General features: G+C 46.6%; 1 protein-coding gene across 2 annotated transcripts; it reads left to right on the forward strand.

The window, feature by feature from the left end:
• The first annotated feature begins 7,213 nt into the window (after positions 1 to 7,213).
• On the forward strand, positions 7,214 to 54,417 carry LOC142587103 (uncharacterized). 2 transcript variants are annotated; one of them, XM_075697990.1, is made up of 7 exons: positions 7,214 to 7,285; positions 28,766 to 28,854; positions 29,638 to 29,782; positions 29,878 to 29,943; positions 33,224 to 33,322; positions 42,783 to 42,884; positions 54,297 to 54,417. In XM_075697990.1, the coding sequence occupies exons 4-7, from the start codon at positions 29,880 to 29,882 to the stop codon at positions 54,338 to 54,340; spliced, it is 309 nt and encodes a 102-aa protein (XP_075554105.1). In that variant the 5' UTR covers positions 7,214 to 7,285; positions 28,766 to 28,854; positions 29,638 to 29,782; positions 29,878 to 29,879; the 3' UTR covers positions 54,341 to 54,417. The 2 variants fall into 2 exon arrangements, with proteins under 2 accessions (XP_075554105.1, XP_075554104.1); XM_075697989.1 differs by having other exon boundaries at positions 29,641 to 29,782.
• Positions 54,418 to 72,089: the final 17,672 nt, after the last annotated feature.

Genomic DNA, 72,089 nt, shown 5'->3' on the forward strand with positions numbered 1-72,089 from the left:
TGAGCTAGTTGGTAATAATTCATAATGCAGTGAAGTGGTAAGGCGTGCAGACACGAACACAACAGCAAAGAAGGGGACAACGCGAACGTCGGCGTTCGTGTTGGCCACTTTTCTCCTCTTATGTCCGTGTCTGCACGCATGACCGCTTCTTTGCATAATTGACTGCTGTTGTGTATTGAGTGTTTGGATCCCACCGCTGCCACCAGATGTTTGGATCCCACCGATGGCATCGGTTTGTTGGGAACTCGGCGCTAACGCCCGTGGCTGTACCTGGGTCGCAAGCCCCAAGGGTAGCGTTGGCCTGGCGGCCTGGGGTGCAACTGGAAGCATCCGAAGGTCCCGGCAAAGCATGAGTCGACTGGTAACAACAAAACAACTTGTTTATTTTAACATCGCAAAGAGTTGGCGGTCAGGTTGACCGAAGTAGAGAGACGGGAGAGCACTTTACTCAACAGAAGAAATCGGAGCCCCTCTTTTTGGCGTCCGGGGGCAGCTGTTTTTATACTCTCGCAGTTGAGGGCAAGAAGGAACCCCTCAATAGACGAGCACGTGAATGTACAATGGGCTAATGGTGACGCACACTGTCGTAGCGCTGCCGGTCGGGCACAATGACTGGAATGAGAGGGTGATCCCTGCTTTCGCATCGCCTAGTTCGGGCACAATGACTGGAAGGAGAGGGTGACCCCTGCTTTCGCATCGCCCGGTTTGGGCACAATGGCACATACACTCACACACGCACATGAAGACACGTGGCATCGGAACATGCCTGGAAACACCTGGCGGGGAGCGTTGCGGCGACGACGAACGGGCCAAAATGTCTGCCGCCCCGCCGCAGTCGCGCCGGCAAAACCGCGTGTCGCAGGCGAAACGCAACAGACCGCCCCGCCGGGGGAAGGAGATCCCGATGGACAGGGGACTGCATCCGCTGTCCGGAGGGATGTCGCTCGATGATGCTCATAACCGAAGTCGGGCGTCCCTCGACGTTTCTTGAGCGCAGCGCACAGAGAAGGCCTCGTTCTCTCGTTCAGGTTCGCACGGGACACTGCAGAGTGACTTCGGGAGAGTTCACATTTTTGTTCTCGTTCCCGGCAAGCGTTAGAACTACGCTGAAACTCAACCGCTCAGTCAGCAAGCACGGCACAACCCTCACTAAGCCCTGCCAGGCTCTTTCCCCTTTTTATACCACTGCATAGTTCCTTACAGTAGTCTAGCATCACTCAGAACGCGTCCACAAATTGGAAAATTGCACTAGAAAGCATATCATCACTTTGAAACACTAAACAAAAGCAATATGTTAAAAAAAATCCTGCCTCAGGAAGAAAAACATCAGTAACCAACAATTTTGAGGCTGATTCCTACGTTAGGGGCTTCGACTTAAGCCATCGGCGTTACCGTTGAGACTCCCCTTTTTGTAACGCACCTCAAAGGAATATTGTTGTAAAGCGAGGCTCCAGCGCAGGAGGCGGCCATTTTTGGGAGAGATGGTCTGCAGCCATTGGAGAGGGCAGTGATCCGTCTCAATGATAAACCTCGAGCCGGCTAGATAGCATGACAATTTCTGAACGGCCCACACGAGACATGCACACTCTTTCTCGGTGGCGCTATACGCCTGCTCACGACTGGTCAGCTTACGACTAGCATACAGGACGGGGTGTTCTACTTCTCCATTTTCCCGTTGGCACAGTACAACGCCCATGCCTCGCTCACTAGCATCGCACTGAACAATGAACCCTTTTGTATAGTCTGGCGATCGTAGCACAGGCTGGTTTGTTAGGGCACTCTTTAGGGCGCTAAAAGCTCTTTCCTTTGTCTCGTCCCAGACGACTGTTTGAGGCTCTGACTTTCTTAGAGCATCCGTCAGGGGAGCCGCGATATCAGAGTACCTGGGGATGTACCTCTGATAGTAGCCGGCGACACCTAAGAACGACCGAATATCGGTCTTCGTGCGCGGTTGCGGGAAGTCTCGCACAGCGGCCACCTTTATTTCAGAGGGGCGGCGACGACCCTGACCAATCACGTGACCGAGGTAGACAACCTCGGCCTGTGCTAACTGGCACTTAGGAGCTTTGACTGTCAAGCCCGCTTCGCGCAGGCGGGTTAGCACTGCCCGCAAGTGTGCCATATGCTCAGACCAGGATGCGGAGAATATCGCTACGTCGTCTAGATACGGTAAAGCGAATTCTTGCTGTCCCCGCAACACTTTATCCATGAGGCTTGAAAAACAGTATGGCGCGTTCTTCAAACCAAAACTCAACACTTTAGGACGGAATGTTCCCATTGGTGAAATGAACGCCGCATACCTACTAGCCTCTTCTGTAAGTGGAACCTGCCAATAACCCCTGACAAGATCTAGGGTGGAAATAAACTGAGCGCTACTAACTTTCTCAAGGCGCTCCTCGATGTTAGGGATCGGATAAATTTGATCCTTAGTGATGGAATTAAGCCTGCGGTAGTCGACGCAAGGACGAGGTTCCTGGCCCGGTACCTCAACTAAAATCAAAGGGGAGGTATAATCACTCTCACCTGCCTCAATAACACCGAGCTGTAGCATTTTCTTTACCTCAGCCTCCATAATATCGCTCTGGCGGGGTGACACCCGATACGCCTTGGATCGTACTGGCTCTGGGGAGGTAAGTTCTATGTCATGAGTAAGGACAGAAGTCCTACCAGGCCTCTCAGAGAACAGACCTTGAAACTCTTGTAATAGCTGGTGTAGTTCGGTTTTCTGCTCGGGCGACAGCGGTGCTTTACTGATAAGGTCACTAATGACTTGACCGGTGTCTTCCCTGTTCGTCACTGAGCCTAGTCCCGGAAGCTCGACCGGAAGCTCTTCAGGAACGTTTACCATCATGCACACCACTGCTTCCCTTTGTCTATAAGGTTTGAGCAGATTACAGTGGTAAACTTGCTGTGCTTTCCGCTTTCCTGGCAGACTTACCACGTAGTTAACGTCCGACAGTTTCTGAACAATTCGTGCTGGGCCCTCCCACTGCACGTCTAGTTTGTTGTTTAGCGATGTGCGCAATATCATGACCTCATCGCCCACCTCAAAACGACGGGCCCTGGCTGTCCGATCATAATAAACCTTGGCCCTCTGCTGGGCCTTTGTCATTGCTTCACCTGACAACTCCTGTGCCCTTCTTAAGCGTTCGAGGAGCTTAAGTACGTACTCCACCACGACTGGGTCGTCGCCCCTACCTTCCCACGATTCTCGAAGCATGCGAAGCGGAGATCGAAGCGAGCGACCGTACACCAGTTCAGCTGGCGAAAACCCCGTAGTCGCATGCGGCGCGGTCCTTAAAGCAAACATCACCCCAGGCAGACACAGCTCCCAGTCAGTTCGATGTTCAAAACACAACGCTCTCAACACGCGCTTCATGACGGAGTGGAGCTTCTCAACGGAATTCGACTGTGGGTGGTACACTGAGCTGTGTAGCAGCTTTACCCCACACCTTTCGAGAAAAGTTGTCGTCAAAGCGCTAGTAAACACTGTGCCCTGATCTGATTGAATTTCTGCAGGGAAACCAACTCGCGCAAATATGGACAGTAGTGCCTTAACTATCTCAACTGAGCTGAGTTCTTTAAGCGGCACTGCTTCAGGGAACTTTGTCGCTGGGCAGATCACAGTCAGAATGTGTCTGTACCCCGTGGCTGTTACCGGCAGAGGTCCCACTGTATCAATAACGAGCCGTCTAAAAGGCTCCGTTATGATAGGTGCCAATTTCAACGGCGCCCTTGATTTGTCCCCTGGTTTGCCCACCCGCTGACAAGTGTCACATGTCCTCACGAAATGGTCTGCGTCCCGAAAACACCCTGGCCAATAGTACTCTTGCAAGAGACGGTCCTTAGTTTTCTTAACTCCTAGGTGTCCGGACCACGAACCCCCGTGTGACAAGCGCAACAGATCCTGACGATAGCATTGAGGCACGATCAGCTGATCGAACTCCACTCCTCGGCGGTCTAGATACTTCCGGTACAGGACTCCACCTCTTTCCACAAAACGCGCAGTTTTCCTGGCGATACCTTCTTTGACATTGCAGCGCACGTTTTCCAGGCTGCCATCCTTTTTTTGCTCGGCTATCAAAGCCGACCGGCTGACTTTTAGCAACCTATCAAGTCCGTCTGACGTAGGCGCGATGAGCAAATCAGTAGATAGCTCTTCTAACTTTCCCGCATCGGGATTTTCCTCTCCGGTATCTGGTGCCTTTAACGTTACAGACTCAAGTTTATTCAGTTCGGGCGTGCTCTGAATATCAGCTTGCTGCGCCTCTGACCCTTTTTCGTTGTTTGATAACGTCGGCCCCGCAACTACCGCCTTTGCAGCGAGCTCCCGAACCTTCGATCTGGTTAAGGCCTGAACACTAGCTTCACCAAACAAAAGCCCCTTCTCGCGCAGGAGGTGATCGGACCTGTTTGAAAATAGGTACGGGTACTGGGGTGGCAGCATAGATGACACTGCCGCCTCCGTCTCAAGCGCTCCGAAAGGTCCTTCAATAAGCACTTTTGCTACTGGCAGACACACGCTATGAGCTTCCACGGCTTGCTTGATCCACGCGCACTCGCGCGTGAACATATGGGGTTCTACGTAAGACGGGTGAACTACATCCATCGTAGCTGCGGAATCGCGAAGCACTCGGCACTCTTTCCCGTTCACGAGGAGGTCTCGCATGTAAGGCTCGAGAAGCTTCATGTTCTCGTCAGTGCTGCCTATTGAAAAAAACACAACTTTTGGTGTTGTTTCCGGACACTGCGCCGAAAAGTGACCCGGCTTCTGGCACGTATAACAAACGCGCGCTCGCCTCATCTCGAACCGCTTTCTGCGTTTGGCTGCCGCCGTCTCTTTACGTTTGGTCGGACTGCTTTCACTCGCATCCTCACTACGCGTGTCCCCCTTTAATCTCATGGGCGTGAACCTCGGCCTCTCAAACTTCGAGCCAAATTCACCCTTTTGACCGTCCTTAGCTCCGCGAGCCCGACGCGTCACAAACTCCTCGGCTAGCTCAGCGGCTTTAGCCACCGTACAAACTTCTGGCCTATCCAAGACACAGTATCGCACGTTCTCCGGTAACCGACTATAAAACTGTTCTAGCCCGAAACACTGCAGAACTTTATCGTGGTCACCGAACGCTTTCTCTTCTTTGAGCCACTCCTGCATGTTTGACATAAGCCTATACGCAAACTCTGTATATGACTCACTTCTGCCTTTCTCATTTTCCCGAAACTTCCGACGGAACGCCTCCGCAGACAGCCGGTACTTTTTTAGAAGACTCGATTTCACTGTGTCGAAATCCTCTGCCTCCTCTCTATCCAAGCGAGCGACTACGTCGGCCGCCTCGCCGGGTAACAAAGTGAGCAAGCGCTGTGGCCACGTTTCCCGAGAGAACCCCTGCTTCTCGCACGTTCGCTCAAAGTTAACCAGGAACAAACCAATGTCCTCTCCAAGCTTAAACGGCCGCATCAGGTCAGTCATTTTGAACAATACGCGTTCTCCTGCACCGTGTGCCTGACTTCCATTACGAGCGCGTTCCATCTCTACCTCAAGACGCTTCATTTCCAAAGCGTGTTGACGGTCACGCTCTTCTTTTTCTTTCTGCTCTTTAAGTTCGCGCTCCTGTTTCTCTTTTTGCTCTTTAAGTTCGCGCTCCTGTTTCTCTTTTTGCTCTTTAAGTTCGCGCTCCTGTCTTTTTGACCTCTCCTCAATAGTCTCAAGGCATTCCGACAGCTCGTCATCCTCAGCCTCTAACTCAAGAATAGCCTTTAGCAGTTCTGGTTTTCTGAGTTTGTCTGAGACATCCAGACCCAACTCTCTTGCAAGCTCCAACAATTTCGGTTTGCGCAACGACTTCAAATCCATGGCTGCTCTGAATGCTGCTTTCTCTACTGCTTACTATTGTATTGCCGCAAACTAACCCGGCAGCAACGACAACCACAATTACCAGCTCTGTTTCTGACACTAACAAAAGCCTGGCAAAGTTCAGAAGAAGAAAGTCCCGCACTCACCAAACCTCGCAGTCAAGAGTTCAGCGCAGTCGTTCCGCTGCAGGCAACCAGTCATCACACAGGGCTCGTTGCACTGCTCCCGGATCGTTGTTGAGCTGCTCAGCATACAGTCAACTGCATCTCTTCGCTGCTGGCCTCCGTTGTCGCGATCTCACCGCTGGCAGACAGTTGTTTGAAGTCGGAGGCGATCTCACCGCTGCCAACCAGATGTTTGGATCCCACCGCTGCCACCAGATGTTTGGATCCCACCGATGGCATCGGTTTGTTGGGAACTCGGCGCTGACGCCCGTGGCTGTACCTGGGTCGCAAGCCCCAAGGGTAGCGTTGGCCTGGCGGCCTGGGGTGCAACTGGAAGCATCCGAAGGTCCCGGCAAAGCATGAGTCGACTGGTAACAACAAAACAACTTGTTTATTTTAACATCGCAAAGAGTTGGCGGTCAGGTTGACCGAAGTAGAGAGACGGGAGAGCACTTTACTCAACAGAAGAAATCGGAGCCCCTCTTTTTGGCGTCCGGGGGCAGCTGTTTTTATACTCTCGCAGTTGAGGGCAAGAAGGAACCCCTCAATAGACGAGCACGTGAATGTACAGTGGGCTAATGGTGACGCACACTGTCGTAGCGCTGCCGGTCGGGCACAATGACTGGAATGAGAGGGTGATCCCTGCTTTCGCATCGCCTGGTTCGGGCACAATGACTGGAAGGAGAGGGTGACCCCTGCTTTCGCATCGCCCGGTTTGGGCACAATGGCACATACACTCACACACGCACATGAAGACACGTGGCATCGGAACATGCCTGGAAACACCTGGCGGGGAGCGTTGCGGCGACGACGAATGGGCAAAATGTCTGTCGCCCCGCCGCAGTCGCGCCGGCAAAACCGCGTGTCGCAGGCGAAACGCAACATGAGTCAACGCGGCAATTTGTTGATGTTTGCCGAGTTCTGCTTCGCATTCCTTTAAAATTACTATGTGCCATTTAACCACATGTGCATTCCAAGTCGAAATTTATCAAAATTCTGCATGACGTGCTCGTATGAGTGCAGTTGGCATTAAGCCAAGTGTTTTCTTTGCTATCTGTCTGTCTTGCTTTGATAAAGAGAGCGTTGGGAAGGCAGAGTTCTGCAGCTGCAGCTACAAGAAAAATGAAACAAAATAAAATGTTAGGGTTTATTGTAATGAAAGTAAGCAATGAGGTGTCATTCTGCTGGAGCATCTGCGGCGTAAGCTCGAAAGTGTAAACACGCGAAGCTATGAATACGCTTAGTAACACAGACGCGTCCTTGGCAGGTGAGTGCTGCTTTCAAGTGGATAAACACTTGTGTTCAATGTGCCCGCAATGTCTCGTAGCTGAAAGATTAGTTTATATTTTTAAATATTTGATACATTTTCTAAAAGCATACGCGCCATAAAATAGCGATAGTTTTGCAACTTATACAGCATCGCAATCCAACAAGTTGGATTAAAATATTGAAGTGCTTTTGTGGCCAAATTGGCTTGAAAAACATGAAATCTTGATGTTCTCTATTTATGGGTAACGTGTGTGAACATTTCTTTTTATCTGACGGTGTCTTCCTATGCAAAGCTATTAGGTCTTACCTAAAACCAGTAACAATTAGAATATACCTGCCAATTCAGTTGGCCTTTTGCCGAAGGTACATTAAAGTGGGAGGCTGTGTCGAATATCTCATACGCAATCACAGCAAATTTAACAGCTACCACGCAAGGAGAGGGCGCTAAACGTTAAGCTAAAGCACTTGTCATTTCACCGCGAGAAATATCCTGTCAATACCAGCAGTAGCTTTTACAGCAAAGCACCAACGCTATTGTCACTCATCTACCCTATCTTTTAGGCACGCATTCGAGCGCGATAATTCTTCCACATGACGAGCTTTGCGGTTAAATCGCGAGCGTCCGCGTTAAGCGTGCGAACTCCATGTCTTTCACTGCGTCAACACTTTTGCGAATACTTTTTTTTTCGAGAAAAATGCACGCGCAACGTCAGCTCTTTGCAGCGTTCTGTTCAGAATGCCTTCTGTTTAGTCCCTAAAATGTGAGCAATGTAATACTATAAACACGTATAGGGCGACTTCAATGCAAAAGTGCCGAAAACGCAGGCTGGTGAACAAGCAATTGGCAACTACGGCTTCGATTCCAGGAACGCTAGAGTAGAGATGCTGGTAGAATTCGCTGTAAGCAATAATCTGCGAAAAATGAACTCGTTTTTCAGGAAGCGTAGGAACAGTAGGTGGACCTGGAAATGCCCTAATGGTGAAACAAGAAACGAAATTGATTTCACGTTTTCTGCCCATCCAAGCATATTGCAGGATGTAGAAGTTTTAGGAAAGGTAAATTACTGTGATCATAGGTTAGTAAAGGCTAGGATTCACCTCAATTTGAAGAGGGAAAGAGCGAAATTGGTCAAGAAGGAACAGGTCAACCTAAAGGCAGTAATGATAAAAGCAGACATATTAAGCGTGGTAGTTGCAAACAAATATAGAAAAGGAAATATAAAAAGAGGGAAGACCATGACAAAGAGGTAATGAATGAACCGCAACTATGCTGGCTTCAGAGGCAGCGATCGAAGTGGGAGGCAAGGCACCAAGGCAACCACTAGGCAAGCTTTCACAAGTAACAAAGAACCCAATAAAGAAACGACAAAGAATTAGAGTGTCCACTCAAGAGATAACATAGAACTAGCGGAAGTGTGAAAACTGATCAAGAAGCCGAAAATAAAGGATATTCAAAATTATAGCATAAAAGACTGAAGAAGCCGTAAAAAATGGCCGCAGCCTGAAATCAGTGAGAAGGAAACTTGGCATAGGACAAACGAAGATGTATGCACTGAAGGATAAGCAGGGTAATATCAGAAATCTCGAAATTGAAGTAAAAGAAGCGGAAGAATTCTTTACTGACCTGAATAGTACCAGAGGAGCCAAGATACCTCCATTCGAAGCAGTAATGAACAGGTTGCAGACTGCAAATAGCGATGAAGTCACAAGGGCCTTGCAAGACATGAAACGGGGAAGAGCGGCAGAAGAGGGAATCATCACGTTCCTCATCATCTTTGTTACGCCCACTGCAAGGCAAAGGGCTCTCCCATACTTCTCCAACCACCCCGGACATGCATAAATTGTGGCTATGTCGTCCCTGCAAACTTCCTGATCTCATCCGCCGACCTAACTTTCTGCCACCCCCTGCTTGCTTCCCTTCCCTTGGAATCCAGTCCGTAACCCTTAATGGCCATCAATTATCTTCCCTCCTCATAACATGTCCTGCCCATGCCCGTGTATTTTTCTTGATTTCAACTAAGTTGTCATCAACTCGCGTTTGTTCCCTCACCCAATGTGCTCTTTTCTTATCCCTTAACGTTACACCCAACACTCTTTCTTCCATAGCTCGTTGCGTCATCCTCAATTTAACTAGAACCCTTTTCGTAAGTCTCGAGGTTTCTGCCCCGTAAGTGAGTACTGGTATGACACAGCTGTTAAACAGTTTTGTCTTGAGGAATAATGGCAACCTGCTGTTCATGCTCTGATAATGCCTACCAAACGCACCCCGGCCCATTCTTATTCTTCTGATTATATCCGTCTCATAATCCGGATCCGCGGTCACTACTGCGGATGTATTCCCGCAGAAGTAGATGTCACTACCGCGGAAGTAGATGTTTTCCCGTACCACTTCCAGTGCCTCGCTGCCTTTCGCAAACTGCAGTTTTCTGCAGATTAATTTTCAGACCCACCCTTCTGCTTTGCCTCTCCAGGTCAGTGAGCATGCATTTCAAATGGTCCCCTGAGTTACTAAGCGGTAACTCAGGTAATATCATCAGCGAATCGCAAGTTAATAAGGTATTCTCCATTACTTCTTATCCCCAATTCCTCCCAATCCAGGTCTCTGAATACCTCCTATTAACACGCTGTGAATAGCATGGGAGAGATGGTATCTCCCTGTCTGACGCCTTTCTTTATTGGGATTTTGTTGCTTTGTTTGTGGAGGACTACAGTGGCTGTGAAGCCGCTATAGATATCTGCCAGTATTTTTACATATGGCTCATCTACACCCTGATTCCATAATGCCTCCATGACTGCTGCGGTTTCGACTGAATCAAGCGCTTTCTCGTAATCAATGAAAGCTATATATAAGGGTTGGTTATATTCGGCACATTTCTCTATCACTTGATTGATAGTGTGAATATGGTCTATTGTTGAGTAGCCTTTACGGAATCCTGCCTGGTCCTTTGGTTAACAGAAGTCTAAGGTGTTCCTGATTCTTTTTGCGATTACCTTAGTAAATACTTTGTAGCCAACGGACAGTAAGCTGATCGGTCTATAATTTTTCAAGTCTTTGGCGTCCCCTTTCTTATGGATTTGGATTATGTTAGCGTTTTTCCAAGATTCCGGTACGCTCGAAGTCATGAGGTATTGCGCACACAGGGTGGCCAGTTTCTCTAGAACAATCTGCCCACCATCCTTCAACAAATCTGCTGCTACCTGATCCTCCCCAGCTGCCTTCCCCCTTTGCATAGCTCCCAACGCTTTCTTTACTTCTTCCGGCGTTACCTGTGGGATTTCGAATTCCTCTAGGCTATTCTCTCTTCCACTACGTCGTGGGTGCCACTGGTACTGTATAAATCTATAGAACTCCTCAGCCACTTGAACTGTCTCATCCATATTAGTAACGATATTGCCGGCTTTGTCTCTTAACGCACACATCTGATTCTTGCCTATTCCTAGTTTCTTCTTCACTGCTTTTAGGCTTCCTCCGTTCTTGAGAGCCTGTTCAATTCTATCCATACTATAGTTCCTTATGTCCGCTGTCTTACGCTTGTTGATTAACTTGGAAAGTTCTGCCAGTTCTATTCTAGCGGTAGGGTTAGAGGCTTTCATACATTGGCGTTTCTTGATCAGATCTTTCGTCTCCTGCGATAGTTTACTGGTTTCCTGTCTAACGACCTTACCACCGACTTCTATTGCGCACTCCTTAATGATGCCCATAAGATTGTCGTTCATTACTACAACACTAAGGTCCTCTTCCTGAGTTAAAGCCGAATACCTGTTCTGTAGCTTGATCCGGCATTCCTCTAGTTTCCCTCTTACCGCTAACTCATTGATTCGCTTCTTATGTACCAGCTTCTTCCGTTCCCTCCTCAAGACAAGGCAAATTCGAGTTCTTACCATCCTATGGTCACTGCAGCGTACCTTGCCGAGCACGTCTACATCTTGTATGATGCCAGGGTTCGCGCAGAGCATGAAGTCGATTTCATTTCTTGTCTCATCATTCGGGCTCCTCCACGTCTATTTTCGGCTAACCCGCTTGCGGAAAAAGGTATTCATTGTCCGCGTATTGTCCTGTTGTGCAAACTCTACTAATAACTCTCCTCTGCTATTCCTAGAGCCTCCGCCATATTCCCCCACTGACTTGTCTCCAGCCTGCTTCTTGCCTACCCTGGCATTGAACTCGCCCATCAGTATAGTGTATTTTGTTTTTACTTTACCCATCGCCGATTCCACGCCTTCATAAAAGCTTTCGACTTCCTAGTCATCATGACTGCATGTAGGAGTATAGACTTGTACTACCTTCAATTTGTACCTGTTATTACGTTTCACAACAAGACCTGCCACCGCCTCGTTAATGCTATAGAATTCCTGTATGTTACTAGCTATTTCCTTATTAACCAGGTATCCGACTCCTAGTTCTCTTCTCTCCGCTAAGCCCCGGAAGCACAGTACGTGCCCGCTTTTTAGCACTGTATATGCTTCTTTTGTCCTAACCTCACTGAGCCCTATTATATCCCATTTACTACCTTCTAATTCCTCCAATAACACTGCTTGACTCGCCTCAATAGATCACGTTCTAACGTTAAACATTGCCAGGTACAGATTCCCATGGCGGCCTGTCCGGAGCCAGGTATTCTTAGCACCCTCTGCTGCGTCACAGATCTGACCGCCGCCGTGGTCAGTTGCTCCGCGGCTGCTGGAGACTGAGGGCCGGAGTTTGATTGTTGTATTCATGTAGGAGGTTGTGGCCAAGTACTGCACCAAGGTGGCCAATCCTGGATCAGGCCGCACTCCAGGCCTCCTTGTGCAATTTTCTCAACACACGGTTTTTTTTGGCATTTTCCGGTGGAGAATTGCGCGGCACCGGGATTTGAACCACGGTGCTCTTGCACGGGAGGCGAATACTCTACCGTCCCCGCAGGAGTTAAATTAAAAAAATTAAATTACGGAGTTTTACGTGACAAAACCACTTTTTGATTATGAGGCACGCCGTAGTGGAGGACTGCGGCAATTTCGACCACCTGGGATTCTTTACCGTGCACCTAAATCTAAGTACGCGGGTGTTGTCGCATTTCGCCCCCATCGAAATGCGGCCGCCGAGGCCGGGATCCGATCCCGCGACCTCGTGCTCCGCAGTCTAAAACCCAAGCCACTGAGCAACCACGGCGGGTCCCGCATGAGTTGTACGCCTCATTTAACCTACAGTGGTGCTTTCTTTGATCAGTCAAGGTGGACCAATCTGAGCTCGGTTATACCGCACGGTTGGCACTCGGCTAGAGAACCTGGTATTTATGACCTGCCCATGTGTGGCCGTACATAATTGAGGATATATATAATTTTTTGTGAGGCTTCCCGTACAGTGATAAAATAAAAGAAAAGACATTAAAAAAAGAAAAAAAGGAAAAAAGTAAGAGAACAGGTGATTTGAGCTCGTGACCCTTGGATGTTGCCCGGAAAGATAACTCAGTCGGTTGGTTCGTCTGGCCTCAGGTTACTTTGAAGCGCCATACCTCCTGCTCCGTGCCTCATACTTACGTGGAAAGGGTTTGATGTTGTCCGCAATGGTCGAATTTTTCCGAGTGGTTGGAAGGCATACTTTCTTGGAAAAATGGCCGCCCATGGAGAAGAGCAAACTCGAGCGGCTTTAGAGACTACGAAAAGCTTGATCACGGGCTCGTCGAGCGAGTGATCGAATGCGCGCGCTGTTGCTTTGGCTCTGCGTGTAGTACTTAAGAGAGCCAGTTAAGGGAGGAGAAGAAGGAAGGAAAGGAAAGTATGTGAAGCGAAATTGCAGCGCCTTGGTTTTAAAGCGCACCCGTGGTAGGGAAACGGAAGGCGATATAAGCGTACGTGGCCATAATACGCGCACGACAAACTGCCTTAAAATATTTAGACTTGAGGGAAAGCTTCGTTAACAAACAATAACACTGCAATCAGCACTCGAATACGACGAGAGAAATTATTGAGACGTGGAAAATTCCCTTGAAATAAGTATGGTTTGCGAGACAAATGCCTGTAAGTATTGAACCTTTTAAAAGATTAGGGGAAATATGCGCTCACCGAGAGGGCAGCGTCCGCACGAGACCACCACCAGGCACCTTATTGAGACGTGGAGGGCTTTGCGGACGGAACAAAGCCTCCCTTCTCCGTCGACCTAGAGCAGAAAACGTGTTTTCCAATCGCTCAAGGTTGCGCGTACATAGTGTAACTCTAGCTTCTAGGAAAAGCTTAACAGGTGCGAGAGCGGCACGCATAGCGTGGGAAGCTAGCCGCCAGAGTAACTATCTCAAGGACAGCTGCTGACGAGGGCGAAATACCTTCGCGTAATTGTAATAGCCCTAATAAGACTACTTTTGAAAAAAGGAAAGCAGAAACGGCATAGAGGGCTATACTACGACAGCTATGACTGATACTTTTCTATATATATTTATAAATATTCATCTCATCCATGGGATCGAATGCGCTCGCTGTTGCTTTGTCTCTGCGTGTCGTAGTTAAGAGAGCCAGTTTAAGGGAAGAGAAGAAGGAAGTAATGGAAAGTCTCTGAAGCAAAATTGTAGCACCGTGGTTTTAAAGCGCACCCGTGGTAGAGAAACGGAAGGCGATATAAGCGTACGTGGCCATGATACGCGCACAACAAACTGCCTTCTCATTAGGAACTGATTCCGGGTGGTTGGAAGACATACTTTCTTGGAAAAATGGCCGCCCGTGGAGAAGAGCGAACTCGAGCGGCTTTTGAGACTACGAAAAGCTTGATCACTTGCTCGGCGAGCGCGTGATCGAATGCGCGCGCTGTTGCTTTGTCTCTGCATGTAGTAGTTAAGAGAGCCAGTTTAAGGGAGGAGAAGAAGGAAGGAAAGGAGTCTCTGAAGCGAAATTGCAGCGCCGTGGTTTTAAAGCGCCCCCGTGGTAGGGAAACGGAAGGCGATATAAGCGTACGTGGCCATGATACGCGCACGACAAACTGCCTTAAAAAATTTAGACTTGAGGGAAAGCTTCGTTAATAAACGATAACACTGCAATCAGCACTCGAATACGACCAGAGAAATTAATGAGACGTGAAAAATTCCCTTGAAGTAAGTGTGGTTTGCCTGTAAAATGCTTGTAAGTATTGAACCTTTTAAAAGATGAGGGGAAATATGCGCTCACCGAGAGGGCAGCGTCAGCACGAGACCACCACCAGGCACTTTACTGAGACGTGGAGGGCTTTGCGGCCGGAACAAAGCCTCCCTTCTCCGTCGGCCAAGAGCAGAAAACGTGTTTTCCGATCGCTCAAGGTTACGCGTACATCGTGTAACTCTAGCGTTTAGGAAAAGCTTAACAGGTGCGAGAGTGGCACCCATAGCGTGGGAAGCTAACCGCTAGAGTAACTCTCTCAAGGACTGCTGCTGACGAGGGTGATATACCTTCGTGTAATTGTAATAACCCTAATAAGACTACTTTTGAAAAAAGGAGAACAGAAACGGCCTAGAGGGCTATACTACGACAGATATGGCTGATACTTTTCTATATTTATACAAATATTCATCTCATCCATGGGATCGAATGCTCTCGTGGTCTCGTGCGGACGCCGCCCTCTCGGTGAGCGCATATTTCCCCTCATCTTTTAAAAGGTTCAATACTTACAAGCATTTGTCTCGCAAACCATACTTATTTTAAGGGAATTTTCCACGTCTCAAAAATTTCTCTCGTCGTATTCGAGTGCTGATTGCAGTGTTATCGTTTGTTAACGAAGCTTTCCCTCAAGTCTAAGTATTTTAAGGCAGTTTGTCGTGCGTGTATCATGGCCAGGTACGCTTATATCGCCTTCCGTTTCCCTACCATGGGTGCGCTTTAATACCCCGGCGCTGCAATTTTGCTTCAGAGACTTTCCTTTCCTTCCTTCTTCTCCTCCCTTAAACTGGCTCTCTTAACTACTACACGCAGAGACAAAGACTAAGGTGCTCCTGATCTATTTGCGATTCTACTACCTTAGTAAATACTTTGTAGGCAACGGGCAGTAAGCTGATCAGTCTACTATATTTCAAGTCCTTGGCGTCCCCATTCATACCGATTAGGATTATATTAGCGTTCTTCCAATATTCTGGCACGCTCGAGGTCATGAGGCATTGCAAATACAGGGCGGCCAGTTTTTCCAGCAAAGTCTGCCCACCATCCTTCACCGAATCTGCTTTTACCTGATCCTCCCCAGCTGCCTTCCCCCATTGCATAACTCCCAAGGCTGTCTTTACTTCTTCCAGCGTTACTTGTGGGATATTAAATTCCTCTAGATTATTCTCTCTTCCATTATCGTCGTGGGTGCCACTGGTACTCTATAAATCTCTATAGAACTCCTCAATCACTTGAACTATCTCATCCATATTAGTAATGATATTGCTACGGAACAGCCGCCACAGTGTGGCTGCACTGAGGAGAAGGAAGACGACGTGGCCACCGCTTGATATAGCGTCGCCATCATTGCCACCGCTTGTCTATGTGTAAATATATTGTAGACTCGTACGTCAGCTACACGTAACATTAATTTGGTGGAGGTGGACGTTCCCCGTACCCGTCATGGAGCTTCGCAGCGGTCGCAACGGCGACAGTGCAACTTCGGCTCCTGATGGCGGCACTTCCTCTACGCAACCGTCTCCGCCTGCAGCCCTGACCTTCGTCGCCATTTCCCCGCCTCGGGATCCTGGTGTTTTCTACGGAGTCGGCAGTCCTGATGTTGACGACTGGCTCCGCTTATACGAACGTGTCAGCACCAGTCACAGGTGGGATTCGACTATTATGCTCGCGAACGTTGTTTTCTACCTCGACGGAGCTCCACTTGCATGGTTCCAGACTCACGAAGAGGAGATCTCGAGCTGGGATCTCTTCAAAGAGAAGCTCCGCGACCTTTTTGGCAATCCCTTCGGTCGTCAAGTCAATGCCAAGAAAGCCCTAGCCACACGTGTACAGACGTCGACCGAGTCCTACGTGTCCTACATTCTCGACGTCTTGGCCCTTTGTGCCAAGGCTGACCCGACCATGTCTGAGGACGATAAGGTACATCACGTCCTGAAAGGGATTGCTGACGACGCCTTCAATTTACTGGTGTTCACCAACGTCACCAGCATCGATACGATCCTCAAGGAGTGCCGCCGTCTTGAGCATGCTAAAAGCCGCCGGTTATCCCAGCACATCACGCGACTTCCCAACACAGCTGCTACGTCATCCTGTGCCGACCTCTTCCACCAGCCGTCGCGATGTGACAACTTGACCCGCATTATTCGTCGTGAGGTCGAAGCGGCACAACCGGCGGCCCCTTCATTTCCGTCACCTGATCATCCTCCGGTGATAATCTCCTTGATCCAGGCCATCGTCCGTCAAGAGTTATCCAACGTCAGCCTGCACGCCATTCGTTCCGCATGCTCCGAACCTCTCTCTCCACGCACGGCCCCACCGCGCCCTTCTTACTCTTATGGACAGCGCAACCCCTCCGAATGGCGAACCGTGGACGACAAGCCGATCTGTTTTAACTGCCGACGCATTGGACATGTCGCTCGCCACTGCCGCAGCCGCTGGACTTCCCCCACACGCTCTTCTCCTAATTACCACCCTCGGCCCTCTAGTGCGTCCTTTTCCTTCGCCCCTTCTATGCCCACCCCATCATCTGACCCTGCGACGCCTTTGCCACGACCCCGCTACTCCCGCTCGCCTTCTCCCTCCCGTCGTCAATCTCGCTCGCCCCCGTCTCGCCGTGCTCCTTCTCCGACCTACTCGCCGCTCCCCCGACCGGAAAACTAGACAGCGCAGCTTCTGGAGGTGAAGCTGCAAAGACGACATTGGCTCAAAATCCTGGCTTCACCTTACCGACGAACAAGAATCTTTTGGACGTTCTCGTCGACAATGTTCCTGTGTGCGCGTTGATTGACACGGGGGCGCATGTGTCCAATATGAGTGCTGCTCTTCGCCGTCGGCTCAAGAAAGTTCTGACGCCTGCCCCGAACCGATTTGTACAAGTCGCCGACGGAGGGACTGTCGCTATTGTTGGCATGTGCTCTGCCCGACTCACCATTGCTGAGAGACACACCGTCGTTCTCTTCACCGTCATCGAGCATTGCCCTCACGAACTCATTCTCGGTCTGGATTTTCTTGCCCATCATTCTGCCCTCATTGACTGTTCGGCCGGCTCACTTCGCCTTGACTTGCCTCTTCTTGCCGACCCTGTGGACCCGCGTCCCAGCCATCTGAGCTGCATAGATTTTATTCGCCTACCACCTCACTCTATGACACACGTTGACTTGTTGTCCTCACCAGCTGTACCTGACGGCAATTATGTGGCCGCACCAATTCCGGCCGTTATGCTTACACATGGTGTTATCGTGGCGCACACTGTGCTGAAAATTACTGGCAACCGCACCTGCCTTCCACTCGTCAATTTCGCGCTAACCGCGCAAGTTCTGCCTCAGGGGATCTCCTTGGCTATAATTCGCGCTTTGCAGGATGATGAGGTCGAGCCATTCACAGTGGAAGATCGTTACAGCTCAGCCCATACCGTGACGTCATCGCACAGTTCTGACGTCGACATGAAGAAGATGGTCTCCTCTGACCTTACACCTGCTCAAGCTGCAGCCCTTTGCCGCGTTCTTGAAGGCTATCGCGACATTTTTGACTTTGACAATCGACGCTTAGGTCAAACGTCCGTCGTGCCCCATTGCATAAACACTGGCGATGCGAACCCTATTCACCGTCGTCCATATCGTGTTTCTGCGTCAGAACGAGCTGTTATCCAACAGGAAGTCAAAAAGATGCTTGCAAAGGACCTTATCGAGCCTTCCTGTAGTCCCTGGGCTTCTCCCGTCGTACTTGTCAAAAAGAAGGATGGAACGTGGCGTTTTTGTGTAGATTATCGCCACCTGAACAAAATCACAAAAAAGGACGTGTACCCTTTGCCACGTATTGATGACGCTCTAGACTGCCTGTACGGTGCCACTTATTTTTCTTCTCTCGACTTACGGTCCGGATACTGGCAGATATCCGTCGACGACATGGACAGAGAGAAGACTGCATTTGTTACCCCTGACGGCCTTTATCAGTTCAAGGTGATGCCTTTCGGTCTCTGTAACGCGCCCGCCACCTTCGAACGAATGATGGACTCTTTGCTTGAGGGGTTCAAGTGGTCCACCTGTTTGTGCTATCTGGACGACGTCATCGTTTACTCACCCACATTTGACACGCATCTAGACCGCCTTTCAGCGATTCTTGACGTGTTCCGCCGCGCCGGTCTCCAGTTGAACTCGTCAAAATGTCACTTTGCTCGCCGCCAAATCACCGTCCTTGGACACCTCGTGGACGCCAGAGGCGTGCGACCTGACCCGGACAAGATTCGCGCCGTTACGAACTTTCCTGTTCCGAAGTCTACCAAGGACGTTCGTAGTTTCGTAGAGCTGTGCTCATATTTCCGACGCTTTGTTAAGGATTTTCGACCATCGCCCGTCCCCTTACCGACCTCTTGAAGAAAGACGCCCTCTTTTCTTGGGGACCTGACCATGCCGCATCTTTTTCGCAGCTCACTACTCTCCTTACCACGCCTCCAATTCTGGCCCATTTTGACCCGTCTGCTTCAACGGAAGTTCGAACTGATGCCAGTGGTCACGGCATAGGAGCAGTATTAGCACAACACCAGCGTGGACATGATCGCGTTATAGCCTATGCCAGCCGACTTCTATCACCCGCCGAGCGCAATTATTCAATCACAGAGCGCGAGTGCCTCGCTCTTGTGTGGGCTGTTGCCAAGTTTCACCCATACTTGTACGGACGCCCCTTCTGTGTCATCACTGATCACCACGCGCTCTGCTGGCTATCCTCGCTCAAGGACCCCACGGGACGACTCGCTCGCTGGGCGTTACGCCTGCAAGAATATACCTTCTCCGTGGTATACAAGACGGGACGCTTGCACCAGGATGCCGATTGTTTGTCCGGCTACCCCGTCGACGACCCGGCTGATGCGGACACCATCACTTGCGTTTTCTCTGTGTCCAAGTTGCTCGAAATCGGCAATGAGCACCGCCGCGATCCTTCCTTACGAGCCCTCATCGACCATCTGGAGTCAACGCCTGGCGACGCCTCTCTCCGGATGTTTCTCCTTAAGGAAGGGACACTATACCGCCGCAATCTCGATCCACACGGCCGTGACCTTCTGCTCGTAATTCCATCCCACTTGCGGTCGACTGTCCTCCAACAACTTCACGACGCTCCCGTGGCTGGACACTTGGGCGTCTCGCGCACATACGGCCGTGTACGCCGTCGCTTCTTTTGGCCGGGTCTCGCTCGCTCCGTGCGGCGCTACGTTGCCGCTTGTGAGCCCTGTCAGCGCCGGAAGAAGCCCTCCACACCTCCAGCTGGATGTCTTCAGCCGATCGACATCCCACCGGAACCCTTTTTTCGTGTTGGTCTAGACCTTCTTGGACCGTTCCCTCTCTCGGGCTCCGGAAATAAATGGGTCGCCGTCGCTACTGATTATGCTACGTGGTACGCAATCACGAGAGCCCTCCCGACAAGTTGTGCTACTGACGTTGCTGACTTTCTGCTCTATGACATCATCTTAGTGCACGGTGCCCCGCGCCAATTACTCACTGACCGTGGCCGCAGCTTTCTGTCGGCAGTCGTCGAGGACATCCTCCGCTCCTGCTCGACTAAGCACAAGTTCAGCACGTCCTACCACCCACAGACCAACGGCCTCACGGAGCGCCTCAACCGGACCATCACCGACATGCTATCCAAGTACGTCGCGACCGACCACCACGACTGTGATCTTCACTTACCATATGTGACGTTCGCGTATAATTCATCGCGTCACGACACCGCCGGCTATTCACCATTCTATCTCCTATATGGCCGAGAACCCGCGTTGCCCTTGGACACATTGTTGCCCTCGGCCACACGTTCAACCACTGAATACGCCCGCGACGCGATCGCACACGCCGACCACGCGCGCCAGCTCGTCCGCACCCGTCTCGAGGCCTCGCAGGAGCATCAGAGACGCCTCTATGATTGCCACCATCGCGACGTACAATTTACTCCGGGTTCTCTGGTGCTTCTCTGGTCCCCCATTCGACGTGTGGGCCTTTCCGAAAAGCTGCTGTCCCGCTACACTGGCCCATACCGTGTGGTGCGACAGGTGACCGATGTCACGTATGAAGTCATCCCCGCCAGCCTCTCAGCGTCATCGTCGGCTGCAAGTGACATCGTTCACGTGGCGAGACTAAAGCCATATCACACACCTTTCGCCGCGGATGTGTAGATTAAGCACCAGGACGGCGCTTCTACTGCCGGGGGTGATGCTACGGAACAGCCGCCACAGTGTGGCTGCACTGAGGAGAAGGAAGATGACGTGGCCACCGCTTGATATAGCGTCGCCATCATTGCCACCGCTTGTCTACGTGTAAATATATTGTAGACTCGTACGTCAGCTACACGTAACAATATTACCGGCATTGTCTCTTAATGCATACATCTGATTCTTGCCAATTCCTAGTTTCTTTTTCATTGCTTTTAGGCCTCCTCAGTTCGTGAGAGTATGTTCAATTCTATCCATATTGTACTTCCTTATGTCTATGTCTTACGCTTGTCGATTAACTTGGAAAGTTCTGCCAGTTTTATTGTATTCTAGAAAATTGAATAACAGTTGATTTAGTCAAAGATGGAGACGACAAAATGCTTGGAGAACTGGTGGCTCTCTATACGAAGTGTCTTGACTACAAGGATCCCACAAAACTGAAAGAATGCAAACATACTAAGCCACAAAAAGGGAGACGTTACAGAAATGAAAGGTTATAGGCCGACGAGCTTTCTTCCATTATTTTATAAAATATTCACCAATATAGTCCGTAACACAATAAGGGCAACATTGCACTTTAGCCAACCCAGGGAACAGGCTGGCTTCAGGAATGGATACTCTATAATGGATGACATCCATGTCATTATTAAGGTAATCGAGAAATCCAATAGTACAATCAAATTTTCTATATGGCTTTCAGAGATTAAAAAACGGCATTTGATTTACCAGAAATACCAGCAGTCATATAAGCATTACGTAATCAAGGAGTACAGACTGCTTGCGTAAATATATTGTAAAATATCTGCGTTTCCATTCTCATAGATATAACAAAATTTAGTTTTTGTAAGTATCAGCGTGTCTCCTTATACTAAACATCAGATATAGTGAAAGTATTATCATGTTGAATTTAATTTCGCTACAACTAAGTTCACTCTTACTACCCAACTTCACACATCACCTCGACACATTACTCTGAAACTTGGGAACCCATGACAGCCACGGGTAAATTAAGTAAATGTTGATAAAATGAATTCCGTGGGTGAAATGCGTCTACACTAACGGGAGTTTAACGAGCATATAAAAGAAACCGTTACACCCTCCGAGAATCAGTCAAGCTGTACTAGCATACAAATATATGTCTTTATACCAATGAAATTATAGGGATTTAGTCGGGGAACAACAGCGCATAGCAACCTGCTCCAGCTCCTCAGCGCTAAAAAAAGCCTTTTCGCGTGATATTTAGCCTTATGTTTGCTTAAACTGCACCACAGCTGTTAAAAAGCACCGTATACGAAGAATAAATGACTTTAACAGCTACAGATTACACAAGGAGCGCTTTCAAATAAAAATCAAAAGAAGTCCTTATAAATGACATGACGACCAAAATCGCAAAAGCACCAAGGATGGAACTCGGGAAGGCGCCGACGTGCCTTACAGCTAAAGGTCACCGATTGTTAGAAAACAGCCTACTTCGTCTGTTGAAGGAATCCGAAGCGTCGAGTTTTGATATTCAGGAGGAATGTCATGCCCACCCCTTTATTTTTGAAGGAATTGCTGCGAATACTCTGAAATTCTTGTTTGTTATTTTCGCATGTATACATTTTGTTTCTATATGTGTCATGTATTGCCGAACAATTCCTGGGGTCCACATATTGTGATTTCAATTGTTTAATTGCCCAATAAAATTACTCAGTATATAGAGCACTTCATGTTTATAGGAGTTGTATAGACGCTCTAGGATTTGGTGACACCTGCAAAATTCATGTTTTCATTCTCTATGCAATTGTCAAAGTTGCTATAGGAGGTTGAGAACTCTTTAAGACGTTCGTAGGGGTTTTTTTTTTCTCAGCCCCTTACATTTAGTTCTGTGTAAATGGAAAATAAATAACTCATATAGGCCCCTCACCAGGTCACATAGCAAATTTTCGTTTTACGATGAATGAATGCATGGATGGGTGGATGGATGGATAGATGGAAGGAAGGATGGATGGATGGATGGATGGATGGATGGATGGATGGATGGATGGATGGATGGATGGATGGATGGATGGATGGATGGATGGATGGATGGATGGATAGATGTTATGAGCGTCCCCTTTGGAACTGGGCGGCGGGTTTCTCCACCAAGCTTGTGTTATTCTAGTGCCTAATGTCCTACCTATGTTAAGAAAGAAAAAAAAATCAACGATTACTTCCTATAACCAAAGTTTCTGAACCCCTATTGTGAACTTTGCTTTTGTACGCCTCCGTTGTTGGTCGTTTCCCTACTTTTTTTTTACCAATGTCTTACTAAGTTATATGGCGGACATGTTTACTTTGCTCTTGCTCTCACTGAATGCAAGGGCTTCAAGGAGGCCAGTGATTCCTAAATCGACCGCTAGAAAGATATTTTCGCCTTCAAAAAGAACAGGCTCCATCGTTTCCATAGTTTTACCGCAGCAAGCAAATGCTTTTTCTTCCTTATATCTCGCTTTATAAGTGTGTGTTCTATAGCATCCTGATGTGGCTTCGAAAAGTAATGAGCTTCCTTTAGAGTTCTAATAAATTGTTTCTTTCGTGATTTAGTTTTTTTCCCTCTTAAGTAGTTACCCATGGTAGGTTTCTTTTTCATTGCCGCCACCCATGAGATTATTTCGGCCTCACTGACTTTCCACTTGAGAACCCTTGTTGCGTGTTGCCCACCCTACAGGCCGCATACTTCCTTGCAAGCTCCCTATATCTTTTCCTCCACTGTGCATCAATGTTTTTCCTGTGCAAATACCTGAACACTCTCCCAGCTCATTTACTTTATTCCATCTTCCTCAGTTGCTCTTCATAATTAATTTTACTTCGAGGTTCCATCACTTCAAAACTTGTCTCACTGGTATCACCCTGCACAGCTTCATATATAGTCTTCTGGTGAGCGCCGAATGCAAAGTGTCCCACTGACCTTTGGTTGCAATCGAGTTCTGATTGTACCCCTGACTTAAAGCAAACAACCGCATTTCCAAAAGGAAGTCCTGGAACCATTACACCTTTCCACATACCTCGGAGGACCTCGTACGTGTTGTATCCCCATAGCGCTCTGTGTTTTATTAGGGCCACATTTTCCTTGCTATTTACTGTTATAGTTTTTTTCCTGCGTTTTTTATATATCTGTTGCCTTCGTTTATCCATATACCTAGGAATCTACATTCTTTTAAGCGAGGTATTTCCTAGCCCTGTATTGTCACTATTCGTTCGCTGTTTTCATTTAATACCATAACACCTGGTTCTGAATTCTAAATTTCACACCTAACTTATCCCCTTCCTGTCCACAGATAAAAGGCAGACGTTGCTTATCACTTCGATTCTTAGCTAGCAACTCAATGTCGTCGGTATAAAACAGACGTGAAAGCGGCTGCTCTAATACTGTACCCGCCTATTTGTATGAGAGATTAAACCCTATATTACTTCTTTCTAACGCCCTTTCCATGCTCACTATGTACATCACAAACAACAGTGGGGGTAAAGGGCACCCCTGACTCACTAAATTTTTGATATCAACTTTCTCTTCGCTCCTCACCCCGTCCCATTCAACGCAAGCGGTATTTTCCCGGCAACTCTCTCCGAAAAGCTGTTGACGATCGTCGCCTAAGCCTTCCCTTTCCAGAATATCCCACAATATGTTACGGTTTGCGCTGTCACACGCTCCTGCAATGTCTAAAAAGGCCACATATAATGATCTCCTTTCTACTGTTGATGTTTCGATACACTCAGTAAGGACAAATAGGTTACCATCCAAACACCTACTTATCCTGAAGCCATTCTGCAGTTCCCCCAAAATATCATTATTGTCTGCTCACGCTTGGAGCTTTATAACTTAATTGCCTGCATTGCTAACCTGCATATTACCGATGTAATCGTGAACGGTCTCCACGAGTGAATTTCATCTTTCTCCCCCTTACCTTTATAAACTAAATTCATTCTACATTGTCGCCGACTGCCTGGTATTCGTTTCTCTTTTAGACTTTTTTCTAGTGTTTTGAACAGAGCTTCTTTACTGTTTTTCCTAGCTCATTAATCAGCCTAACGGGAACCTCTTCTGCCGCTTTTCCTCGTCTTTCTTAGGTCGCTTGTCCCTTCTTCGCGCTGTACCTCACAATCTAAAATGGAAAACTAACTAGCCCATACCATCACCCTCCTAAGTTACTGTTCTAGCCCTATGGATGTGCGCTTAGCTATTTTCTCTTCGGCTTTCTTCCAGTTGAAATTTGTAAGCACCAGCTCCTTTTCCATGTGATTCTCTTTCATGCCCCTTTTTTCCTCAACTACAACCTCGTCATTGGCCTGGAATGATGCGGCTGTTATTTTTCGAATGCAATTTGATGCCGCGTCCCCTTCCAGTTTGTTTGCATCTTCGTCAGGGATATGTTGCTGTATTGTTCCAGACTTCCTGCCTAATAATATTTATGTGCTTCCAAAATAGTCCAGGGGTAGCCTTCTTTTTCTCCCCTATTTCTGACAATTACCGTTCTCTTTTACCTTTTATTTTTGCTTGCACAAATATTTGAACCATATATTGTTTCTCACGCTATAATTCCCATTTACTGCCCATTTCATTCTGCGGCAACTGCCCTTTTTACGCCTGCCTGTACTCTCGGGAAGCTTTCTGCCGTTCGGCGATCGCTTCATGTATCTCCCTTTTCCAACCGCTTTTCGGTTTCTTTTTACCTTCCCAACGAACATGTGCTTCTCTTTCACTATTTCTGTCGTTATTACACATAGAAGCTCATTATATTCCCACTCTTGGCCATTTGCCAAGTTCTCCCTAGACTATTCTGATTATATGTGTTATTTGTTCAGCGATCAAATTTAGACTGGCCATTTTGCACTGCTTGCTAGCTTTACCAACTTCATCTCCCATTTTCAAAATTATGTGCCTATGGTCACTCCCCATACTGCTATACCCTTCCTTGTCTATGTCCATTTCTCTCAACTTATGGTCAATTACTTCTGTGATCAAACAGTAATCAATGGCCGATTGCCGCTTTCCCACATCATACGTGGTCTGCCCTTCACACTTAGGCCCTGTATTCACGATAAAGAGGTTATGTATGTACAAAAATTTAGCATTGACATCCCGTTGTTGTCGGTATAGCCATCTAGATCCTGTATGTTGGCATTCATGCCAGCTAATAGGATAAATTCGGCATCATTCCCGAAACCTTTATTATCAGCACTTACGCATTCTACTAACTCTTGATTCACCTTTGTACAATTATTGCCGGTCCAGAAATACCATACGCAAAGCCACGTTTTCTTTGCGCTCATTGTACCTGATAACCAAAGGTGCCCCTGACAATTCCAATTTGCTCTTTTCCAGTTGGCGCCCTGATGGATGAGCATTCCTAATCCCCTCCCTTGCTTCCTATTTAGTTCTGTTGCGCCCTTCCCAAACGCATTTCTCAAACGCTGACGGCTCTTCCGAGTCTCTAAAGTGCGTTTATCTAACCGCAAACGCCACTATTTGTTCTCTAACTGCTCCTCACTCTCTATTCACTTTTTTCTTTGTGCTTTGCATGTTTATGTAGCGTATTGCATGGCGAGCTCTCTTTATTTTTCTCTTTGTGCTCCCTCTGGCCTGCCCTCCTTTTTCTGTTATTGACGGCGATGCTGTTCCGAGGTTTCTATAGGGGAAGTTCATTATTATCTACACTCGCCTCCTGAGCGCCCGTGGACACTCCAAGATAGCAACTGCGCGACCAGCAAGTCGCCAGTTCTCTTCTCGTCCCAGCCTGTAATTGAAGTGGATCCTGTCTCATTCAAAACCACCACACCTGCTCACCTGCTCACTCCCCTGTTTACTTCTATAACTTCAAAATCTTTCTCTCTGCTCATTGTCGAAGTATCCTTATTAGTAGTGATTACGGCTCTTTGTATGTGACTGTAACGTACAGGCACCTCCACCAAGTACCACGATCTGCACCCGAGGACACAGCCCACACAATTTGTCTATCCTCTTCGCCAAGTGCTGGGCTAGTCCTGTCCCTCTTTTGTTTAGGGCGTCATTTATCATACCTGCTACTACGACAAGGTAGCGTCCATGGGCATTTTTCCGGAAGCTTCCTTTTGCTCGCTCCACGACAGCGCCCAATGTTCGTCCTGGAAATGTCCCTACCGCCACTCTTTCACCGCCTTTCACCCTCTCCACCATTGCTTCTGAGTGCCCAGCCAGGTTTGAATCGCTTGAAATTATCACTCTTTCACTCTCTCTCACTTCCGAGGCCTCTCTTTCCTTCTCTTTGGTATCCTTTTCCGTGGGATTCGGACTTGACAAAGGGCATTGACTTCTGCGTTTATGTTTTTCATTTGTGGCTGCCTAAAGGTAAGTGTCGCTGTTTGCAGCTGCCCCCTCCCAACATTGCACGCCTTCAATGTGCTCTACTGACACTGCCTGCCCTGTAACAACTGGAGACTGCGATTCATTGTCACTATTCTCATTCACGATTGCGGCCCTGCTCAGCTTTTCCTCCGCTGCTTGAAGTCTTTTTTCCACCACCTTCCGTACATCATGCTCCATATTTACCTGATTTTTCAGCTCTTCCACCTGTTTCACAAGCTCATGCTGTAAATCCTCCATTTTCTTTAGCCTAGCATCAACATCACACTGTCTGCCAATTGACTCGATTTCTTATCCATATTCATCCTTCCCCTTGTCTAGAGGGGCCACGCGCACACTGCATTCTTTGCCGTTTTTCCAGCCATGTGTTGCACTAAGAATTTCTAAATCAAACACCGAAGCTTTCAGAGCATGTGCCTTCTAGGAAAAGTCGTTACGCACAGTATCTAATTCCTTAAAATGTCGCAAAGTAACTATCACCAAAGTTTTAGAAGCAATAAATGGCGCACATAGTTAACGTATGACACGTTTTCGCACGCGTACTACCACGCGGCCATGCTCTCACTGTCCTACCAAAGCAATATTCCCAATACCAATGCACAACAGCAAAACCACTAATAGCGATTAGTCTTACCACTTCCAAACTTTTTAAGAGCCATAAATATTTAATATCCCACACGGTTGCGCGTGCTGAAGCACGTAGAGCGAAAGGAGGCTCCGGCTATCCTGCAAACCGAAATAAACACGAAACACATCCGCGCACACGAAAAAAAATCAAGAAAGAACACTAGACAATTATTATTTAAAGGCTCAAAAATCTGCAAATCAAAAGCTGAAGCAAGCTCAAGCATGCACGAAAAAACATGTTTTCGTCGCAGCCACGGACCCCTGGAAAAACACATCCGTCCGCCACAAACGTCGCACTCAAACATTCAAACGTAACGCTTGAAGTTGTTGCGCTCTAGGTCGAAGTTGTTGCCCTCTAAGTTGGTGCCCTCTAAGGAACGTTCTAGCGCAAGAATGTTTCAAGTTGGTTTATTAATAGGCGGGATAGAAATATTCAAGTTTCATGAACCCATGATTTCTGCAGGTGAATGTCACCGCTAACGTAACGCTCGCTCCACTTGCCTCCGTCAAGCCTTCCCTACGTTCTCCTATACAGGAGCTGGAGGGTCGCCTAAGGCATTATGCATGCACGGTCCCCGCCTTCATTTTCTTTTTGCTTTTTTTTGGCTGCGTGGCGCATTTCAGCTGACGGTCCCTCGTGCGAGCTGCTGCATTTGTTTCGCTTCAAGCCGCGCAAGATATTGCGTGCTATAAGCGAGAACACCTGAGTGCTGGCACACTGTGGAGCGTCGTTGTCAGTTTCGTTGTCTGTGCGCTTGACTCAATGACCTGGGAAAAGCCAGACGAAATGGAAGTACATCTCTTTTGCTAGGGTATGAGTTAAAACAAAAACACGCAGACATTCGAGTTTAAGTTTTACCAGTTCTCTAAACTTTAATTGGTTTATTGAAGCAACAGATCAACCAAATAACCAGCATGGCCTTGAATAATTTTCCAAGTGCCTCTATGAGCGACGTTACTTTGCTACCATATACGTAGGCGCACTTGTGCGATATACGTCGACTGTCCGGTTGGGGGTCGCGGTGCCTGCGAGGAAGCCAAACGGCTTTTGGTTGGACATTTCAGCTCTGTTGGCTGCCCGTAACAATGCAATACTTAGCAGACACAATCGTTGTATGCATGGCGCGTGTCAGTTCAAACTGGTCTGATGGGGGGAAGTGCTCTTTAGGTTGATTTGATTGGATTGTTGTTTTCCTCAGATTGTTGCGTGTAAACGAGAGAAGAACTTGACGCGGACATTGGAAGAAGGGGTCTTCGACCTCAAACCACGCGGAAGTGCTGTCAATCCGTAAGAGAAGCGTCACACAGTTACCTTTCCTTTTTATTGCAATGCTTTGCCTCCGGGAACTCTGCTAAAGTGGGTTTAGGGTAGCTGCGTGTGTTGCGTATCTTCTACTCACAAATTGCAAAAAGTTGCGCGTCGTTAGAAGTGGGCATGGAAAACGTTTTGTATAGCCTTCAGTACATTGTGCCTTAGGCTGAGATCTAAAGCTGCGGCCGCAAGTTGGTGCCGCAAGTGGCCATTGCTGCAATGCTCAATGGAACTCTTTACGAGCTAAACACACTGGACGCAAATTATTGTGCAAGAAAGCACAAGCACCTACGAGCACATTTGCGAACACACTGTCCAGCCATGCCATGCCGCTGCGTCTGTTGCCTATGACTTCGTGTATTTTTGGCTCTAACTCCACGGGATGAACCAGACTCAGCTAACTGAATTTCTTTGGCAGCAGCGCCAACCCACACCGAAGAATGCTAAGAATTTTTCTTCCCTACGCTTTTAACATATGCGCTCCTAAGTTGCTTTCTTATAAAATCTAGTCTACTTTTTCTGTTTACATAGCACTCTGGGAGTCACTGTATCTTCATATTTACAGTTCGCGTTTAATGCAATACCTATGTCTAAAATATTCAGTTTTATTCTTATTTACATCCTTGGTAAGACTTTATGGTTATTTTCGTTTTTGTAAAATAAAGTATTTGATTTTTTTCTTGCTTTTTACACTGGCTGCTTGCAACCACACTTTTGTGTTTTCCTCGAATGATAATTAAACTTCGTCTTTCAAATCAGCAGATTGGAACTTCAAAGAAGCTGGAAATTTTGCATGCCGTACACCGAAGAATAAGCGGAACCTCTCCCATTACTGGTGCAGTATTTTGGTGGCAAACTACAGCGTTGACGGTGCTACAACTACAATTCGGGGATAACACAAAGGGTAAGCAATAGGTCCGAGAACAGTGTAGTTCAGAGTGGTATTCAGGCCACTTAGAGGCTACGTATCTAAACAAACCTGCGTCTTGCCTTTCACAGACATGAATTCCTGCATTTTCCTATTGGGATTTATGTTAATTCGCTTCGTGGCAGCCAAACCTTCAGGCAAGTGTACTGTGTTTATAAGTCATCAAATCAATATATCACATGTATATGCACTAATGTGTGTCCTGTTTTACATATACATTGTGGTTTTATTGCAGTTTACTACTCAGAACAGGTATAAACTAAGGAATACACTCAACGAGTCCGTTTCTTGATCTCAGTTCAATCCTACATGTTCCTGGCAGCGCAGGTGTGACCGCAGAGCCAATTCGGACATGAGCGACACTACTCAATATGGGCCGATGTTTTGTAATTTTTTACGAATGTTAATGATGAGCCTAAACAAAGCGAGAGCCACAATGAGCAGAGTGGCTCACCACTTTAACCCATCTCCTGTTCCTTCAGCTTTGTTTATTTCGCTGCTTGCTGAATCACCCATGTTTTCTTTGCCCAACCAATGTCGTCATTTTTTTTATTCTTGAAGCTTTTTCTGACAAACTATTTTCTTAAGCATCGAGGCCCACAAAAAGATGGAACGCCGATCTATTTCATCGTACATTTCCGGAGCTTATATCTTGCAACTGGTGTTACACTCGCTATTCGTTCCCATTGGACATACTTTGCGAACTTGTGGGATACAATTCATAAATTGCAATATGTTCCATGCAACAAAATTTTTAACGATCCCTGCAATAATCGTGGTAATCGATCGGTTAAGCACATTTCTGTCTAGCGCAGCCAACCCCTTACACTTAGTGCAGCTCAATGAGTAAAAATTTCCTACGTGTCATAGGTGGTTCATAAACAAAAAAAGAAACACCTATATTCTGGCCTCGCATAGCTGATTACCTTTAACACACGCTTTAAATATTTACTCAATGTGTGCCGTTTCTTTTTCTTTGGAAGCTAGGCACGTACTTCTGTCGCTAAAAAAATTAATGTGGAATGCAGCCTACGTGTTTCCACCGTTCTTGTATCGCGATTGTGTTAATGCTCAGTACGCACAAAGGTAGCGCAAAATGCTGGCCGTACTACATTAGGAACTTGCTGTGTTCTGGTAATCCTAACAAATGTGTCCTGGTATTCCGAACAAATTTCAAGCAACCTTAGGACATACCTGTCGCATAACCTCAAAAAAGACCTTTACATAGCGTGCAATGATATCATGTTCTGATGCTTTCATATTCAGCGATCCTTTTTTAGGACGGTAAATACATACAGAGAAGAATACATTTTACATCATTTACATAATTTAGCAGGTTCATTTTTAGCCTGGTAATGTAACCATTATGACTATACCGTACACTATTCCTCCTGGATACCTTTAAAATTATAATTACTTTATAAGTAGCGATACTATACAAATTTTCATCCCTAGAATAGCAACAGCACAGTCAGTGCAGAAGAAGATCATACCGTGCAAAAAAAGACACATATACTAAACAAGAAATATGACAAAATAAACTGTGCGTGATATAGTGTTATCACTGACTATTTCGTTACCGCGCCTATTCAAATTGAACACCTGTGGTCGATGCTTTACATAACCGGTTTTGAAATGTTGCAACCGTTTTTTAACCTCATAAGGCCATCCAGTAGTGTAATGGCCCTGCACCGTTAAAACAGGTTAAAGTTCTCCCACTCTGGCGAAGTTGTGATTTTCTACTGGTCTTCTTGCGAACTAATGTGCCTATGAAGTAGCGAAAAGGGGCGTGGCTGTCACCCTCTGCCGCTCTCCTGAAAAAAAGCATGCCGCTCGCGATTACGATGCCCTAGCATCAAAATTCTAGCAAGTTTCCCAGCCAGTCTCCCAGAAAATTCCCAGAAAGTCAATAATTAAATTATACCCCCGGCTTTGCCGCCCGACAGTGCTCAACGGTGATGATTACCCGAAAATGATGCCAGCTGTATATTTGTGAACTTTTGTTGCAGTCTGAGTCACACTATTCCACTAAAGTGTATTTCTGAAAGTCCGCCGCTTGTTCAACATGTTTCCAAGAGCCTAGATTTGGCTTCATCCGCAAAATTCAGGCAAGCGGTGCTACCGGTGTCACTGCCCTGTTATCGAAAGTCGCTCTCATGGCGTCGTCCCGCGTGGCGGGGTCGCGAGAATAGCACCGCGCTCGAAACTATGCTGCACCCGCACTTGAATTTAGTGATGAGAACTCGAGATATGGTTCCAAAATGACAGCAAAGCAGATTCATGCTCCCACGATGACGTTGATTTGAGTCAGCTTCGGACATCTGCAGCTGTTCTCCGGCGAGTTTCCTTTACGCCCGTGAGCGGTCTCCTTCTTTGTGCGCGCTTATCTGCCGATCTTTCTTTACGACCTGAGAGCTCTACTGGTTATCTTCAAGGCGCATACTTCCCTTGATCATGATGTACTGCCATCGGCAGTAAAGAAACTTTCGTTCCCGCCAAGGCCGCCCCTAGCACATACCGGCCCAGCGCAAGACAGTTTACAACAGTGGATTTCTTTCTACCCTTCTCTGCAGGCGATAAAGACAATCTGTAAAAAATGCAAATAGATACGACTGGATGCATAATTCTGTAGTTGCCCAGCTACACTGATATCGATCGGTCCTGGAAAGAGGTGCATGACTCTAGACGATCTGGTATAGTGCGTTCCTTGGACTTGTCATCGGACCATCCTCAGATATCGAAAAGGTGGAACTGCAAAATGTTTTACGAGTACCACAAAGTTGAACGAAAACCAGCCGTTTCTTTTACAAAAGTGCGGAATGCACCTATGCTTCACAAAACCCAACACCTGCTTCGTCACTTGGCATGAGCGATGAACTAGTCTGTCTTTTTTTGATATCCAAAGTATGGCGGCGTACTAAGCATTTAATTTTTCAGACAATATTCCTGGCTTATTTATCATTGAAATGTGTATTCTTAATTTCCTTCGATATAAAGTGTTTTGTAGGTATAATGTTTTTTATTGTTGTTTTTATCAACTGTTAGCAGAAATGGCGCTTTCTGGAATTTTTATGCTTTAAGTAATAAATGTTTTCTTGGCAACGAATATATTTAGAAAGAGCATTTCATTGTGTGCAATATGCTATGCTGCAATACGTATTGGAATGGTATTTGTAGTGCTAATTAATTTGTTTTCGAGACTTATAAACACGAACATTTCGTCGCGGTAACGAAAGAGTTAAGCCTATATTTCAAAACCTCGTGCATAACATTGATGAGGCGAATTACGAGTCAAAAGTCCGTGCTATTACGGTATAGGCCTTCTACAAACAAGAAACATTCACTTTCAAAGAAAGAGAATTACTAACTCCAGAAGCACTGAGCGTGACGATTGTTCATCTTGTTCTTTCATTTTAGGCCCATCGCCACCTCGGTGTGGGAGCCAAGCTTCGTGCAATTTTGGACAAAAAAGGGTTTGCGCAATGAAAAATGGGAAAACATCTTTCGTAAACTGCAGTAAGAAAATTAGTATTTTATGAAACAATAGTACCCGCCCTGGTTGCTCAGTGGCTATGGTGTCTGGCTGCTGAGCACGAGGTCGCGGGATCGAATCCCGACCATGGCGGCCGCATTTCGATGGGAGCGAAATGCGAAAACACCCGTGTGCTTAGATTTAGGTGCACGTTAAAGAACCCCAGGTGGTCAAAGTTTCCGGAGTCCTCCACTACGGCGTGCCTCATAATCAGACAGTGGTTTTGGCACGTAAAACCCCAGATATTATTATTGAAACAATAGTGAGAACATTTATTTGTCTGAATTATATTTTTGAGATCTGCTGGCCGGAAGCTATTTCAAAAGAAAAGAATACTAGGGGGATAAAGTGCTAGTGCAGAAGCTGGCATTGTTTGGTGAACCAATCACCAATACCGTTCGAGGATTTCTGCAGCGTTAGCGTTAGCGCAGCAGGAGTTGCGTGAGGGAAGACGGCCTCACGGCGACGTTTCGCCCGATGGGCATCGCAGTGTCTATCGCATGCGGCGTCGGCCCCGGAGGCAGCTGGAGCTTGCCGGCTCGGAGAGCATGTACCTCTATGATACGTTACTCGCACGGTAAAACTCGAAGCACCACTTAGCGCCATTCTTTTGGACATTATTGCTTTCGCATTCACAACTCATAAGTGCTCGGATTCTCGGATTAGCTTTTTTTTTCACAAGAGGACTCACATAGTAAACCAGACTGTTCTTTCCGACGCGATGCTAGACACCACTGGTGCCATAACTACAATATCACTGTGGCCTTTCGTGCTGGTTAATCCGTTAAGTCGGCAGCAAAAGCTACTCACTTAGTTTATTACCAAGATAAAGAAATTCGAAACCTTGCCCTAGCAGAAAATTGGGGCAAGCGAAGCTTGTCCGACTATACCTGTACTTGATCACGATTATGTAACCCACCGGTAACGCTGATGGATTGCTCCGGCCTCCCGCTCCCACAGCCCGAGGTCTTTTCCTTGCTCTCGGATTGCCTGAGATCAGGCGGCTCGGAAAACTGGCTCGGCCCGCATACGGCAAGCTCTTTCACAGGCGAGTTCTCGCCACTGCTCATCGAAGGCTGCCTGTTCATCGGGGGAACGCACAACGCTTCGCCATCTCATTCGTTTTCCGAGACCGAAATGAAACAAAGCCGGTGCAGTGCGAACGAAACGCTTTCCTGCCCTTTCCCTATACGGAGGAAAAAAACGGCTCTGATTGGTTGCGCGCGTGGCGTGCGCTGCTCAGTTCTGGGAGCAACAGTTTTATTTAGTGACCATGACAGCTCCTCTTGTGAGTGAATACAAGCTTCGCTGAAAAAAAAACACTGCCTCAGCACTACGCACATATGGTTAACCAGCGAAGATGAAACGTGCAGCCCCGGTGTTTATCTCTGGGTTAATCCCGTCGGTTCATTAAACGATGGCTTGGTATGTACGCTGCCGTATCCTCGGTACGCAGTTGGTGCTTGCTCACAGCTGCACTACACTGTTCTTGTGCCCGAGCAGCAGCATCGCCACGGCGTAGACGAGCTTGTTCTCGGTTCGGCTCGCGGCGCTACTGATATAAAGCTGCCTGCTCCTCAGGAGTACGTGTGATCCGTGGCCTACCAATTTCATAGCCGCAGAGAGTCTGCTGTGTGACAGCTCGGATGCAATGTCACTACTGGCACAACCAATCACGGGCCTGTCTTTTTTTTTTGCGCATGGACATGAGGTTGCCCCGCAAGCGCTTTCGGCGTGCTTCCGACGGACGAAAGGACGAATCCGCCAGCCAGGTACAGCTTCTCTGTTATGATATGGCTTAGGCATGTTGGTGAAAGCACATGCTTTAGCTACAACGGCGTGCGCAAGCTTGCTAAAATAACACAATTTTGCAATTCGTGAGCTTAATAAAAACTCGATCCAATTTGTCATGATTTGACAGTGCGGAGTTGTAGCCGTGCTTCTTACTTGCTCTTCCTTCTAGAGAGACTGCCTCATCTAGCGACACTGCCGTGAATTTCATTCGTGGTGCGATGAGATAATATATATCTAACGCATAGTATATATATATATATATATATATATATATATATATATATATATTGTAGTGGGTAACATGCATGTGGCGCTGTGCGCACTGCCACCGCTGCGGCGCGAGACCCGAGCTCGGGCTGCTGATGCGAACGGCTAGGACTCGCGATCAAGAGCGACTTGCGATCCCTCGTACGAGCTGCAATAAACCCCCTTTCATTTGGTGGAGCTGCGGGGTAGACCTCGGAAACTGGAACTCCGAAGCCGGACGCTACCGACTGCTACGACCATGCCTGACGAAACCACCCAGGAAGATGCACCACAGCCTCCGGCGGTAATCGTTTCCGGTGTGTTGCGCCAGCGTGATCCTGCCATCTTTAGCGGCACCGATGATCATGACGTGGAGGATTGGTTGTCATCTTACGAACGGGTGAGCCAGCATAACAAGTTGGACGACGTCACCAAGTTGCACAACGTGTTGTTTTACTTAACCGGCGTCGCGAACCTCTGGTTCCGAAACCACGAACACGATTTCGGAACATGGAGCACATTCAAAACAAGTTTCGCTGAAGTGTTCGGGCGCCCCGCTGTGCGCAAGCTTCGCGCAGAGCAACGCTTACGGGGGCGTGCGCAACATCACAGTGAAACTTTCACAAGTTACATCGAAGATGTCATTGACCTGTGTAAGCGCGTGAATCCGTCAATGTCAGAACAGGACAAGATCAAACACATTATGAAAGGCATTGATGAGGACGCCTTTCAGATGTTGTTAGCGAAGGATCCGCGTACCGTGGCCGAAGTTATCAATTTGTGCCAAAGTTTTGACGAGCTACGGAAACAACGCATCTTAGCTCGGCGCCCACCGCCTACGGAAGATTCGTTAGCAGCATTAATTATTGGCGACAACCACACAACCTTGCTGACGCAAATAAAAGAATTTGTGCGCGAGGAGGTCGCACGACAGCTCTCGATTTTGCCGACCACGGAGAAGCCTTCTCAATGTTTGGCTCCAGCGCTCCGACAGATAATTCAAGAGCAAGTGACCGAAGCTCTTCCACCTCCGTGTCAGCCGGCTCCCGTGGCCGCGCCTCTGACGTATGCTGAAGCCGTTGCACGGGCGCCTCGTCTACAGGGGTTCTCTCCTCCGCCTTCAGCGCCTCGCCCGCCGGTGTTCTCTCCTCCGCCTTCGCCTCGCCAGCCGGCGGATCCCTTTTTCAGTGCACAGCAGCGGGGTCCAAATCCTTGGCGCACTGCTGACAACCGCCCAATATGCTATGCCTGCGGTACCCCGGGTCATGTAGTGCGCTTCTGCCGGCGGCGCTTGCCGGCCATTCCTGGGCACCCCGCGACGACCCAGCTCCGACTTCCGACCTTTCCGTATGCCTTCACGACCACTACCGGAAGTCTACGCTGCTGATGACATACCGGCACCGCAGTCACAGCTCTACGGCACTCGTCGCTCGCCTTCCCCTCGTCGGCGCTCACTCTCACCCATGCGTCGTAGACCCAGTGCCAGTACTACTGAGGCGGAAAACTGATTTCCGCAGTTCCTGAGACACGAACTGCGTCATCGTCGGAACATCAAAGTCCTCGTTTTTCCCCCGCTAACGTCATTGAAGTGTGCGTTGATGGCATCAAATCCCTTGCGCTCGTCGATACAGGTGCTGCTGTGTCCGTGATTAGTGAGAAGCTTTGTCGTGCATTGCGGAAAGTGACCATGAAGCCTTCGGTTCCATTGCTTAGAACAGCCAGTGCGCAACAAGTACAGCCAGTGGCTATGTGCACTGCCAGAGTGCTGATTCGAGACATTTTGTATTCCATTGATTTCTTTGTGTTAACTTGTTGCTCCCACGATGTCATTCTCGGTTGGGATTTTCTGTCGTGCCATCATGCCGTCATCGACTGTGCACGTGCTGAGGTTCAGTTCTCCGTTCTGTGCGATTTGCCATCTCGCGACTTTCAAGTTCACGATCTTAGCAGGATCTGTGTAGCTTCAGATACTGACCTTCCTCCTCACAGTGCTGTATTTGTCCCTCTTTCATGCGCATCGCTTGCCGAAGCGACGGTCATGTTTACACCCGCTGCCGTCTTCATTCGCCGCCAGCCTATATTGTTGCCATTCGCCCTCCTCACGGTTCACCATGGTGCTGCAGAAATACTGATTTCTAACCCAAATTCGTGCACTTTGGCTTTGCATTGTGGCGAGACTATTGGCACCATCGAGTCTGTGGACGCTGACGCTATTGTGCACTTCCCCATGGCCGACGACGTCGATACTGCCAACGTAACAGCACTGACGCCCCATGTGCCATCTAACCGAGTCCCACCGGATGTTTTTTGTCGCTCCATTGCCGATGACCTCGAGCCGACACAACGTGAGCGGCTAATTACTCTTTTAAATGAGTTTCACGCGTCTTTTGACTGGAACCAAGCATCGTTACGCCGCACAAGTACCGTCTCTCACCACATTGATACGGGACACCACGCACCATTACGCCAGCGTCCGCACCGCGTGTCATCCACCGAGCGTCGTGTCATCACCGAGCAAGTTGAAGACATGCTTGACCGTGGTGTTATCAAGCCATCCTGCAGCCCTTGGTCATCGCCCGTAGTACTCGTTAAGAAAAAAGATGGCTCGATTCGTTTCTGTGTGGACTATCGTCGCCTCAGCAAGATTACACGAAAGGATGTCTATCCTCTACCGCGCATAGATGACGCCCTGGATTGTCTACATGGTGCTGAATTCTTTTCTTCTTTGGACTTGCGATCGGGCTATTGGCAAGTGCCAGTGGATGAATCCGACCGCTCGAAAACAGCTTTCATTACGCCTGATGGCCTGTATGAGTTTACGGTAATGCCATTCGGCCTCTGCAATGCGCCAGCGACATTCGAAAGAATGATGGACAATATTCTGCGAGGCCTCAAATGGAAGACGTGCCTGTGTTATTTAGACGACGTGGTAGTTTTCTCCCCTGATTTCACCTCTCACCTCTCTCGTCTACGCGACGTCCTTACTTGTCTTGCCACCGCCGGCCTTCAACTTAACTTGAAAAAGTGCCGCTTCGGCGCCCGCCAGCTGACCATACTTGGCCATGTCGTTTCCAAAGACGGCGTCCTTCCCGACCCTGACAAACTTCGTGCTGTCGCAGAATTTCCGCGGCCGACTACACTGAAAGAGCTCCGAAGTTTTATCGGCCTTTGCTCGTATTTTCGACGCTTTGTACGCAATTTTGCCTGCATCATCGCTCCTCTGACGAAGCTCCTGGCTGGCCCAGGTGACCTTCGCGATTGGACTCCGGCATGTGACCAAGCCTTCACCACTTTGCGTCGTCTGCTTACCTCACCACCTGTTCTACGCCACTATGACCCGACTGCACCGACCGAAGTTCATACGGACGCCAGTGGCGTTGGTCTTGGAGCCGTCCTTGCGCAACGCAAGCCTGGCTTTCCGGAATATGTGGTTGCATATGCGAGCCGGGCCCTCACGAAGGCAGAAACCAATTATTCTGTCACAGAAAAAGAATGTTTGGCTATAGTTTGGGCGTTACACAAATTTCGCCCTTACTTGTATGGCCATCCGTTCGATGTTGTGACAGACCACCACGCGCTCTGCTGGCTTGCGTCACTGAAGGACCCGTCAGGCCGTCTTGGACGTTGGGCCCTTCGGCTCCAAGAATTTGACATTTGCGTCATCTATCGATCCGGGCGCCAACATTCTGATGCCGATGCACTCTGCCGATCGCCCTTGAGATCCGACGAAACGCCACCCTCCCCCGTAGAGTGCCCGGTTGCTACACTTGCTGTTACTGACATGCCGTCTGAACAGAGGAAAGATCCGTGGATTGTGTCTCTCATTGACATTCTTCACAGTTCTTCGTCGGCTACATGCCCTCGAGCCCTTCGTCGCCAAGCCACCCATTTCGTGCTGCGGGACGCCATCTTGTACCGCCGAAACTATCAGCCGGATGGTCGCAAATGGCTGCTAGTCATCCCTCGCCATTTGCGCTCCGACATATGCACGTATTTCCACGCCGACCCCCAACAAGCTCATGCTGGCGTCCTGAAAACCTACGAGCGGCTCCGTCAGCGCTACTACTGGCGCGGCATGTATTCTTATGTCCGCAAATACATTCGGTCATGTGTAGCCTGTCAGCGACGCAAGACATCTCCTCATACGACTGGCCCTCTGCAACCTTTGCCGTGTCCTGCACGTCCTTTTGATCGGATTGGCATTGACCTCTATGGGCCTCTTCCATCCACTGCTAAAGGAAATCGTTGGATAATTGTTGCAGTAGACCACCTCACAAGATATGCCGAAACTGCTGCACTTGCTTCGGCTGCTGCTCGCGACGTCGCCGCATTCATGTTACGGCATTTCATCTTACGGCATGGCGCAACGCGAGAACTGCTCAGCGACCGAGGCCGTGTCTTCTTATCCGAAGTTATTAATGAGCTACTCGCCGCTTGCCGCACTATTCACCGCACCTCTACGGCGTATCACCCACAGACTAACGGTCTCACGGAACGGTTCAACCGCACTCTGGGTGACATGCTCACCATGTATGTTGCGTCTGATCATTCCAATTGGGACGATGTCCTCCCTTTTGTGACGTACGCGTATAACACCGCCGTTCAGGCTACCACAGGCTTCTCCCCATTTTTCCTTCTTTATGGACGTGAACCATCCACTACCCTGGACACCGTGCTACCATATCATCCGGATGCCTCTGAATTCACCCCTCTTTCCGAAGTTGCTCGCCACGCTGAAGAGTGCCGCCAACTGGCTCGCTCGTTTACGTCGGATACCCAAGGTATCCCCTAAGATCGACGCGACAACGGGCAGCCCACACAGTCCTTCGCCGTGGACTCTCACGTCTGGCTTCAGCTGCCCTTCCAATCCCCTGGCCTTAGCCCAAAGCTTGCTCCGAAATATCAGGGTCCGTACCGGATCGTCGCGTGTACATCGCCGGTGAATTATGTGGTCGAACCGGTGATGCCATCTTCGGACAAACGCCGCCGTGGCCGCCAGACGGTTCACATCAGTCGCCTGAAGCCGTACCACGACCCCCTTATCGTGTCATCACCTTAAGTCGCCAGGATGGCTCCTCTTCGCCGTGGGGGCAATTGTAGTGGGTAACATGCATGTGGCGCTGTGCGCACTGCCACCGCTGCGGCGCGAGACCCGAGCTCGGGCTGCTGATGCGAACGGCTAGAACTCGCGATCAAGAGCGACTTGCGATCCCTCGTACGAGCTGCAATAAACCCCCTTTCAATATATATATATATATATATATATATATATATATATATATATATATATATATATATATATATATATATATATATATATATATATATATATATATATATATATATATATATATATATGTATATTATCATAAGAAGCCGACAAACAAATCCACCACTTACAACACAGGGAAAATTAGTAGCATATACTGGTTGAATTAAAGAAATGATAAATTATTGAAACTGCAAGCGGATGAAACAACAACTTGTCAAAGGTGGGGAACGATCCCGCCTCATCGCATTACGCGTGTGATTCTCTACCAGTTGAGCTACCAAGCTGCTATTTTTTGGTATTTGTGTGTTACTACTCTAACTAACCCTGGGAGTGTTCGCCAGCGTCACCGCTCGCAAACCTTGCCGGCAGATGTGGAACACCCTTTCAGGCGCGGGCGTCACGTGTACGTCAGGTTTTTGGGTGAAGGCAACTGGTCGTTAAACCCACACAGGCTAGGTGCTACGTGTAATATATATATATATATATATATATATATATATATATATATATATATAGGGAGAGAGAGAGGGGGGGTTCAAAGTTCAGCACGCAAGACCCGACGCAACATATGCAGGCAAGAGACGACGAACCTTTTTGGAAGGCGTAATTAACGTTTTCGGCTGGTGGACCAGCCGAAAACGTTGAGTAAATGCAATGCGTCTCCCAAAAGGTTCGTTGTTTGTTTCGTGCATATATATATATATATATATATATATATATATATATATATATATATATGCCGCAGGTGGGAACCGAATGCGAAGGTTGGGGGTTCTGTTCCCACCTGCGGCAAGTTGTTTTTTCATCCACTTTAATTTCCGCTGATTTATCGTTTCTTTATTTCATTTATTAAGCACAAATAATTTCCCCTATCTTGTCCTTAGTGTCAGTGTTTGTTGGCTTCTTATGATACGTATGCTGCTGCTGCTGGTGCTGCCGCCGCCGCCGCCGCTGCCGCTGCTGCCGCGGCTGCCGCCGCCGCCACCGCCGCCGCCGGCGCTGCTGCTGCTGCTGCTGCCGCCGCCGCCGCCGCCGCCGCCGCTGCTGCTGCTGCTGCTGCTGCTGCCGCCGCCACCGCCGCCGCCGCCGCCGCTGCTGCTGCTGCTGCTGCTCATTATCAGTTTCGGCAGTGCCTCTATATGGCAAAACGTCTCCATAAAGATGCGCAAGAGAGAAGCCCGGACTGCATGACTCGTGTCTTAGCATTCGCATGTACGTGTGTACCGTACATTTTAGACGTCTTACGTAAGGTGTGCGGGCGTGGCGGAAGTTGGCGACGGGTGTTCCTTGGGAGGCTGGAAATCTCGAGTCTCTCTGCAGTACACCCTTTACTCATCACTCGTTTAGACGCCATCATTATGTTGGGTCAGTATTCTGAATTATTGCTAGCGCGTTATCGTCGATGGGTATTGTGAAATGGGTTCTGCCGCAATTGTTTGGGCCTTCAGAATGGCACATTACCAGTATCATTACCAGTTGGGTTGCGCTTTTGTGCTGGCTTCAGCCTCCAGGTTTCAGTTTCGTGCGTTCTGACAGATAAAATTTCTTGTGTCGTGTTTCTGCGCGTAAGCGCATCTTTACACATAGAAAGTAGATATGACTTTTACGTAGAATGCGCTTCAAGTTTCATGTAAAGTGAGGCCACTGAAAGGAAGTTTAAACGCTATTTATTTAATGTTTTGTAATTACCAACTAATTCACCCATCAACCCATGGTCAGCACGACTGGGGGCATGTCCCAAAAGAAACTGTCCTTTTATTTCGAAACGGAGATTTTATATATTACCTAACGTTGCAGTACAAAGACCCGGTGCAAGCACGACAGGCTCAGTTACCCAGGTAGGCGGAAAAATGCTTAGATACACACATTCATACATATATGTCTAGCCATATAATGTCGTAATGTTGACGGGGTAATGTCCTTGCATTGGTATGTTTAAGCCATACATGCATGACATGGCACGCATCACATGACGCGAGTGACCCTTAGTGACCCTTCACTGAACCACACCCGATGGTGCTTGACCAGCTGGTTGTATGTAAAATGCTTTAACTCACAGTGATTACCGCAGTTTGTAGGACCTCAAAATTTCTTACTCTGACTCCTTTGCCCTTTTTAAATCCATATTTTAGTACAACCTTCGAAAGCGTGCAAGCAAGCCTTAAAGTCATTTTGTACAGCCCCTGAAGTGCCCATTTGCAACGAGCTTTCCATTGAGTGCATTTGCAGCTGTGGTAAGTGGCAATACTTTCTCGGCTGCCTCAAATCACTAATAAATATCAATGCAGATCTACGCCGTGAAAATAACGCTTATTTTGAAGCTGTCGGCTTATTTGATGTCTGGTTCAAGCATGGCATATTCCAGAAAAATTGAATGTAGGGCGCAGAGTTCCATTCAATCTGTTGAAGAGTGTGACAGTGTTTAACCTCGTAAAATGCGGGGTCGTTCACAAGCTCTCTACATATATTTTGTAATATTTAGGCAATTTATTTGTTGCTGCTCGAACGTTCATTATAGATACTTCAAATATTGTTATGCCCAGCCACCATCGCCGCAAATGCTGCGTTCTTTTATTTTTTGTACATTTTTTACACGAACGTAACTTACGGGACACACGAATCTTTAAGCTTATTAAACTATCGTAAATATTTCTGCAACTCACCATAAAAGTTAGTCAAATGATAAAGAATGCTTCCGTACTGTGAAAAGTTAGAAAGTTCAATGGTATATTTAATATGAATTCAAATTGACGCCCTAATAAATTTTAGTTTTCTCATTCCATAAACACTTTTTTTTAATTGGGAAGGTTAGACTGAGGGTGAGTGTTGGCCCTTCTATTCTGTGTCTATGAGGTAAATAGGCCTAATCGAAATGTTTTGTCTTTACCTAACACTTGAACAATGGCCCAGGTTACCGTGTACATGTGTTCGCTTTGAATGACAATACCCGAAGGCTTTAAACATATGTGCATGCTCCTCTGTTGACTTAGAAACCGTTATAAGCACTTATGCGCAATTTTAAATTCGGCTGATTAGTGTTCATAAGTAAAATGTGCTGCTTCTCAGATATCAATAAAATGACATAAATAGGTGTGAAGAAAAGTAAATTGTAGTCAGCGCACGCTATACCTAAATAATATATAAAATGCTGTTTACCGAAGTATAGAACCGATTTTCCGGTTTAGTGGAGCTATTGTGAAGGTCAGCAGCTCATTCTATATAATAATCAAAGGTAACGCGTAGGTACCTAAATCTGTTACTAGATTCATTCGGGTATTATCTAGGCATACTCGGAAATTTTTCTTATGCAATTCAGTTTCTTTAAGAATGCTAATCCGATTACCGTTAAACCACCTTAACACAATACTAAGCACCTTACTTATTACAGCCTCCATTTCACCCACTGATTCCACTTCAAAATATATTGCTTCATTATCAGCGTACATCGGACCTCCAGCTTATATAAGGATATATTGGAAATCATTTTTGCACAGAACCTGCAACAAAGCCCTGTGGTACTCCGGTTAAGATTCTTGTGCTGATAAAGTGAAATCTCGTTGGAAATCAGTTGGAGAAGTAACCTCTAAATATGTTATAAAGATTGCCTCGAAACCCATACCTGTGAAGTTCACTCATGAGAATGCGAATACCCATTTTGTCGAATACATTTAATTGGCAGGAAATCTACGACTATGATTCGGTTGTAGTAGCGAGTTTTATTTACTTTGTGGGTGACAAGCAAAACTACCGCAAATATTGGTCGTCAGTCCTGAAGTTCTTCTAGTATTTAGTGCTTTTATAATGCTTTATTGTAAAGTATGCTTTCAGAAAGTAGCATGAACGTGGACAAAAAATACGTTAATGTATTTATTCCCAGTACATTTCCAGAAATTTTTAGCGCTCATAAATATATATTGGCATGCAACTATATGGCGTTGAATGGTCCCCATACCTATACACTGGTACAATTTTAACACATTTAAGTACATTATGGTAGAGTCCCACATCGAGCGAGCGAATAAAAAAATCCAGGAGGTGTATATGTCCCTAGATTATCTACGTTGTGATTTACAAGTTTAATTGTAATTCCATCGAGACCAGATGGTTTGGTAACTTGAAAAGATCACGCTGTTTTAAAATTTCAGAGAACTTTAATACATCAAAACACATGATTCTAGCTGATACGAGTATGCAGAGTTCTGTCACATAAGTTGGCTGCGATTCAAATTGTTAGCGTATAACAATGAAATATTGTTACGTTCATCCACTACTGAATGCATCCACTTTATCTAGTAAAACCAAATTAGGCATTATTCTTTTTATCTTAACGAATGCGAATGGCCTCATTCGCCAAGCTATTTTTTTTCCACTTAGTATATGCACATTCACGCTGTGTCAGATTGAACCTCTACCCTAGTTTTTAATAATGAAAGTGATTCATTGCGCCAGTTTCTGATAAAGTAAAACTTGCCATGGACATGAACTGAATAAGGTTATCGCGTCAGATAAAGGGATACTACATGGATTTTTACTTGTCAACTACCATTCTTTAGAAACATAAAGCTCAGTAGCAAGTGCTCGATACGCCAACGCCGCTGTTACGCTCGTCTATGCCGCTGTTGTCCAGGTGATTGCACTAGCGCAATTTAGCCCTTCCAACGAAGCAGCAGCATTTGTTGCCCGACGCGACATTGGAAACAACTGTCCCGACACGGTCCAGAAGATGTGAAGCCTGTGTAAAAATGAGTTCTACTGCGATAGAAGCCACATCTCACCAAGGTCATCTTACGCTGTTAACTCGGCTTACGTGCCTCGCGAGCCGTTGAGATGCCGTTAAAAGACGAGGAGTGCATTTGGCCGCTAGAACAACATTCCAAAGTGCGCATATGGTGAACGTTTCGCTTAATTGGCTTCGTGGCGGAGACCGGACAGCACTGTGCTTTCCATTGCTTGCACGAATTTCGCCCACACGTGCAGTGTAACCAGAATAGTATTCCTGCAGAGCTTGTTCACATCTGCTGGTGTTCTCGACAAGTGTACCTTAAGCTACCTATATCAATTCTTCGGTTGGCGTTGACTGATGCTGACGGTTCCCCTTTTAGTTACCTCGTAGGCTATGGAGGTGGGGAGCATGAAAGACGTCTAGCGGCGTTCCTCACCACGCCAGATTTCTGAGACACATGGTAGCTGCCGGGGCACTGTTTGTTCTGTCCAAAAGCAGTTGCATTGCGTGCAGCGTCACACCTATACGTCAGATCTGCGAATAGCTAGAGCATTTGTCCGACAGCTGAAAGTTGAACTCGAAACTTTTTTGTCGCTGTCAATACTTCGCTCTTCACGTGAAATTCCCTAATTTTTTGCGTGCCAAAATGTGCACTCTGGCAGATGTCTAATGGCAGACGAACAATTTGTATTTATCAGACGTAGTGATGGACAGAACTGGGGAGCGACATAGGAGAAAATTTATGGTACGCCGAGAAAACAGCAGTCTGAAGATTAAATGAACCTACCAAGAATTGCAGTGTACGAATGGACGAAAAACATGCAGAGAGGAATCATTGAACAAAATGCGCAATCAGAATTACAAAAGAAATATTTGAAGTTACGGGTACCGGTCGCTACCTGCTAGAGGGTATCCATAGGATTTGTGCAATGGACTGTACTTGATCCCTCATACTGTTAGGGGTGACATCCACTTTCACTCACTAAAGGAAGCGAAGGGTTACATGTGGATGTGAAGTTTATCATAGTGCAAGAAAAAAGATGCTAAGCGGGATGGTTCATATCTATATAAACTGCCTATGCGTCACTTCGTTATTGCTTTTTTTTCCTTCTAATATTATACGCAGCCTTATTTGCATTATGAGATACGGATAATATATCTGCGACTTGTATATGACTGATTTCAACAAGTTGCTTAAAGGTGTTAGGCCACATTAAAAAGAAACCTTCTTTTTTTTTCAGAACAATTTTTTTCTTTTTGCATTTTATATATGCCCAAATATTCCGCCACATGTTGCAATGAATTGTCTTCCTATCATGATTAGTTTGGTAGTCACATTGAGTTTTTCACCTAATACCCTCGTAATGCGAAACCAAAAATCAAGACTACTTCTTTTATATAAGTATAAATCAAGATATTTTCTTTTGTTTTATCTTGTCACCGAGCAGCCACAAGTATTATTCAAAATATCTTTTTTGTTTTATCTTGTCACCGAGCAGCCACATGAACAAAAGAAGAGTCTATAGCATCTCTTGGGACTGCAGCTATGAAGCTGGTGCCTGTTAGGCCTTAGTGTAGTTTTTTACATCTTTCACATGGTTTGAAGATTTGTTTACGTTTTTCTCAACACAAGCATTTGGTTCACCTAATGGTACGCAAACTTTGATAGCTTTTTTATCGCTTAAGCATACTGATACGAAATTCTGCACACTCATTCCTCACAAAGGTTTGCGTAACTAACTAAAATAAAAGAAACTGATGTAGTATTTTCGTATTTACAGCTCAGCTTGGAAATAAATTTAGTATCAATTGTGAATTCTTGCTTCTTGCTTAGTTTGAACATTACTTTCTTAATATTGCATATGTCCTAGTTCATTGCATAGCTCGTACAGTTAGCTACATTAAATTCAATGATTTACCCAATTCAGCAGTTCATTAGTTACTTATCACTGATATCGCTAATAGCACGGATACTACATTTTATGATAAAACTTTGCTGCAAGAAGCACAGTGAACCATTGTCTGCGCCACAAATAGTAGAATGAGCTAAATAGGGAATGTTTATCCAGGGAAAAAATGTTTAAATTCTGGCTTCCGATTTTAGAAAGACTTTTTTGTGTGTGGCCTACCACCTTAAGCGACAACTGTCTTATACTTGCTACCTTCGGCAAATGTATCGTATAGTCCCAAGAACTTATATCGTGTCTCTATGTCAGAGCTAAACATATAGAGAAAGGAAACGTAGACAACTCTAATTCGCACTAATAATAAAAGTACCTATCTTGGAACTTTAAAAGGACCGTACCAATTTAGGTCGTAATAAGTACAATAGATTTTCTCATGATAATATATGGAATCATTGAAGATTGATAAACACAAACAACAAAACAATTTTGAAAGTATTATGGTCAATAACCTGATTATATATTTTGTCCACGTTAAACCACAGATATCTGCTCTTTACTTTTTCTGTATTTCACTCATTTCAACATATCGCTTTGACCTGAGGTAAGACCTCTGGCTTATTTTACTGGCATGATGCCTGATGCATTATTCTGTCTTTGGTGGCACAAATTTGAATTTCATGTTATTGGTGGGCATATTTGCAACCATAATGAGGGCCAATAGGAAGCTTGAAGAAACACATGCTGGTTGAAAGAAACTTATTGCTTGAAAGTTAATAAAAAAAACCTTCAGTGTATCGCAACAAACTATAGTATGACTTTCTCGCTTATTTTTGATATATTTGTTGTTCATATTCACGTAATATAAAATTTTCACTGCACCTAAAGCTTCAGAACAGAAAATTTGTTTACGTGTTAGATATTTCGATACAGCGAGATGCCAATTTATTATAAGTAATTAGGCAGTTAAGCATCTACAGTAGGTGTGCAAGAATGTTAGTCTCATGTGTATGTTGATCACACTCGAGAAAATGCTATGAAATTTATAGATTGTATTGCAACCGTTACGTATTGAGCCTCTTATAACACTATCCTGAGGTTAAAATTTTGGTTGGTATCATCAAAGCTTCATTTTATTATTTCGGCGGCTTACCAATACTTCAGCGTTTGCGTTGACTCACGATGACTCATTCACAAGAAAACTAGCTTATGAATATTTCATTCGAAGTAAACTTGAATACGCCTCAGCTCTTTGGTGCCCACACCAAGCTTACTTAATTAACATATTAGGATCAATACAAAATCTTGCCGCTAGCTTCATCACTTCCAGGTACAGCCATGAAGATAGTGTCAGTGCGATGAAATCATCAATAGGGCTCGAACCATTTGTGTACTGTCGGCAAATTGCAAAGCTGTGCCTTTTCCACCCACTACATTTTAACTTCCCTCAACCACATGGAAAGCTTCTAATCCCGCCAACGCGTAGATCTCCTCGCCTTTTTAACTCTTGCGGCATCCAGCGCTTGCATGGTTCTACATTTTCCTTTAAGAAATCGTTTTTGCCTAGCGCCATCGTAGAGTGGAACAACTTACCAGATGGAGTTGTCAACGAACGTGACCCCATTATCTTCAAACAGCTGCTTACTGATCAGCTCAAACCCTAACCTTATAATGACTTTACTGTGTTTTCGTTCTTTTGCGATTGCCATCTAACATTCTGACTGTTCTTCTGATTTGCTTTTGCATTAGGTTCAGTGTGCCTCTTGGACATTTTTTTTTCTTTCTGTTCTCATACGAATCCACAGGCTGAGTTTTGCAGTAAATTGTAACCATATCCTTGTTTTTATTCTTATCTTCTGTAACCCCCCCGCTTATGTAATACCCAGGCAGGTGTCCTTAATTAAATATAAGCAATGATGATGATGATGATGATGATGATGATCAAGGTCCCGTAAGCGCCGCATTGGCCTCTCGTTACTCTTAAGTTTCAGTGTGCACGGACGTGCCTGGGATTCCGTCTGCTGTAAATAAAAGACAGCAGTCTACCATTGACGGCATCCCAATGAGGACCGGCAAAGAAAGCATCGAGACCTATCTCCCCAAACGCAAAATAGGCATACTTTTAGATACAATTTGCCATAAGTAACCACTGTCGATACGTTATGGAGGCAACATCACACTTCCAGAGGACGAAGTTGTAGCTTTGAATTGGGCTGTATGCAAACACTGAGCATTAGCATATGCAGGTCAGTCAATAAGTGGGGGGCACGGTTGTTTGTCAGGTGTTTTCAGACGCATTTATCATGGCAATAATGCGCCACACAGACACCCACAAAACCACACGCTTCCATTTATTTGAGTGCCCGTTGACTGGCTAACCTACACATCTTGGTTGTATAAACCACAGACGTGTGTATTCCACGCAAAAAAGAAGGTCCGAAAGGAGCTTCCCGTAAAGTATCCGACTATGTTCACTGTTGCATTGCAGAGCCTGTGTTGTGCGGATTATTCAAAGCAGGTGGACCTTGGACTAAGTGACGCTGACTGGGATGTGTCACTTGGGATAAGATATCGACCATCTTATACAAGGACGCCATCGCATGTCTTAAATACATAGGCCTGTGGCTTTAAAGCAGGACTCATAACTTTAGGCCACCGCTTGGCACGCAAATACCTTTCGAGATGTGGTGCTTCTTCTAGTTCCTTGTCTTACAATGCCATTGTGCTTTGTCCCCGGCCTTTGTGAGACCACAGCTGGTCTGGGTGCAGTTTCATTGCATCGACGAGTGTTGGCCTTTGGAGGGAGCGAAGCAAGAGAAATTGAGCTGATCTGTAGCCACTGAAGCCTTAAGTGTCACACTTAGCGACTAATGCCAAGGATATATTTTTGGCTTCCTTCAATATGTCATTCATGGTTCGCAGCCTATGTTATGTTTCATCGGGTCACGAATATCAATATTCGTGTGATGTGCCCGAAACCATAAAGTGAGTAAAGTTCGGAAATTTCGTACAGGCAAACAACAGCCTAGTGTCGCTTAACATAACATCAAGAATACTCTGTCTACCGAAAAATGCCTTACTCGAAGAATGTCAGTTTCTGCAGATGCGGATTGCAGTGAAATACATACGAGCTGTGTAGCGCGGTAGTCCACAACGAGTAAACAATCATATCATCAAAGCTAAGACAAATATGCGCCAACTATTTCCCCAGGTGGTCAACAATTCTCGCTTCATACCAAAGGATCTGTTCGCTGGACACTTGAGGTAACACACGAAAAAAGATCCCCACAGCAGTCTCGATTTCGTTAGTCAATGGCTTCTGGCTGAAGTAAAACATTGGTTGATGCATTGCTGAACATCTTTAACCAAGCTTGACATGTTATTTCGCAGAAAGACTGGTAATACGAGTCACTCATTTATCAAGAAAAAGAGCTGACAAATGGGGGACTTAAATCGATGGGAAACGCATTGACTAATGTTAAGTGGTAGGAATCAGGACTAGGTCAGCCTCGTGGGCATTTTTTTCTTCAAGGTAGTACACTCTTTGTGAAATGTCTCTTGAGCCCTAGCCTTATCAAGATGTGCGTAAGAGGTAGAGGGAACAACGTCTGCACTTTTTGGTTTAAACGGGAGATAAAACTTGAGGATCATTGAACAAAGTGCCAGCTGTAGCTAGGAACTACTTTGGTGTGTATCTAACAGAGGATTACTCACGAAAGAGCAAAATCCTAAGACATTGCACACTCGAAGGCATGATACCGAGGTCAACTGAAGCTAGCAGCATAACGCATGGCTGGTGATCCATCTGACTGTAAAATTGGAGAGCCCACAAAAACTCGCCGAATCTCTGGACTGCCAAAGCTGCAGCCAAAGCTTCCATTTCCATCTGGCTGTATTTTTTATCTTTGTTGTAATCACGTTTGATATGTGATTAATGGCACGTATTTCACCAACTGAATAATGTTCTAGGAGTACGGCACCGAGGCCATAGGAAATTGCGCGCTCACTTAAAATCGCTGTGAGGTCTGGAATATATATGCACCAAAGGGATTTTGTGTCTTCATTTCTTCAACAATTCAAACCCTGTGGCTTGAGCGGGCCCCCAGGTCTAATCATTGCTTCCATTCAGGAACAGTAAGATAGGTGCAGTAATGGTCGAAATATTAGGCCTGGAGGGTTCATTTTAGTTGAAAACGGATACTTAGTGCTGAACTGTAGCAAGGCTCATCAGAGACTGCAAACTTGAGACCACAGCATACTTGTCTGATGCGGGTGCTATGCCATCGGCATTGAATATTAGGCAAATTAATTTGACTTTTTGAAGCTTAAAACCTATTTGAATACTTTCAGAATAACGTTATTAGGTTGTAGATGGAGGCTGTCATGTTCAGATCTTTCTCTGCTGAACACAATAATAGGCCTAGTTATCTTGACGCACCCTGCGATTTGTTCGATAACTCTACACATCCGACATTGAAAACGTCCCGGGCACACGTAATTCTATATGATAAACTGCAGCAGCAGGACAGCCCAAACAAAGTAATTATTGATGTATACTTCTGCTAGTTTAAGAGAGATACGCAAACGATGGAATCCAACCGATACGTCCAGCCTGGAGAAGCTTGTTGTAGGTTAGACTTTTCTAAGCACCTACTCAACTGTTAGCAACAAGCTTCAATCACGCACTACTGCTTGTTCTACTGTAAACCTCAAGAGGACTAAAACACAAGAAGATAAATAGAAACGCCGAGGCCCAGAGTAGCAGCAGCAGAACTCCAGGTCTCTGGATCTCACTTCGAACAATGTGTCGAGATGTTTCCCTAGTTAGGGGAAGGCAGTTTAACGCGCCGTCAGCTGAGCTGGCAGCACGAAGCAGTGCTCCTAAATGCAGTGTTAAACAGCTATTTTTATTGACAACCTATCCCTATGGAAACGTGATCGCGATACTCATAATTGATGATGACGATGATGCTGATAATAAATTATTGGATCCCCTTTGAAACAGAGCTGTAACAAATAGTCACCTAGCCTGTTTTATTTTGGACCCTAACAATTTTAAACATTTGTAGAATTTATGTGTGCCCCACAACGATGTCTATTTACAAAAGCATGCGCAATAGTGAAAAACTATTGGCGATGAAGGAAAAGCGGAACGCAGGTATCTGTACAAAGCTTGGCTGTACTAAAGGTTATCAAGAAAACGTATGAAACGTTCGTAAAATTTTGCGTAGACTTGTAGCGGTGCCAATAAACCTCTTGGATTTCCTAAGGGGATCAGAATTTATTTGCGCAGCTTCGCTGTCCAGAGCTGCTCGGACCGGCATACCTATTATAAGCTGCTTTTAGAGCGAATATGTTAAGCTGGATTCCGTAAACATTTTCATGCAACAGTGAAAATCAGGTGCTGATGGCGTTTTTGACGTATGTAAGTGCGGCGCAATACATGTGAGTGCCGTGATCTTGCTTTGAAACGTACAGATAAAAAATAAGCAATAAATATTTGACCCTATTTATGATATTCATACAACCAAAAGATTCTACGCGCAAATAGTTTACTGCAATGCGTAATTTGTATTCTTTATGTATGTTATACTAGCTCAATGCTGCCTTTGTTTACGGCCGCAAAGATAAAAGCTCGCATCGCTGTGTTGCATCGCATTGGGCACTGAAGAGGACACTGATAACATCCAGGCAATACCTAAATAAGTGCGATGCAGGAACTTCTGCTACGTTTGACCGAAGCTACAAGCCATCAAATAGACACCTAGTATATCCAAAGTTTGGCAGAACTCGCTTATACATTTTAGTTTTGTGTGACATATCAGTTCTTTGACGGTCCTACATCGGTAGAGTATTTTTAACAACGACATGTAATTTCGCAAATTTGTCTATACGTTTCCTGGAATGTGTTGCCATTGCTGCAGAGAGCGGTGCAAGCAGCCGTGGGGATCTAGTCGTTCTTGAGCAATATCGTGGCTGCGTACTGTCAAAATCAGCGATAGCTTGTCACCGTGTCATAGAATGCACATAAGTACGGTTTCAACGCTCTGTTCGCTCGAAAGTACCATTATTGCTGATAAATCATAAAAATGCGTTGCATCATAGAGAGTGCGCAGTGATAGGCTTGCATTGCACGACAGCAGCAGCTTGCGGTGAGAAAGTAGTGGGCCAGGGCCACAACTTTGTCTTCGCGATGCGTCGTTTATGAAAGCCAGCTGAGTATTACCGTGAAAATGTCACAGCCACACTCAACATTGCTTCGAGTTGACGTTGTTACAAGCTTTTATTTTACAGTATTGTTCTATACATATTTGTTTTATTGCTTGTGCTAGCGGCTTTCAAAGTAGTTCTCCGCAAGGACGCTTCAGTACATGAGCACCAGGGACGTATAATTAGAGCAAATTAAAGTTAAATGGAATTTATTATCCTGAACTTTGCTATGAATTGGAAGAGCATACTGGAAAAGCGCACGCGAATATTGGAGCTTCAATCCTAGCTTATATTTGGTGATCTGATGTCGCAGCGCACCTCCACCGCGATGTCTTCTTAGCCTTCCTTACGCGTTCTCTTTTACATGTACAAAAAATTGCACGCCCCGCGGCCACAGTTCCAGTCGCATATAGTAAATTTATTGATACTTGCTAACCCCGCGATGAACAATAACTCATTGTTTGTTGCACGATTAAATATTATATTGGTGTGAACTAACCACCTGGTGAATGAGTCATCGATTCAACTGGTGAAAGCTTCTAAACTGTTACAAAGGGGCCAGTAAAACTCTCTGAAGGCGCTAACTTCGTGTCACATATAAAGCAAAGCTTATGAGAGATCTCGGAATAAGATGAAAGGAAACTGAAATGACGGCCGCACTTGAGCAGTGGGATTAAAAATAAACTTGTTCTAGCGGTCATTATTAAATATTAGGTAACCTACACCATTTTATGTATTATACTGTTTTAGACGGCATACTCTTATGTGTTTTGTTATTGAATGCGATTTTTTTTCTTTTTTTCTTTCAGGACAAGGCACAGGAATATTTGGAAATCGTCGGAAATCAGGATAGCGTGGACCACCATACATGATTCAGGAGTCATCGGAGAGGATTTCTCTTCATAATAAAATGAATTAACAGAAACGTTCGCCAGCTGATTTGGCAACAATTTTTATTAGTAGAGAACCTCACTATTAACATCAAAGACATTACATGTACAAGTTGTCACAGCTGTCAGTATTGCATTTTTCACAAAGTAGTCATTACTGTATGCCAAAAAAGTAAAAGAAGTATGTAATTTTAAAGGCTTGTTGAAAATTCGACAGTATTTTGGTTGCTCATCAGGTATGATTGCGTAAAAAGGCATTACATGCTTTATTGTTTTTCTTATAGAAGAGAATCATTGGGCAAACACATCGAATTGGCGCTAGCTTATTCTACGGTAAATACAGACCGACAACGAAGTATGGGTAGAAACTCGTGCAGATCCAGCGCACATGTTGAAATGTATGGGAAAACAGGCTTAAAGACAGCTCGTAATTACATGCTTCACACATAACGGCAATAAGTACATCTAGATGATGAGAGCTGTTTGCGCAAAAAGTACTAGACGTATAAGCAAGATTTAGATTTTCTGCAACTTGTGTTACACTGTAGGGGGTACGAATTCTAGAAGATTTGTCAAGAATGGCCACACGTTAATACGCAAGAAAAAAAACACCGTTGGGCAAATGTAGGTACATAAACAAATAAATAACAAATAAATCATTTATTCAAATATTTCAAAGAACTTGTGAATTAAAATGAGGTGTTCTTATAAAATATTGCTGTTCTTCAGACATATCTGACACCCGATATTATATCTCCAAATTTTGTGCATCAGACGTATACTGTGGGAAATACACAATCTGCAGGATTAGCCAAAAATCCAATGATTCAACAGAGCGGATAAATGAATTCTCTAAATCAAAACATTTGGTTAATGGATTGCAGCCTACCATTAACAGATCAATGCACTTTATTGATCCCTGCGTGCAGATAATATATGCACAGGTTTTAACAGACACCGAAAAAACACTCTTTAACAGACATCGCCAAAAGGTGTTGCTGTTTGACTTAAGGGTGCACAAATGCAGCATTACGAGGGGCCCACTGAAGCGAACGTCCATGTCATCGGCTTGTCGTCTGCTTTAAGCGGAAGACAAGCCGATTTTAACGCGACAGCGTTAACAAGCCCCTGTCGCAAAAAATCCGCTGTCGGCGTCCGCGTCGGCTTCCCGAGTGTGGCGTTGGATGACGTTTCGACAAAAATATTTTAGAACCACGCATACCCAGGCCTTCCATGTGACGCAACGAATGGACTGAACTAATTGAATTTGTCAAGCTAAAAGACGTGGAAAAGTTGTAAAGTACGACTTGCACACAACCTACAGACATGATAGAGCTCGGATTGCAATTTGAATATACGAAAAAACAAAATTCTGCTACGCGAGAACTCAACCAGCTTTTTTAGCGTTTCTACAATGCATAAACCGGAGATGGCGTCCGCCATTTGCGCACGACGGCGCTATAATTTCTCGGAGTGCACGAAGCAGCGCGCCCACTTCCTTGAAACACTTCCAGATGGCACTCACCGCAGCGGCATCGCGGCCTCTGTAAGAGTCAGCATTTCTACCAGAAAGCGCCCTTTCGTGCATAGCGTTCACTGCTAGCGTTTCCGGGTAAACATTACAGTTACATACGCTGCAGTTGCCGGGGACCGCGAGAAGCGCTCAGAGATCTTTGAATGCTATCGCGCTCCACTCTTAAAGGCGAATATTAAACATCCTCTAAATTTTATGGGACGTTATTCGGTGACCTGCGCGTGCCCGCGCTGACGGGATCTTCCACTCCTAAATGTTATTCCTCCGTGTCAGAAGGCAAGTTGACTAGGCTGGCACACGAATGAAACCATATAAATATGCCCCACTGGGAATGTTTTATTATAATACTTCAAATTGAGAATTGTGGACCACACCGTATAGATAATGCGTTTAAACAAACACCTGCGAGCATATAGTTTCCTAAACTATACATTTAAGATGATAAAATTGCGAAACAATGACTTGGAAGGTTCATAATGCTACAGAGTAACCAGGTGTTTCAATTCTATGAAATTCATGCTCTGTCCTACCGAAAGGTATTTGATTACATCACAAGTTACTGATCCCCACATTACATCAGTCTGTACAGCTGATCTCGCTTTTTTTTCATTTCTTTTACAGGCTGTGGGGTCATTCCACGCCAAATCAACCAGCATTTTTTCGACCATCACAGATATAGCTGAAAAAATTTCCACATGTTTGTTAGAGTTCAAAACTCATCCTCCATGTTTATTTTTCCTTGCAAAAATTTTGTAGAATTTTGAGGACAATTTGTTTTTCCGGCCAAGCTGAGCTAGACGGCATCCATCAACATTTTTTCTCAAAGACACACTGTATAATCCACTCCTTCATATTGCGTTTGTGGCAACCCAAAGATGCGATGTGACTGCAAAAATTGCAAACTTTATAAAAATTTGAATATTTCTATTGGTTCTGGCCCTAGCAAAAGCGTGTAAAATTGCAAAGTTTGAGTTTTTTTCTCGAAACGTAGAAAAACCTCGAAGTCACACATACAATATATACCGGTAGACCCGTTAACATAATACAGCTGAAAAATATTTTAAGTATCGAAGGCTTAGCCGTTCGCACGGAAAAAAAATTTAAAGTTGCATTTTTCTTTGCAAAAAGCTCCATATTCAAGGTAAAATAAGTTGCCTTGGTGGTCGGCCTAAAAATATATGCATTACATCATTAGATAGCCCTACGTGTCTACTATGCATGTGGGAAGTTATGAAAAGGTATTATTTTTTAAACGCAAGAAACAATTTTTTGAATTTTCCTGTCAGCAACGGCCTTTTTCCGACGCGAGTCAAGATAGGTGGAGTACTGATTCCGGTGCTCCGCGGCCCAGGCTTGCTGGCCTGGGATCCAGACGACAAAGCTAGCATCGTCTGCAACGCAGACGAAAGGCAGACGGTGTGATCATCTGCATTTCATTGCAAAGAGACGCACGCTTCAGTGCAATGCGGCTTGTGCATGGTGTGTGCCAGGTAAAGCATCCTCCAATTGCACATGGAACTTCACGACTGCTTAATTTGCCCAGAGAATCCTGCAAATTGGCAAGGTATGTTTCATACATTCATAAATTGAGATATTTACAAGTATAAGTATATATTAAACGCAGAAAGAGCACTCGCATCATTCACACAACACATTATAAATAAAATCTAGCCCTCAAATCGGTGAATTTATTTTCTATATTCAGATGAAGACCTTTTGCCCTGCTCACTGGGACGCAAAGACTGTCATAAGACGACACAAGTGAAAAATACCTTCCTGATTAGAACTGACAGCCTAGAGGAATGTGAACTTAGTCTTCTGGTATTGCGTGCGAAAAGCGACAAGGACAGTTTAGAAACAGTATGCGCACACCATTATTACGTCTATATTAAGAAGTTCAGGACACTATGTGCGTCAAAGATGTGCTCGGACCCTTTCTCCGACCATGGGTCAAACCATCGGGGTACGTGGGTCATATCTCTGGGCCTCGATACAGCAGTGTCTCTCTTGGGGCTGGTTCCTGGTGAAAGACTCTGTTCACATTGTAAAGTCAGGTGTTTCCAAATGCGGGCGCAGTTAGACGCAGCCAATAAGAGCTTGGCAGATTGCGAAACAATATGCGAGTCTACATTTGAAGGGAATGCATCCACCTCAACGAACTGTGCTGAACCACGAGATGGGACTGGAAAGACCTCGAGCAGAAAACGGAAGCGCCATGAGGAAGAAGCGGCTGTCGCAGGTGACACCTTGCCCAATGATGATAGTAAGGATGCTCAAGTGCAAAGCGTAGCCTATAAAAGGGCATCAACCACCGCACTTGCGGAAGACTATAAAAAGCTTCTTGAAGACGTGAGAGATCGATTCGTACGAGAAAGAAAACGGTCGAAAAAAATTTCTCTTCTGACATCGGCGCCTCGTTCATGGTCCCGAAAAAAGTTGCTGAGTACTTTGGTGCATCGGAAAGTCAAGTTCGCATTGCTATGAAAATTAGGCAACAGGGAGGAATTTTGGGCTCTCCTACATCAAAGTTAAGTAGACCGCTAGACGACAGAACAATAAGAAGCATAATGAAGTTCTATGGGGCTGAACATACATCCGTCTGTCTTCCAGGCAAGAAAGACGTCGTCCGAGGAAAGCAAAAAAGATTGCAGATTGCTGCTAATGAATCTTAAGGAAGCGCACGAGGAATGGAAGAAAAGTAACACAGAGCTGAAGTGCGGCTTTTCTAAGTTCGCCTACCTGAGGCCACGCCACTGTTTACTTGCCGGTGCTCCGGGAACACACTCCGTTTGTGTTTGCATTTACCACCAAAATGTAAAATTGATGCTGCAGTCCTTGGGCATTTTACAAACAATCGATTCGCTCCTTCAGATGACTGTGTGTGAGATAACGAATTAATGCTGTATGACCGGTATGTGCAGCAATTGCCCAGGAGATTCATCGCTCAAATCGCTGATATTGAGCTCTCCTGCATTGAACCGGGATTCGGCAGCAAGTATTTCTGTCCGTCAGTGGGCTAGTGGAGTGCGGTGCCGATTGGAAACAATGTTGTTTACCCATAATTACTTCGTAGACCGGCTCCTTGAGATGATAAGCGACTTAAAATAGCATCACTTTGTCAGCAAGCACCAAGCTCGGCACCTACGCAATTTGAAGAACGCTCTCATGCCGGCAGAAGCCATAGTTATAATGGATTTCTCTGAAAACTACAGCTTTCTCATTCAGAGCGCCCCACAGTCAATATACTGGGACAACTCTCAAGCAACAGTACACCCGATTGTAGTCTACTCCCGCTCGACGAACTCTTCTGATGAACCAGCTGTGCAATCGTACGTAGTGATATCCGGCTGCCTCGACCATATGACTGCCGCTGTTTCGACATTTCAGCAGGTGCTGATGGAACAATTTAAAGTAGACATGCCGCTGGTAGAACATGTGCACTACTTTTCGGATCGGGCTGCTTCCCAGTATAAGAACAGAAAGAATTTCGCAAACCTGGGCTACCACAAGGAAGATTTTAGTTTGGATGCTACATGGCATTTTTTTGCTACATCACACGGAAAAAGTGCCTGTGATGGGGTGGGTGGCACCCTGAAACGGTTGGCTGCCAAGGCAAGCCTGCAAAGGCCTTTCTCAAGGCCGATTTTGACACCGTTTGAGCTGTACAAGTGGGCACGTGAAAGCCTTTTACATATAAAAACAATTTGGGTGCCGGAGAGTGCAATATCTAAGCGGGAGGTCGAACTGTCGTCCAGGTTTGCGAATGCTATGCGCATTAACGGAACCAGGTCTTTACATTATTTTCAGCCGACGTCACTTTCTCAACTAAACGTTGCATTCACGTCTTCGTCTAAGACAAGAAGTGTTAAAGCTGTTCGACAGCCGGCACCTGCTCGGCTATAAAAGTGATACGGGCTATGTTCAGGCTAATGTATTCAAACGCGGTTGACTTAAAATTTTCGTAGCCATGGAAAAAAAAGTCAGGGATACGGCGTTGGAAATCACCTGTCTTGGTTTGCATACAATAAAAAAACCACAAGCCCCTTCCTGAATACTTCCTTGGGCTCACTTTGTTGCCAATATGTCTTTGCAAGACGGCTGCGCTTCATATATGTACGCTGTTTAGGTGATCCACATACAGATAATTAAAAAAAATCGTTTCTTGCGTTTAAAAAATGATACCTTTTTATAACTTCCCACATGCATAGTACACACGTAGGGCTATCTAATGATGTAATGCATATATTTTTAGGCCGACCACCAAGGCACCTTATTTTACCTGGAATATGGAGCTTTTTGCAAAAAAATGGAACTTTAAAATCTTTTTCCATGTGAACGGCTAAACCTTCGATACTCTAAATATTTTTCAGCTGTACTATGTTAACGGGTCTACCGGTGTATATTTTATATGTGACTTCCAGGTTTTTCTACGTTCCGAGAAAAAAACTCCAACTTTGCAATTTTACACGCTTTTGCTATGGCCAGAACCAATAGAAATATTCAAATTTTTATAAAGTTTGCAATTTTGCAGTCACATCGAATCTTTGGGTTGCCACAAACGCAATATGAAGGAGTGGATTATACAGTGTGTCGTTGAGAAAAAATGTTGATGGATGCCGTCTAGCTCAGCTTGGCCGGAAAAACAAATTGTCCTCAAAATTCTACAAAATTTTTGCAAGGGAAAATAAACATGGAGGATGAGATTTGAACTCTAACAAACATGTGGAAATTTTTTCAGCTATATCTGTGATGGTCGAAAAAACGCTGGTTGATTTGGCGTGGAATGACCCTGTGGGAAACTGCTAGGGGAGCAGAATATAGGAACTTCAATCAAAGAGACCAGAGCCACAGAAGTTGGCCACCAAGACGCAGAACTGCTTATGAATTCCTCATTGTTCGAGACAACAGCACTCGCTCATAGAAGACAACTTAAGGGAATCGATTAATATAATCCAAGCCAAGCCAGGAATAGCTTGCAGGGCCCGAAGTTCAAGAAAAGAACCCTAGGTTGAAAAGAGCGCTGCAGAAGACAGGTTGTTAATGAGGACAAATAAAACAACCACTACATATTGCATCTTAATACATGTGCTCAAGAAAGCTCGGGGGGAAATCAGCTCCATTTTTCAGTGAAGCTGTATACCTAAACCGCCCAAGGAAATTTTCGTGTCATTGTTGGCGTGGTAAGCAAAAAAACCTCCCATACGTGGGCCAATTCCGAAGACAGTGCAATGCCGAGCCGACCCGCGGCAGAGGTGCAGTTCGCCATTAAGGGGCCCAGATACGTAGCTGGGCTGGACATTATTCTTCACAGAGTGTAAGGGCACTGAGTTTTTTTTTATCTAGAAACTACTCGGCCAAAACAGTGTAGCAATAGTTACTGTACAATACAAAACTTTAGCATGAACGGGACCTTGCTTGACGTAACATTACGGATCTGAATAATATGTCCAAAGTAGAGCTTTACAACATACTTTATTTGGTGCTTCTGTGTTTACTGTTTGCTATTATCGGAAATAATCAGAAGAATACGAATGGCCTGCGGTGCGTTTGGCAGGCGTTCTCAGATCATGAACAGCAGGTTGCCATTATCCCTCAAAAGAAAGACATGATAGCCACACGGAAATACCTCGTTATTGGCGATGGATTCATGAAGCCAAGATTCAGTTCCGATCACTTTGTGCGGTTGGACAGCGGAAAGCAAAGCTGCAAACTCGTCGACCTTATTTTTCAGGCTTCGGCAATTAACTAAAGAAAGAATAAGTGTTAGGTAAAAAGAAGTGTTATTTATCGCGCCAGTACGCAAGGTTTTAGGTTCTGCACAATGCTTGACCGTTAGCTATCTTATCATTTCAGTTACCACGTTTTCTATATGATAGCCAAAGATTTTGTTGCCCATGTGCAGTTTATCGAAACGCAGCTTAAATGAAATGTTTGTGGCTAGAGCATATTCAACCATTTTTGATCGTGCCTATCTGATAGCAGGACGGAACTCCTCTCGAATTGCGCATTTCTTATCTTTCAGCTTGGATCCGCAGGACAAAAGTTCTTCGTTAACTTTAAATCTACAGAAATTGAAAATAATGGGCCGGTTCTTTCCCTCAGGTAACGTTCCCAGCCTATGGGCACGTTCAATATCTTCTGTTGCGATAGTCTGTTCGAGCTCAGTTTAAAAAAACGCAATGGCTTTTTTCTCAAAGTCTCTCCAATTCTCCTTTTCGCAATCAGATAGGGCAAGAACTATCAAGGTGTTTCTGCTCTACCTGTTGTTTGTATCCTCAAGGGACGTTTTAATTTCGACCATGTTTCGCAGATTTTCTGAGGACTCTTCTTTGGCTGCAAGTAGGTCGCTTTGAAGAACATCGACTGTGATCTGTAGTTCCTGTAGCGAAAGAGCGAAAGCAGACTGTTCTCGCTTGACATCTTGAAGCTCGGAAAAAAAAACGAGTCTGCCCTTGCTCAAGCTTGCGGACGATAGCATAAATGCCTTCAATACTCGCACTTCCTTCAGTACTACCAGCATCTGGATCAGGGTCAGGGTCAGGGTCAGGGCCGGAGAGAAGTAAATGCAATACAGAGAAAACATGGTAGGCAAAAGCACGTTAACTAATACATTTTCTCATGTACTCCAATAGACTGTCGAGTCACGACACCGCAATCACACATCAGTCAGCACACCGGTAACAAGATGCAGATGTTCGGTAAGCAACCTGTGCAAAAAGACGAGGTAGGCTCATGTCGACAGCGATGTCGCACCCCGGCAGCAGTCCGTGGACGCACAGCTTAAGTAGGGCCTCCGCCCCCTTTTATCAGTGGACATAGGCGGTTGTCAGGCCATATGAATGAAAGCGTCCAAAGTGGGCGGCTGTGCGCTGATACCCGGAAAAGGCAATGATTGTGCGGCGAAACACGCGTCCGTTTGCCACGTAGAAACTGAAGGCGGTGGCAGGTTCTCAGTCACATCGAAGAAACCGCCGCCGGGCTACGCAATCAGCTGGGCCCCGAAAAGCACCTGCGCAAGAAGACGAGGTAAGCTCATGTCGACAGCGATGTCACGCCCCCGCCTCTTTTACTGCAGAGGATGCTGTGACGTTTAGACAGGATTTATAACTGTGTTTGCCACAAAATAAATCCGTCAAACTGACGCGCTGCCGAATCAGCGTCGTATCCGATGGTGGCATGAAGAAGGTAAAAAAAAATTCGTTGTGGGGCTTAACGTGCCAAAACCACTTTCTGATTATGAGTCATACCGTAGTGGAGTACTACGGAAATTTCGACATACCCGGGGTTCTTTAACGTGCACATAAATCTAAGTACACGGGTGTTTTCGCATTTCGCCCCCATCGAAGTGCGGTCGCCGTGGCCGGGATTCGATACCGCAACCTCGTGCTTAGCAGCCCAACACCATAGCCACTGAGTAACCACGTCGGGTACACAGCACTTTCAGCCTAGTTACCTCTCCTATATATAAAAAAAGGATTTAAGTGCGAAAAATAATCTACATCACTTTCGTGCTCGATAATCTTCTTGAAAAGCGAGAATGTGGAATAATGCTCCCAGCTTAAACATTCTGTAAAGCAAGGTTATGTCTGGAAATATTGTTTCAGCGTATCAAAAATGTTGGCGTCTTATACCTTACATTGACTTTTCAAATGAACTTTTCTCAATGCTCTGCCATGACATTTGTGTACAAAATAACTGGTGTGTCTTCTATCATGTGCTCGCTCTGCATTTCATGCACAGTGCTCACGGAATGAAACGCGCGGGGTGCATTGATTTGACCCCCACATATGTGCAGAGTACCTCGGAGTACCATGTCATATCCCAAGGAGTCTTGTCACGAAAGATGACAGACACTCCGATCGAAATGTACGCGCCAAAATTATGCCGATGTGACACGAACACCAGTCGGTGGAAACGAAATTATGTGCAATAGCTGGCCATAAATTGACGCGTTTCATTCTGTGAGCACTGTATTTCCCTAAATGACCTTCTCAATATCCAATTTTTTTGCAAGGTATCATAACTTGACTTTTCGTATATTGCAATTTTGCCAATAAAATTTAATGCTGTAGGTGGCACAAAACACTTCGAGTCCAACTGTGGCTCTTTCAGTACTGCTATATAGCTTCTCCTCTATTAAGGATAGATTAGGTTACTTCATAGATTTTAAGTACTTTTGTGGGGAATGTAAATGTTCTACTTATAGATATGTTGGGTCATTGCGCATGTTTAGGTTTTATGTGAGTTATGTATATCTTTTACTCTGTATTATAGCATGCAATAAATATGTTTACATTTCTCTTGAAAATTGAGCATAATATGTCTTACCGGTCTGTTTTGCATGTTATGCAGATCTGGAAATCGTGATAACCATTGCTGTTTATGTACGTGCTCAAAAGTATTCAATTTGCTAGGTTGTATATTTGCAGTAAACACCCTAATTCACAAATATGTAATGTGATCCACACATATAAATTTCGATATGTATGCCAATCGAAGGCTTCAAGGCCGGCTATTGTACAGCGGCTTCGGTAGCCGAACTTGAACCTTCTGACACACACGACAGTTACGCGTGGATCGCTCTAAATAGTAATTGAAGGTGTGTACTGCCGTGCTTGCCTTTTCTGCAAACTAGTATTAAGAGGGTGTACAGCCTTCCAACACCCACGTAGGTGGGCAAATATAGACTAGCACCCTAACACTGTTGCTTTACATTGCTGGGCGTCTTTCCCCTGGGGTTCTATAATAGCACCTAAACTTTAGGGTGTAGGCAACAGCACCTTTAGGCTGTCCATCTGGCGACAAACTGATTTACGCCCTTAAGGGTGTTAAAATGTTTAGAGCGTAATGCCGTTTTGGATAGTGTTACGTTTCGCCTACGACGCGCGGTATAGCCGGCGCGGATGCAACGCACGCCGGGGCTTCGTTCAAAGCGGCAGACATTTTGGCCCGTTCGGCGCCGCCGCTACGCCTCCCCGCCAAGCGCGTCCAGGCATGTTCCAATGCCACGTGTCTTCGTGTGCGTGTGTGTGTGTGTGTGTGTGCATGTTGGTGCCCACGCTTGTCGAAGCGCGGCAGCCGGGGAGAGGAGCTCCCCCAACTGTGAAGCGAGGAGGTCCGAGCGGCACCGGCCCGGCGGACGCGCCACCTACTCTTCCCAACGTGCCCGAGCGGCACACGGCCCGGCGGATGCGCCACCTACTCTTCCCAACGTGCCCGAGCGGCACAGTCACGTGCGCGTCTATAGAGGCGTTCCTTCTTGCCCTCAACTGCGAGAGTATAAAAGCAGCTGCCCCCGGACGCCGAAAGAGGCTCCGATTTCTTCAGTTGAGTTACGTGCTCTCCCGTCTCTCCACTTCGGTCGACCTGACCGCCCGCTCTTATGTGATGTTAGAATAAACAAGTTGTTCTGTTACCAGTCGACTCATGCTTTGCCGGGACCTTCGAATGCTTCCAGTTGTGCCCCAGGCCGCCAGGCCAACGCTATCCTTGGGGCTTGCGACCCAGGTGCAACAACGGGCGTCAGCGCTGAGGTTCCAACAACTGTCTGCCAACGGTGAGATCGCGACAACGGAGGCCAGCAGCGAAGATATGCAGTTGACTGTATGCTGAGCAGCTCAACGAACATCCGGGAGCAGTGCAACGAGCCCTGTGTGATGACTGGTTGCCTGCAGCGGAACGACTGCGCTGAATTCTTGGCTGCGAGGTTTGGTGAGTGCGGGACTTTCTTCTTCTGAGTTTTGCCAGGCTTTTGTTAGTGTCAGAAACAGAGCTGGTAATTGTGGTTGTCGTTGCTGCCGGGTTAGTTTGCGGCAAGACAATAATAGGCAGTAGAGAAAGCAGCATTCAGAGCAGCCATGGATTTGAAGTCGTTGCGCAAACCGAAATTGCTGGAGCTTGCAAGAGAGTTGGGTCTGGATGTCTCAGACAAACTCAGAAAACCAGAACAGCTAAGGGCTATTCTTGAGTTAGAAGCTGAGGATGACGAGCTGTCGGAATGCCTTGAGACCATTGAGGAGAGGGAGACGGCAAAAAGACAGGAGAGCGAACTTAAAGAACAAAAAGAGCGAGAGCAACAAGAGAAAAAAGAAGAGCGCGACCGTCAACACGCGTTGGAAATGAAGCGTCTCGAGATTGAGATGGAACGCGCTCGTAATGGAAGTCAGACACACGGTGCAGGAGAACGAGTATTGTTCAAAATGACTGACCTGATGCGGCCGTTTAAGCTTGGAGAGGACATTGGTTTGTTCCTGGTTAACTTTGAGCGAACGTGCGAGAAGCAGGGGTTCTCTCGGGAAACGTGGCCACAGCGCTTGCTCACTTTGTTACCCGGCGAGGCGGCCGACGTAGTCGCTCGCTTGAATAGAGAGGAGGCAGAGGATTTCGACAAAGTGAAATCGAGTCTGCTAAAGAAGTACAGGCTGTCAGCGGAGGCGTTCCGTCGGAAGTTTCGCGAAAATCAGAAAGGCAGAAGTGAGTCATATACAGAGTTTGCGTACAGGCTTATGTCAAACATGCAGGAGTGGCTCAAAGAAGAGAAAGCGTTTGGTGACCACGAGAAAGTTCTGCAGTGTTTCGGGCTAGAACAGTTTTATAGTCGGTTACCTGAGAACGTGCGGTACTGGGTCTTGGATAGGCCAGACGTTAGTACAGTGGCTAAAGCCGCCGAGCTAGCCCAGGAGTTTGTGACGCGTCGGGCTCGCGGAGCTAAGGACGGTCAAAAGTGTGAATTTGGCTCCAAGTTTGAGAGGCCAAAGTTCACACCCATGAGAGCAAGGGGCGACACACGTAGTGCGGATGCGAGTGAAAGCAGTCCGACCGAACGTAAGGAGACGGCGGCAGCCGAAGCCGAACGCAGAAAGCGGTTCGAGACGAGGCAAGCGCGCGTGTGTTATACGTGCCAGAAGCCGGGTCACTTTTCGGCGCAGTGTCCGGAAACAACACCAAAAGTTGTGTTTTTGTCAATATGCAGCACTGACGAGAACATGAAGCTTCTCGAGCCTTACATGCGAGACCTCCTCGTGAACGGGAAAGAGTGCCGAGTGCTTCGAGATTCCGCAGCTACGATGGATGTAGTTCACCCCTCTTACGTAGAACCCGATATGTTCACGGGCGAGTGCGCATGGATCAAGCAAGCCGTGGAAGCTCATAGCGTGTGTCTGCCCGTAGCCAAAGTGCTTATTGAAGGACCTTTCGGATCACTTGAGACGGAGGCCACAGTGTCATCTATGCTGCCCCCCCAGTACCCGTACCTATTTTCGAACAGGTCCGATCACCTCCTGCGCGAGAAGGGGCTTTTGTTTGGTGAGGCTAGCGTTCAGGCCTTAACCAGATCGAAGGTTCGGGAGCTCGCTGCAAAGGCGGTAGTTGCGGCGCCGACGTTGTCGAACAATCAAAAAGGGTCAGAGGCGCAGCAAGCTGATATTCAGAGCACGCCCGAACTGAATAAAATTGAGTCTGTAACGTTAAAGGCACCAGATACTGGAGAGGAAATTCCCGATGCGGGAAAGTTAGAAGAGCTATCTGCAGATTTGCTCATCGCGCCTACGTCAGACGGACTTAATAGGTTGCTAAAAGTCAGCCGGTCGGCTTTGATAGCCGAGCAAAAAAAGGATGGCAGCCTAGAAAACATACGCTGCATTGTCAAGGAAGGTATCGCCAAGAAAAATGCTCGCTTTGTGGAAAGAGGTGGGGTCCTGTACCGGAAGTATCTAGACCGCAGGGGAGTGGAGTTCGATCAGCTGATCGTGCCTCAATGCTATCGTCAGGATCTGTTGCGCTTGTCGCATGGGGGTTCGTGGTCCGGACACCTAGGAGTTAAGAAAACTAAGGACCGTCTCTTGCAAGAGTACTATTGGCCAGGGTGTTTTCGGGACGCAGACCACTTTGTGAAGACATGTGACACCTGTCAGCGGGTGGGCAAACCAGGGGACAAATCGAGGGCGCCGTTGAGATTGGTACCTATCATTACGGAGCCTTTTAGACAGCTCGTTATTGATAGAGTGGGACCTCTGCCGGTAACAGCCACGGGGTACAGACACATTTTGACTGTGATCTGCCCAGCGACAAAGTTCCCTGAAGCAGTGCCGCTTAAAGAACTCAGCTCAGTTGAGATAGTCAGTGCACTACTGTCCATATTTGCGCGAGTTGGTTTTCCTGGGGAAATCCAATCAGATCAGGGCACAGTGTTTACTAGCGCTTTGACAACTTTTCTCGAAAGGTGTGGGGTAAAGCTGTTACACAGCTCAGTGTACCACCCCCAGTCAAATTCCGTTGAGAAGCTCCACTCCGTCATGAAGCGCGTGTTGAGAGCATTGTGTTTTGAACATGAAACTGACTGGGAGCTGTGTCTGCCTGGGGTGATGTTTGCATTACGGACCGCGCCGCATGCGGCTACGGGGTTTTCGCCAGCTGAGCTGGTGTACGGTCGCTCGCTTCGGTCTCCGCTTCGCATGCTTCGAGAATCGTGGGAAGGCAGGGGCGACGACCCAGTCGTGGTGGAGTACGTGCTTAAGCTCCTCGAACGCTTAAGAAGGGCACAGGAGTTGTCAGGTGAAGCAATGGCAAAGGCCCAGCAGAGGGCCAAGGTTTATTATGATCGGACAGCCAGGGCCCGTCGTTTCGAGGTGGGCGATGAGGTCATGATATTGCGCACATCGCTAAAAAACAAACTCGACGTGCAGTGGGAGGGCCCAGCACGGATTGTTCAGAAACTGTCGGACGTTAACTACGTGGTGAGTCTGCCAGGAAAGCGGAAAGCACAGCAAGTTTACCACTGTAATCTGCTCAAACCTTATAGACAAAGGGAAGCAGTGGTGTGCATGATGGTAAACGTTCCTGAAGAGCTTCCGTTCGAGCTTCCGGGACTAGGCTCAGTGACGAACAGGAAAGACACCGATCAAGTCATTAGTGACTTAATCAGTAGAGCATCGCTGTCGCCTGAGCAGAAAACCGAACTACACTAGCTCTTACAAGAGTTTCAAGGTCTGTTCTCTGAGAGGCCTGGTAGGACTTCTGTCCTTACTCATGACATAGAACTTACCTCCCCAGAGCCAGTACGATCCAAGGCGTATCGGGTGTCACCCCGCCAGAGCGATATTATGGAGGCTGAGGTAAAGAAAATGCTACAGCTCGGAGTTATTGAGGCGGGTGAGAGTGATTATACCTCCCCTTTGATTTTAGTTGAGGTACCGGGCAAGGAACCTCGTCCTTGCATCGACTACCGCAGGCTTAATTCCATCACTAAGGATCAAATTTATCCGATCCCCAACATCGAGGAGCGCCTTGAGAAAGTTAGTAGCGCTCAGTTTATTTCCACCCTAGATCTTGTCAGGGGTTATTGGCAGGTTCCACTTACAGAAGAGGCTAGTAGGTATGCGGCGTTCATTTCACCAATGGGAACATTCCGTCCTAAAGTGTTGGGTTTTGGTTTGAAGAACGCGCCATACTGTTTTTCAAGCCTCATGGATAAAGTGTTGCGGGGACAGCAAGAATTCGCTTTACCGTATTTAGACGACGTAGCGATATTCTCCGCATCCTGGTCTGAGCATATGGCACACTTACGGGCAGTGCTAACCCGCCTGCGCGAAGCGGGCTTGACAGTCAAGGCTCCTAAGTGCCAGTTAGCACAGGCCGAGGTTGTCTACCTCGGTCACGTGATTGGTCAGGGTCGTCGCCGCCCCTCTGAAATAAAGGTGGCCGCTGTGCGAGACTTCCCGCAACCGCGCACGAAGAACGATATTCGGTCGTTCTTAGGTGTCGCCGGCTACTATCAGAGGTACATCCCCAGGTACTCTGATATCGCGGCTCCCCTGACGGATGCTCTAAGAAAGACAGAGCCGCAAACAGTCGTCTGGGACGAGACAAAGGAAAGAGCTTTTAGCGCCCTAAAGAGCGCCCTAACAAGCCAGCCTGTGCTACGATCGCCCGACTACACAAAAGGGTTCGTTGTTCAGTGCGATGCTAGTGAGCGAGGCATGGGCGTTGTACTGTGCCAACGGGAAAATGGAGAAGTAGAACACCCCGTCCTGTATGCTAGTCGTAAGCTGACCAGTCGCGAGCAGGCGTATAGCGCCACCGAGAATGAGTGTGCGTGTCTCGTGTGGGCCGTTCAGAAATTATCATGCTATCTAGCCGGCTCGAGGTTTATCATTGAGACGGATCACTGCCCTCTCCAATGGCTGCAGACCATCTCTCCCAAAAATGGCCGCCTCCTGAGCTGGAGCCTCGCTTTGCAACAATATTCCTTTGAGGTGCGGTACAAAAAGGGGAGTCTCAACGGTAATGCCGATGGCTTAAGTCGAAGCCCGTAACGTAGGAATCAGCCTCAAAATTGTTTGTTACTGATGTTTTTCTTCCTGAGGCAGGATTTTTAACATATTGCTTTTGTTTAGTGTTTCAAAGTGATGACGTGCTTTCTAGTGCAATTTTCCAATTTGTGGACGCGTTCTGAGTGCTGCTAGACTACTGTAAGGAACTAGGCAGTGGTAAAAAAGGGGAAGAGCCTGGCAGGGCTTAGTGAGGGTTGTGCCGTGCTTGCTGACTGAGCGGTTCAGTTTCGGCGTAGTTCTAACGCTTGCCGGGAACGAGAACAAAAATGTGAACTCTCCCGAAGTCACTTTGCAGTGTCCTGTGCGAACCTGAACGAGAGAACGAGGCCTTCTCTGTGCGCTGCGCTCAAGAAACGTCGAGGGACGCCCGACTTCGGTTATGAGCATCATCGAGCGACATCCCTCCGGACAGCGGATGCAGTCCCCTGACCATCGGGATCTCCTTCCCCCGGCGGGGCGGTCTGTTACGTTTCGCCTACGACGCGCGGTATATCCGGCGCGGATGCAACGGACCCCGGGGCTTCGTTCAAAGCGGCAGACATTTTGGCCCGTTCGGCGCCGCCGCTACGCCTCCCCGCCAAGCGCGTCCAGGCATGTTCCAATGCCACGTGTCTTCGTGTGCGTGTGTGTGTGTGTGTGCATGTTGGTGCCCACGCTTGTCGAAGCGTGGCAGCCGGGGAGAGGAGCTCCCCCAACTGTGAAGCGAGGAGGTCCGAGCGGCACCGGCCCGGCGGACGCGCCACCTACTCTTCCCAACGTGCCCTAGCGGCACACGGCCCGGCGGATGCGCCACCTACTCTTCCCAACGTGCCCGAGCGGCACAGTCACGTGCGCGTCTATAGAGGCGTTCCTTCTTGCCCTCAACTGCGAGAGTATAAAAGCAGCTGCCCCCGGACGCCGAAAGAGGCTCCGATTTCTTCAGTTGAGTTACGTGCTCTCCCGTCTCTCCACTTCGGTCGACCTGACCGCCCGCTCTTATGTGATGTTAGAATAAACAAGTTGTTCTGTTACCAGTCGACTCATGCTTTGCCGGGACCTTCGAATGCTTCCAGTTGTGCCCCAGGCCGCCAGGCCAACGCTACCCTTGGGGCTTGCGACCCAGGTGCAACAACGGGCGTAAGCGCTGAGTTCCCAACAATAGGCTCTAATCATCACTACAGCTTCGCCATCCCACTTTCGTCATAGCGTGATCGTCACGTCATTGTCTTCATGAAGGTTTTGTGATGCATTCATGCTCACGTCTTTGTCGTCATCCACTCGTCGTTATCCCATTGTGGTTGTACACCCGTCGTCATTCCATGGTACTCATGCCATTATCATGCCATTGCCCTCACTGCACCATCGTTATGCTGCCGTCCTCATGGATTCGTTGTCAAACCGCCGAAGAGATGCCATCATCGTGGTAATTCTATCATCATCATTATATTTTTGACATCCGACTCTCGCCGTGCCATCGTCGTCAAACCGTTGTCATTATGCCATCGTCTTCGCGATGTCGTTACACCATCGTCATCCCTTGAGCACCGTCGTCCCAATGACGCCATGCTGTTGTCGTCATACCACTTCCGTCGATCCAACAATGTCATTGCTTGTTCATCATTCTGCCGTAATCATCTTGTCATCATTCATCATTGATAACAGCGCTGCTGCCATTCCATCGTCGTTATTGCGTCGCCACCTTATAGGCGCTATCATGCTTGTTCTTTCATACCGTCGTCTTCATGCCGCCTTGGTCAGCTCCATCGTCGTAATACCCGCTTCTTCATCAGGTTTCAATGCCACCGTCGTCGTCACACAGTCTTCGTCGCCTATATATATATAGTCATTCTATCGTCGTGCCATGGTCAA

Source organism: Dermacentor variabilis, chromosome 7 (genome assembly GCF_050947875.1).
Source record: "Dermacentor variabilis isolate Ectoservices chromosome 7, ASM5094787v1, whole genome shotgun sequence".
Taxonomy (NCBI): domain Eukaryota; kingdom Metazoa; phylum Arthropoda; class Arachnida; order Ixodida; family Ixodidae; genus Dermacentor; species Dermacentor variabilis.

Excerpts from the sequence above, each read along its gene's own strand:
- LOC142587103 (XM_075697990.1), top strand. The coding sequence starts at position 29,880 with ATGAATTCCTGCATTTTCCTATTGGGATTTATGTTAATTCGCTTCGTG. Across the intron at positions 29,944-33,223 it reads CGTGGCAGCCAAACCTTCAG|GCCCATCGCCACCTCGGTGT; the intron begins GCAAGTGTACTG and ends CTTTCATTTTAG. Across the intron at positions 42,885-54,296 it reads TGAGTGCATTTGCAGCTGTG|GACAAGGCACAGGAATATTT; the intron begins GTAAGTGGCAAT and ends TTTTTCTTTCAG.